The sequence below is a fragment of the Lactuca virosa genome, chromosome 2 (assembly GCF_052849685.1).
Source record: "Lactuca virosa cultivar CGN04683 chromosome 2, Lactuca_virosa_CGN04683_v6, whole genome shotgun sequence".
In the NCBI taxonomy this organism is placed as follows: Eukaryota; Viridiplantae; Streptophyta; class Magnoliopsida; order Asterales; family Asteraceae; genus Lactuca; species Lactuca virosa.
This window is the reverse complement of record NC_136427.1, coordinates 7134664-7206752: the sequence shown is the minus strand read 5'-3', so window position 1 is coordinate 7206752 and position 72089 is coordinate 7134664. Positions and strand designations below refer to the sequence as shown.

The following is a 72089-nucleotide window of genomic DNA, read 5'->3' as shown; positions in this document are numbered from 1 at the left end:
GGGTGGGGTTAGGCAGACGGTTATGGAGGAGGCTCATAAGTCTCATTTCTCTATTCACCCGGGGGCTACCAAGATGTATCAGGATTTGAGTTTGAGCTATTGGTGGCCGTGCATGAAGCGGGAAATCGCTTGGTACGTTGAGAGGTGCTTGACCTGTAGGATGGTCAAGGCCGAGCATCAGTGGCCGCATGGAAAGCTGCAGCCCCTAGAGATTCCCATGTGGAAATGGGAACAGATCACGATGGATTTTATTACCAAATTGCCGAAGATGGCAAAGGGGTTTGATGTTATATGGGTCATCGTGGATCGATTGACCAAGAGCGCCGCCCATTTCTTGGCTATACGAGAGGGCTCATCGGCCGTGAAATTGGCCGAATTGTACGTTCGGGAGATCGTGTCTCGCCATGGGGTTCCTGTCTCCATTGTCTCTGATCGGGATGTCAGGTTTACCTCCCGCTTCTGGCAAAAGTTTCACGAGGAGCTGGGCACGCGATTGCACTTCAGCACAGCATTCCACCCGCAGACAGACGGCCAGAGCGAGCGGACTATTCAGACCCTCGAGGACATGTTGTGGGCATGTGTCATTGATTTCGGTGGGAGCTGGGATTCTCACATACCGCTTGCGGAGTTCGCCTACAACAACAGCTATCATTCTAGCCTTGGCGCCCCGCCATTCGAGATGTTGTACGGGCGGAGATGTCGCACCCCGGTTTGTTGGGGCGAAGTTGGGCACAGGGTGATGGGTAGTACGGAGGTAGTCTTGCAGACTACCGAAAAGATCCAGCAGGTTAGACATCGTTTGCAGACCGCTCAGAGTCGGCAGAAGAGTTATGCCGACAAACGCCGATCCGAGTTGGAGTTTCAGGTGGGTGACATGGTCCTCCTGAAGGTATCACCCTGGAAGGGTGTCGTCAGATTCCGAAAGAGGGGCAAGTTGGGCCCCAGGTTTATTGGTCCTTTTAGGGTTTTGGCCCGGGTGGGTCGGGTCGCCTATCGATTGGATCTCCCGGCAGAGCTTAGCCAGTTCCACAACATTTTCCATGTTTCTCAGTTGAGGAAGTGTTTGGTGGACGAGTCAGCAGTAGTACCCATGGAGGATATTCAGGTTGATAGCAGCCTGAATTATATCGAGAGACTAGTTGCGATCTTAGATCGAAAGGCGAAGACCTTGAGGAACAAGGTGGTTCAGTTAGTGAAGGTGCAGTGGCAGCACCGGAAGGGTTCATAGTGGACGTGGGAGTCCGAAGAGGAGATGTGGGGGCATTACCCGGAGTTGTTTTCAGATGCAGCAGCAGCAGACTTCGAGGACGAAGTCTGAGACAAGTGGGGGAGAATTGTAACGCCCCGTTCCTGGTACGTATTTAATTTGATTAAATGTTTCTTTTTGTAAGAGCTACTCGGCGAGTTGTAGCCGTAACTCGCCGAGTAGACGTCGAATTGGACGCGGGCTTTAAGTGATCTACTCGGCGAGTCCACGCCTGGACTCGGCGAGTAGGCCAGTCAGGAGGAAACCCTAATCCTTAGGGTTTGCACCCTATTTAAACGTCCTTATAGCCCCATCTCAGCCTCCATCACCCTCAGAGCATTCCTTATCGAAACCCTAGTCTCCATTGGTGAGTTTGAGTGATTGTTGCCTTGTGAAGGGACTTTTGGTGCACATTGGAGCAAGTGGAAGAAGGAAGGGGTTGAAGAGCTCAAGGAAGGGGACTTAGATCCAGAACACATTCATTTGTGGTCACCCATTCTGGTAATAAAGTTTCCATCTTGATTATTGATCTATTAGATCTTGTTTGTCCCTAAATTGTTGCTTTTAAGCCCTAAAACCCCAAATCCTTGGTAGAGAAACCTTATGGTTGGGCTATACTTCAGATCTGGACCCTCATTACCTTCTAGAGTTGTAAAGTCTCAGCTATGTTCGTGATTGAGGTCCCTCTTGAGCTTAGAACCCCATTAAGAGATTAGTTTTGACATTTGGAGCCCTTAAAGCTATGCATGCATGTAAAGTATGCAACTTTACGTGATAAGCATGCCCTAGAAGCCTAGATCTGTGGTTTGGAGCCGCTGCATGGCTCAAACCAGGTCTGTATGGAAAAAGGACTGAATGAACTCGGCGAGTAGAACGCTGGACTCGGCGAGTCCTATGAACATAGTCGTGAACTCGGCGAGTTGGTTGAGCAACTCGGCGAGTTCGTTGAAGATTGCCTTGAACTCGGTGAGTTGTTAGAAGACTCAGCGAGTTGGCTAGGGTTTCTTCCAAATCTTGGCCACGTATGAACTCGACGAGTTACAAAGGGAACTCGACGAGCCAATCAAGGATTTCACGACTTCTCGAGTTCAGGAAGGACTCGACGAGTCGGTGATCTGCACTCGACGAGTCGAGTCAACATAGACTGTTGACTTTGACTGTGGACTTTGACTTGGACCAAGGGTTGACCAGTTGACTTCTGATGGTTTCTGGTAATTGGGAGATTTATGAAAAAGGTTTGTATGGTACCTATAGGTGGTGGAGTTCGTGTTGGACCCAGGAGTTGAGCCTTCTTATTTCCGACGACAGTTGCGAGGTGAGTTATCCTCACTATACTAAGGGGTCTAAGGCACCAAGGCCGGCCCATTGGATATGATATCCTAGTAGTTGTATTATGTTGAGTATGAGTTAGTTATGCATGCTAGTTTGATACGCTAGAGGGTAGGTCTGTAGGACTACCTGTGATACTGATTGATTGTCTGCATGTGCATTATCTGTTATATGTTGATATGTTATGTGGGATGGGTTGAGGTTGTACTGCTCCGTGCGGTAGCCAACAAACCCTAGAGTATTCTAGATATGAGCTGAGGGCCCGATAGGCATTCCAGACTCATACTGAGGACTTGGGAGCATACCAGATACGAGCTGAGGGCCCGGTAGGCATTCCAGACTCGTACTGAGGGCTCGGTGGCATTCCAGATATGAGCTGAGGGCCCGGTAGGCATTCCAGACTCGTACTGAGGGCTCGGTGGCAATCCAGATGTGAGCTGAGGGCCCGGTAGGCATTCCAGACTCACACTGTGGGCCCAGGGGTATTCCAGTCTGTAAAGCTGTGGATCCGTTATGTGCTGTTCTGCTCAGTTTGTTATGATATGTCATGGTGTGACATGGTTATGTGGACTGTATGTGTATCGGTATTTTGGGGGTAACTCACTAAGCTTTCGGGCTTACAGTTTCAGTTTATTGTTTCAGGTACATCAGGGGATCGCGGCAAGGCGAAGGCATGATCGTACAGCTCCTCCTATTATGTTATGTTTCTGGGAAAACTCTGATATAAATGTATTTTGAAAACAAAGTTGTAATGTTTTGATAAATTCGACATGTTTTGAAAGTTTAAATTTGGCTTGAATTTTTGGGTGTTACAACAGGTGACGAATGTCATATCATTTCGACGTCTCGAACGTCGTGTTATACTAGTCGATCAAGTATGGTTACAATCATATCACATTTTACCTTAATTAAACTAACAAGTTTAAGGTAGTTAGTACATTGGTAGTTACTTAGATAAAACTACAGTACATCTTTATTTTTCCATTTCATTCACATTGTGATCTTCTCACATAAACGGTAATGAAAACTATATTTTGATAATGATAGTCATACTTTGGGAAAATACTCACTTTTACAAAAAAACAAACATAAAGAACAGTTGGGTCTTGGTAGAAGACTGCTTTAGTAGAAAATATAGGATTTTCTAGGAAGTTTACAAACATTTACATCAAACACTTACAAACTTTTACATCAAACATTTACAAGCACATTCTTCAAACTTATACAAACAATGACACTAAAATACTTATGAACTCACCAGCTTTAATGTTGATCTACACTTTCAAAATAACTTGTATTCTCAGGTCACCAGTAGACAGGTAATGATGACCAGGTTTTGAGAAGATGGAGTACGTTCAAGACTCATCTCTTATTTTGATTCATATTTTTGGTGTCTTATAAATTATACAGAACACACTTGTATTAAATTATACTATTAATGCAATGGATGATGTTGTTGCTTGTTTTACTATTATGCATTGTTGTGATACTGTACATGACGTCCTCCGCCCCCGAACTTTTCCGCCGTTCTGGTTTGGGGGTGTGACACAAAGTCACCAAGACTTTGCCAATGAAATTACAAAGTGCTCTATTGGAGATTGTTACAAGACAATTCCATAGTAATGAAGTCTCACATTCAAAGTACATTCCTTTGAACATCCTTCTTGCATAAAAGTTTCTAATCTAGACATTGATTCTCGATATCCAACTCCCAATATGGAAACATTTCCATATGCCAACTCATTCTAAATAGAGTCTTATCTATTCATAATAATGTCAATATGGTCCATCCATGACTATACTTCCAACTGTCCACAAGCGACCAATCCTTGGCGAACCTTAGATTGTCCTTGACAGTTGTTTAATTATTTTAGTCAAATCCGATTCTATTCCCTTTTTCCCTCTAAATGCCCTAGGCATTTGGAAAATTTTAGAACGATCGAATATTACAGCATATGCAATCGATCCTATACCCGAAGCGTATGGGATATGATTCATAATGAAAAACGTGATACTTTACTAGTTTCTTGCTATAATATTGCCATAATATTTCTATTTGCCGTGTTCTCAAAATTCGAACTATGAAGAGGGATGCTGTAATCATAATCGAACTTTGAGAATGCAAATGATAAATATATCCTTGACTAAATCCAATTAAAATTTCTCGATCTAAGATTTTAGATTGGAAACGAAGTACAACATTCTCTCCCTTAATTATAGCAAAAACAACTTTTCAACCCCTGCAACTTTGCAAAGTGAAAATTTTGTTTTTCTATAATTAATATTGCCAACTTGCAATACTTAAAATAATAATTATGCTCCCACTAACATGATGATTATATCCATTCCAGCATAACATTTATACTCCCACTAGCTTTGACACGTATTCAGAAAACAGTTGGACTTCTAAAGACAATACTTATTGACTTCCAAAGTTCATATTTCCAATACGATGTGCTTCAATAAGCCTTTATCTAAGCTTCTCAAACTGACACACCTTTCCTTAGACAGCTCACATGTGCATCTAAACTAATTCAGAACTTATATTACTAAGTCCCAAATGTTCAGACTAATTGCCAAATCTCACAATTCGAACAATGAAAAGGGATTCCATAATCATAATTGAATTTGAGAATGCAATTTACATAATCGCTATCTCCTTAAAATCTCTCTTAGTGAAAGCGTTTCCTCACAATCATTTTCATGGAGGAGAGAAACCTTATGACACTTAGATTTTATGGTGCATGTGTTCCTATCCATGCAAATTTGTCATAAGCATAATCATAATCATAAGATAATGTTTGTGACAAATCCAAACTCTTATGGACATAACTTGTTCATACTTGATTCTTTGCCATCAAGGGTCCCACCATTGCTTCCAAGTTATTTAGCAGCTCACCTATGCCAGTCAATGTACTTTCATTGAACAAGGTGTTTTCCCTTATGCATTCAATTGAGAACTCGTAGAACTCATATGCATAAGTAATTTAACTGGATTGGCACAGAAACAAGAATACGTCAACACGATAGGTTACAATCCTCAAGTCGTGTGCTAGTATTTAATAGGCTTACTTCTTGATTTGTTCTTGAAACTTTTCAAGATCTTTAGACTCCCACTGACCTCTTGACATATTAGATTCTCTTATCAAGAAACATTTCTTGACAAAACAAATATCCAAGAGTTAGTGTGTGTCTATGTCAAGACAAAACTACGCGCAATTTGGTGCTAGGTTGTCTTTGTCTTATTCAAGACATCACAACTTACCAAAATGTGCAAGTGTAAGAACATTCCTACTTAAGATTATCTCACTCAAGTCACAATCTTGGAGTATGACTCTAAGACTTGATTTTGGAACGAAGTACGATACATCTTATTGATTTAACCATTTCAACAATTCTCCATTCCTCTTCTTAGCCAAACCAGTGCACTAAGGTATCCTTAGAGTATGAATTGTAATATGGTTCTTACGATTACCAAGACGATCATAAAACACGATACAAAAGTACTCTCCTTTCTTCTTAGATTGGAGAAACTTTTTATCTTTCTGCCTAAATGATTCTTCTTATTCGTTCTGCCATTCATTGAAACTTTTCAATGATTCAGAATTACACTTAATCTTGTAAGTATAACCACATTTACTAGACTTTTAGTAAACTATGACGAATAGTCTTATTGTTATTTGTGGTGGACTTGACTAGTGCGCAACATTGTGTTCTAGTCCTTTAGTCCTTCACCTGACTCACATACTTGTGTGATCAATGAATTAGTCTTAATTTCCTAAGTACCAATATTTCCATACATCACATGATTCAAATCATATGATTCCAAGCTTCTGTCCAATTGAAACTTGGGTGATAGGAATCTTTCCTTACTTAGAAATTTTTTTGACACTACCATAAATAACATAACTAAGAATCACATCCATTTATAGATATACACAAACATTAATTTTTCATAACAATTTCATTGCAAGGATATATATAAATAAGACAAATCAAAAATTTATTTTATTCATAAAAGCAGCGGAAAACATGTCCTTACAATGCAAAATCAACTGAAGAACTATGTAATCAAATATTCCTAACAAATCTATCATAACTTTCTAAGCTCAAAATCTGATCTTCGAATCCATGCGATCGTGATCCATTTCTTCGTGATCAGAGTCATCTTGTTCTTCCATCAAGCTTCCTCTCTTTTCTCTGATCCTGCAAAACATTCAAATGTAATCTTATCACATTATGTATTAAGAATCAATGAATAGGAACTTAATGGAGTTAGATAGTGGATTTTACCTGAAGTAGAGCCAAACGTCTTGACTCTCCCATCTCTTAGATCTCTCAGGTAGACTAGGCAGCTTCGTCTCTAATGCCCCTTCTCTTGGCAATAAAAGCAAATTGACTCTTTTGGAACAGCACACAGAACTACTTCAGACTTTGCCTTTCTCTTATGATCAAACTTTTCGACCATGGCATGCCTTTCGTTGCCATTGCATATATCCATAGAGGTCTGGAAGGCAGATCCACCAATCAACTTTGCTTTTCCAGTGCGCCAAATCATCGCTAATTCAGCAACAATAAGCAAATAGGTGAGATCTATGAGGGTCACGTCGTGGTCTATCATGGAGTACTCTCTTACGAACTCACTATATGAGTCAGGAAGCGATTGAAGACCCCAGTCAACAGCCATCTCCTCACAGACAACGACTCCCAACATTCTTAACCTATCAATGTGTAACTTCATCTCTAAGACGTGTGCACACACTGACTTTCCATCTTCATGTTTCATCGCCAACAGGGCTTGAGTGAGCTTGAACTTTTCAAGCCTTTGAACTTGTGGGTCAGGGAGAACAACAGGAGGAGGTGGAGGAAGTGAAGCATGATCTCGTGTTCCTAGATCGAATCATGGAATATCATCTTCATGTGGAAAGCTTGTTCCATGGGATTTGGGAAGACCATAGTTGTCATACTTTGACATCTACAAAACGGGAGAAAATTCAAGTTAGTTGATTGATTGAGTCCTCAATAAAACACCCAAATGAGATATTAAGGCTAGGACCCAACACAATATTCTACAACTTGGGGGAAGGATGTCGTAACCCAAATTGCAGAACATTTGAAGGTAAGTGAATGACGATTCACTAATTTTCCACCATGAAAAACGAAAAGGAGATTAGGTTTTAAATGTATTGAAAACTCCTAGATCTTTTGAGATTCATTGAACTTTTCAATGGCATGTTTAAATCTCGATATGCCCCTCGATTTGTAACTGGGATGTCGAGGATCACAAAACAGGGTGTGAATAGGGATGTCAACGGGGGCAAACGGGAGCGGAAATAGGTGCCCCCGCCCCCGCCCCCGAAATCAGTTGTTGCCCCCGCTCCCGCTCCCGCTCCCGCCCCCGGTTCCCCCGTTTACACAGCCCCCGGTCCCGCCCCCGGTTACCTCCATCGCCCCCGCTCCCGCCCCCGCTCCCCCGGTTCCCCGACTTAAAATTAGATTTTTTTTGCTAAAAAACTGCTTTGTTTATGACAAAAATACTATTTTTAATAAATTTAAAAGCTTAAAACCAAATATTTTAGAAACTAAAAAATTAAAAATCTAACAATTCCAACAATCTTACAATCTTACAAAGACAAATCCAACAATCTTACGAAAACAAATCCAACATTACAAACCCAAAATACGACAAATCCAAAATTACAAATATAGAAAGTCGCCCTTCTTATTTGCCCCCCATTCGTGAGTGACGATTGAAAACGGACGGAAGAAAGATGAAGCCCTAATTTTTCATTTGTAATTTTCATTATATATATATATATATATATATATATATATATATATATATATATATATATATATATATATATATATATATATATTATAAAAAAATAAACGGGGCCCCCGCGGGAGTACGGGACGGAAATACTCACTCCCGCCCCCGGTCCCGAAAATAAACGGGAGTTAATATCGCCCCCTCTCCCGCTCCCAAATTTTTTTTTAAAATTAGTCCCGTACGGTATCGGGGTCCCACGGGGACGGGGTCCCGCGGGAGTTTTTGACATCCCTAGGTGTGAATAACCATACAAACTTACATGGTGACCCCAATGTTACAGTCATCTATTCGATGTGCCGGTTAACCACACACGCTCCACCAAACTATGACAAACCTTGAGTCACCCTTCGCTACTTTTGCTTAGAACTCATTTAGTGTGCCGGTTAACCACACACGCTCCACTAACGTCTTAGCAAGGGTACAAAGTGTAATTTCATGGAATTGCATCAATTCACTTTTGCCTAAAGTAACTAAGATTGAGAATTTTGTAAAACGTTTAGTTACTTTAACATTCATTATATTTTTAATGAGGAGAGGGTTTGCCCTATCCTACCCGTTCGGCTAACGACCCTCCATTAATCAAGGAAGCGGTGGGTGAGAGTGGACACCCATTAAACGGCCATTTCATAGGCCATAACCTTATACCCCCCCTCATAGATTGGCTTCGTGAATGAGGCCTACTAACGGTAAGACTAGCAGTTTAAGTTATACATATACAATATTAGACTTTAATGTCATATATAGTATAAGGGTGTATTTTACACTTTAAAAATACTATGTGGTCTAATTTAACAAATTACACTTTTAATTTAATTAAATGTAAACCATATCATTATGGATTTATTAACTCTCTTTTAATTATACACTTAATTAATTTAATAAAACCATAAGGGTGCAATTTGAACTTTTTCAAAAATTAGGGTTTTAGAATTTAACATTTTAAAATTAAACTTGTAATTAAAATTTAAATTCCAAAACTTGAGGGCAAGTTTTGAAACATTTCAAATCATTAGGGTTTAGAATTTAAATATTTCAAAATTAAACCTTTTAATCAAAATTTAAATTCCAAAACTTGAGGGCAAGTTTTGAACTTTTCAAAACACAAAGGATCAAATAGCAAATAATTTTAAATTAAACAATTAATTTAATGATTATCTAAATTTGACCTAATCAAGATTATTTACAAGATAATTTACCAAATAATTTAAATAATCAACTTTTATCATATAAGGAAATTATTATTCAAACAATTTGAAATTATCTTTTGTTTTGGTAAGGATAATCACATAGAAATAATAAAATTCGGATTTTATCATAAGAAAACGATTTTAGCAATTATCCTTCAGTAAAACAGCAATAAATCCTGAAATATCCTCTGCCTGACTCCCGGACTCGCCGAGTCACTACCTGGACTCGCCGAGTTGGGCTGACTCGCCGAGTCCAGATACTGACTCACCGAGTCGGGTCGGGCAGAGGCCAGAAACTCGATTTTCAACAGATAAACAAGCATTGCATCACATACAACAGAAACCAATCAAGGCTCTGATACCACTGATGAGTTTTATACAAAAGAACATCCTATGTGCTCATGCAAACCCTAATGCTTGGATCTAGATTTCTCTATTGTACATGCAATTCATCCAAGACTCAAGAACTCTAACCTAGCATATGCATTTCGAAATTATCACATAAGAGTAGATCTAGATTATTACCTCTTCTTCAATGGCTTGAATCTTCTTGTCTGGAGCTTAGAGTCACAAGTGTCACTCCTCTAATGGCTTACAAACACCACAAGCAAAAGAATGACTTATGAGAAGGAGAGGAAGCACCAAAAACGTCCTAGGGTTCTTCCAAAGGAGTTCCACACGTTTTTGGGGCTATAGGGGTCTTTATATAGTGAGGTCATTAGGGTTATCAGCTACGAAACCCTAATTTGACTGCTTAGGCCCTAAGCAGCCCATGAACTCCCTTTAGAACACCCCTTGGACGAATTCCTTATGGTCTTCCCATATAATTCGTCCAACCTATGTTCCAAGGTGATCCATAGCCCAATTGCAATTATCTTATAATTACAATTCCAGTCCCCTAAGTTTAATTAATGTCTTTTAGTCACAAAACTAATTCTTAATTAATTCTTGACTAATATTAATTAAACAATATGATTTCTCCTTTAATATATTATTCATATAATATATTAATAAATCATAATTAATCCTCTTTCTCCATAAATCATCTTATCAAGTTGCTTTGGTGAAGGCAACCCAAAAGGACCATGCACAACCGGGTCAAGTACATACCAAATATAGTTACGGGCTTCGACATTAATCCAATATTTATATCTACAAAATATGTTGGGTAAAACATGGGTAGATGAATGATGAAAGCTGATATAGAGGAACATTAGCAGTATGGACATATTGCCCTATAGGTGAACATTGGCAGCAATGAACTTAGTACCATATAGATGAGCATTGGCAGTTGCGCCACAACCTGTAGACGTTTTTGATCTACGATGTACTCTAAACATCCTAGCAGCTACGATGTAAGGATAGTATCGGCAGCTGCGCCTAATGGAGAACATCATAACCATGGCAGTTGCGCCTAAAGGACAATACTGGTAGCTGCGGCTCATGGAGAATGTCATAATTCTGGCAGTTGCGCCTAAATGATAATATTAGCAGTTGTGCTTGACAGCTGTGTCATTGGCAACGATGGACTTCGTGCCTATTCCTTAGGATAATCCTTAGGAATGAATGAACGAGGAATAGTTGATTCTTAGGGTAGATCCTTAAGAGTAAAGACGATAATGGGGATGGGTAATTGGGTTGATTGTTTGATGTTTAAACATAATAATTGTATTATTGTGGGTTGAAAACCCTATGTACTCACCAGGTTTCCCAACCTTACCCACTCAAGATTATTTGTATCACAGGTGTCGATATGAAGCTACTTTACACTGAGAGATTTAAAAGAGATGTAGATCACCAGTGTAAATGAATGTAAGTTCTGTTTATGCTTATGTATTGACGATGACATCCCAATGTTTTGAAAATGAATGTAACGCCCCACTTCCGGTATGTAATTTTAATTAAAGTATCTCCATTTCTTAAGGGGTACTCGACGAGTCTGTAGCCCGACTCGTCGAGTAGAAGCGGGATGAGCTCGCGATTTAAGTTGGCTACTCGGCGAGTCCATATGTTGGGACTCGGCGAGTCTGCCTGTCTGGATGAAGCCCTAATTTCAAGGGTTTGTACCCTATTTAAACGTCATTATAGCCTCCCACCCCAGCCTCCAGCACCTTTAGAGCATTTCCCCTGTAAACCCTAGCCCCCATTGTTGAGTTTGAGTGTGTTTGTGCTAGTTTGGAAGCTTTGGAAGAGAAGGAAGGAAAGAAGGTCCATAGAAGAGAAAGGAGATCCAAGAGTTAGCTTCCATCTGTTTCTCATTCAGGTAATAAAGTTATTACCTTGTGTATTCCTCTATTAAACCCTCTTTCATGCTTGTTATGTCTTCTTTGGAGCCTTTTATGATTCAAAACTTGAGATATGGACTCTCCTTTGGATGGAAACCTTAGATCTGGACGTTATTGAACTCCAGGAGCTCATTATAGCCACCTTTATGCAATCTTGGCCTTGTTCCAAACCCTAAGTGCTTAGTATTTGTTGATTTTGGGCATTTTAGCCTCATACTCTTGTGCATGCACGTAAAGTTGGAGACTTTACGTGTAAAACCAGCCCTAGAAGCTCAGATCTATGATCTGGAAGCACTGAAATCGATTAGAATCGACTGTATAGTAATAGCATGCTTGGGACTCGGCGAGTTGTTCTTCAACTCGGCGAGTTGTTCTTCAGACTCGACGAGTTGTTCATACGACTCGGCGAGCCACAGACTGGACGTGTTCATATGATGAAAGAGAACCCGACGAGTTATTCATACAACTCGGTGAGTCGGATGAAGTTAGACTCGATGTTAGTATCGAAGAAGAACTCGTCGAGTCCCTGCCAAACTCGACGAGTAGAAGCAAGTAGAGGACTAGAATGGATAATAAGGACTCGGCGAGTTGGCGGCCCAACTCGGCGAGTCCGGTCAACTGGAAGTTGACTTTGACCTGGAAGTTGACTTTGACCAGGAAGTTGACTTTGACCAGGGGTAAAATGGTCATTTTACCCTGAGATTAGTTATCGGTAATTGATTTAGTGTTTATGGGATTTGTATCTGGGGAGTTCCGGAGCAACAGTCAGGCAGTTTCAGATTTAGCATCTCGACAGCCAGCGTTACGAGGTGAGTTTCCTTCTAGTAGGAACGGGTCTACGGCCACAATGCCGGCCAGTTTAGTTAGCAGTAGTTCCGGACTTCGGTCCGATGCAGTAGTTCAGTATGCTTGATGTCTTTGTGATTCAGGCATGGTTACGTGTTATGTGTTCCGGACTTCGGTCCGATGCAGTATGCAGTATATGTGTTTATGCTAGTAGTTATGATTATGCTATGCTATGTTCAGTCAGTTCCGGACTTCGGTCCGATGCAGAGGGCGAGGCCCTGGTTAGTTCCGGACTTCGGTCCGATGCAGTTTCCGGACTTCGGTCCGATGCAGAGGGCGAGGCCCTGGTTAGTTCCGGACTTCGGTCCGATGCAGTTTCCGGACTTCGGTCCGATGCAGAGGGCGAGGCCCTGGTTAGTTCCGGACTTCGGTCCGATGCAGTTTCCGGACTTCGGTCCGATGCAGTGGGCAAGGCCCTAGTTAGTTCCGGACTTCGGTCCGATGCAGTGGGCAAGGCCCAGTAGTTGCTTTATATGTTATTGTATGGTATGTGGTAGATTGAGGGAGCTCACTAAGCTTTGTGCTTACAGTTTCAGTTTTTGGTTTCAGGTACTTCCGCTAGTAAGGGGAAGAGCTCGGGATGATGGCATGGCACACACCACAACTTCAGTTTATCCTGGGAGTTTTATTAAGATATTTTGATATGTTTTGACATCAGTTGATTTGATAAACTTATTATGACATTTTGGAACACATGATCCATGGATTTATCTTTTAAATATTTGATATGATGATTTAGTAAAGTTTTCAAACGAAAATTTTTGGGTTGTATTTTTGGGATGTTACAATGAATAAAAAAATACATTTCTTCGGAAATGCTTTGATAACATATTTATCATGTTTTTCTGGGAACAAATTCTGCAACATTTTTATTAAAAGATGTACTCTGAATTTTATAAAGCATAAACAAAATCGTTTTTTTTTGCCGTGAAAATGGGGATGTCACAATTTAATTATGGGTTCACTAAGTGTTTGGATGATGGGATTTGTGAATCTTTTGTCTAGAGTCAAATCTCAATATAAATCCATAACAGTTTTATGTAATTAAATCAATCATTTAACACATGGATTTAGAATCAAGATTCCAATGAAGATCCACGAGAGTTTTGAATAATACCTCAATGAGGATTAGTATGAGGATTTTCAATAATTGAAACCATAGTTCATGAATTATGTGTTTGGAGTATTTATGATTGATTTATCAAAACTATTTAAAGGAATTTGAAGTAAAGTTATGGAATCAAGCGTTTCAATGATTTTCAACTATGGAATCATCAATTCTAACCCTTGGAATACATGGATTTGATTACTTTAATGTCAATCAAGATCTCTATGATGATAATTAAGACTTTCCAAGTGGTTTAGAATGATGTTTGATGAGAACCTTAGTCATTAAAAGCTCAATGGCTAACTAGGATGCTTAGATGTCATTTATGCTTTCTTATAGCTCTTATGACATCTAAATGTCTTAATGATTAAGTCATAATGAAGAAAGTAATTAATTGAGTATTTGAGAAGTTAATAACCTTTATGCTTAGATGGTAAAGTTTGGTGTCCATTGGAGGTCTAGGGAAGAAGTTACAAAGACTATAGCAAAATTATACATAAAATGGGTGACATGCACTTGTGACATGGGTTGTGTCACGTAAGTATAGGTGGCAATCATGTCATGTTGTGTGGGTTTGTGTCGTGTCGAAACTCTAAACAGGCTGAAAGTGCTTGACCCTAACCCGACCAGTTTAATTAACATGTCGTGTCGTGTCAACCCGTTTATTTTCGTGTCGAGTTTGTCTTAGGTTTCGTGTTAGGCGTATACCTTGAAATATGTTATGTCATGTGAGGTTGAAACATTAAACATGTTGAAAGAATATGAGTTGGGCAGGTGGAAAGAAAAAATGTAGTAGTTGGGAGGCAGAATAAATAAAGTTATAACAAGTTTAGATGACAAAATGGAAAGAGTAGGAGTTGGGGAGGCAGAAGACAAGATCATGAGGATAAGAGAGTGGACTGTGTAGTTTGGGAGAGAACGGAAAAACTAAAAAATGAAGCATTGATCTGGATCCTAAATCTTTTCAACATTACAAAACGACTCGATCAAAATGTTTCCTTTTACTTATGGTTTTGGTTTTGTATCGTTCTAGTTTATTTAAAGAACCCAAAACTTGCATATAAATAAACAGGTCATTTTCGAGTTGAAATTCTCAACCCTAACCTTATCCGTTTAATTTTCATGTCGTGTCGTGTCAACCCATTTATTTAAATGGTTTGAAATATCCTATCCAAACTCGTTTATTTCTTGTCGAGTTCGTGTCGGTTAAGCCCCAACGATTTGTGATGCTGCTTTATGCCCCCGCCACCGACGCTTCCTTTTCCTTTAAGGGTGGTTGGTGGGTTGGTAGCAATAATGAAAGCATTAAACGAGGTTAGTTGGAGGCTTAGGTGGAAGACAAGTACACTAGTCCAAGTCGATGCTGAGTCACCCGCTTAGTTGGCAAGTCAAACATTTGTTTTTCCTTCAATTGTGGGTTAAATTACCATATTGACCGGTCATTTACAAGTATTAGCCCTTTAAAAGCGAAAAATAGTCACGAGGGACCATTTAAACTAATATACGAAAGATGGTTGGGCTATAGTGACAATAACCCTTTTGTTTTTTGTTACCGGTTATTTATATAAAAAAAACTTTTACTTTAATTTTTTTTTCTTTTTAAACCTGATTTTTTTTTTGAAAATACCCGGTTTTTAGTTGGTACTTACTATTTTAGACCCAACTTTTGATATTTATTAATTAATAATATGTCTTTATTTCAAAATCATAGTTAGTTGGTGGGGATTACTCGGTGGCACAACTTCTCAATAATGAAAGCATGTGGAGAATATTACAAGAAAATACGTTTATATTTTTGAGTTATTTAAGCTTATTATGAACTTGTAGATGATGATTTGTTGTTCTTGTTAACCTTATTATTAAACTTTTATGTTTATTTACTTATATTTTTCGGGTTATAATTATATTTATTAATTTTTTTAATAATTTTTGAAATACTTAATGTCCCTGATTAACAGAAACATGATCATTCAATCCTCATGTCGTGAGACCTTATGTCTCGCGTCGTGAGCACAGTCTAAAGCAAAAAAAAAAAACAAACATTTAAGTCATTAATTCATTAAGTCTTTCACTCTAACTTTCCAAAAGGTCTTATAACTCCATAATACACTTGAAAGTCGATGCTTTTATGACATATATGTCCAATACATGTCTATATCTCATTTGGGTCAATAATCGAAGAAAAAGTCATCCAACTTTCATGCAAGGTCCTAAAACCCAACCATTCACTAGACCTGAACTTCATGACCCTCTTTAGGCCCTTTTAACCCATAAAATTGGCAACTTTGTGGTTTCCATTCATTCAAACTGGCTCAATCAAAGAGAAAAGTGGGACAAACTTAGATCTAGAAACTATCAACTATAAAAGTGGGAGCTTTGACACTTACAAGGGTCCAGAAACAATGAGAGGTGATGATGATGATGATGATTCCTTTCACGCCTCTTCAAAAGATCACCTTATTCTTCTTATTCTTTTTCTTCTTCTTCTTCTTATTCTTCAAGCCAATAAATACTCCAAATGACCAAGAATCAAGCAAGGAATGAAATCTAGGGTTTTCTGAGGTGGAAGAGGGTTTAGAGGTTGAGAATGAACCTTAAAATGGGTTTAGAGGTGCTTAAATTTGAAGGAAACCCTAAAAGATCATGGGCTTGGGCTGCATCAATTCTCACGCCATGAGCGTCTATGTCTCATGTCGTGAGACCGGTCTTGAACAAAAGTTTTCATATGAACCTATCTCATGTCGTGAGCCTCAATGTCTCACATCGTGAGACTTATTTTCTCCCAAAATTGAACCTTTTGACTCCTTGAAACCCTAATTCGATTCATCCAGGAAAACAAGTGTTACAACTGGTATTAAGGATGTTGTTATGTTGTAGTGATCTGTTAGATTTGTGTCTTGGTATATAGGATGTTGTAGTGCGGTGGTGATCTGTAGATCTGCCTGTTTGTCTTACTAGTTATATGATTGTTTTTTTGTTGGATATATGTTATTAGTTATGTATATGTTGATATAGTATGGTTAGGTTGAGGCAATCCTGCTTTCTGCGGAAGTCAACAGACTTGGGAGCAAGCCAAACATAAGCTGTAGGGCGGAAAGGCAATCCAGACTTATGATGTGGGCTCGGGAGCAAGCCAAACTTATGTTGTGGGCTCAGGAGCAAGCCAAACATGAGCTGTGGGCCAGAAGGCAAGCCAAATTCATGTTGTGGGCTCAGGGATAATCCGGTCTGTTATATGTGGACCTAGTATGCATGTTGTTATATGTTTGTGTGGTGGTACTTTGGAAGGAACTCACTAAGCTTCATGCTTACAGTTTCAGTTTATTGTTTCAGGTACTTCAGATGACCGCGACAAGGCGAATACATGATCGTGCACATCCTTCTGATTTTCATGATATTAGATTTTGCCATTTTGGGACACTCTAGGTATGGTTTTTTACTTTTGGAACAATGATTTGTAAACAATTATGGTCTTTGGGTTTGTTTTGAAAAATGAAAATTTTACTCTGAATTTTGGGATGTTACAAGTTCGTATTAGAGCACTAGTTTGAGAGAATTGGATGAGCATTGTGTGAATCTAGACTCAAACTATGGATTTGTAAAGATTTTCAAAATAAATTTCAAATTGTTTTCAAATTGTTTTCAAAAGTACCCAAGGATAAAAAGGTATAAACACTAGGTTGAGAAATGTTTTGTCTTCGGAAATTTAATTCAATATGTAAAGTAGTCTTATTTTGCATAAAAAGGTATCCCTCAAACCAACTCCAACCAACCACTAAAACACAATTATAAAGGCTAATAAAGTGGTGTTCTCATTCCAATCAACCTTTAGAAAACACCATTTTAGTGTTTGGGATAACTTCACACACCAAATATGATGGTCAAACTACTTGGCCTCTAAAAATCACAACTTTAATGATTGGTTGGAATGCAAACACCATTTTAGTGTTAACAAATCACCAATTTAATGATTTATGGTTGGAGTTGCTCTCATATGATAGAATATAAAAAATAACGGTATAAAAATCATATCTATATATAAATATAAAATTGTTTAATATTCATTCGATTGTATAACAACCGGATATAAAAAGTTGGAAAAGTATTGTCGGCCGTTCTATCCGTCCCTAAATTTGCCTCGCATTTATAAAATGTTCCAAAAAATAAAGTTCCCGCCAAAGACCAAATTTTCACAACAGTTGAAACCCTAAAACCCCAATCAGCTCATTCTACAGGAAAAACCGCGAATGAGGGCAAACCACCGGCGAGAATCTACATACACCGGAGAAGCAATGTCTTCGTATTCACTGCCGGCGTCAAATCCAAACCCTAAACCGTCGAAAAAGAATGTCATTCACATCGGCGGCATACCAATTGAGTTTCCTTACCAACCATATGGCTCTCAGCTGGCTTACATGGGCAGAGTAATCGCAACTCTCGATCGAGCTCAACGAGATGGCCATTTTCATGCGTTACTTGAATCTCCTACTGGTACTGGAAAGTCTTTGTCTCTGCTTTGCTCCGTTCTGGCATGGCAGAAGAATCAACAGTTAAAGTCTCTCCTTGGGAATATCTCTCACTCGAAACCTGATCCCGAGGCTATGGTTGACCCTCTGGGTCGTGGTGGGGGGTTTGTTCCTGAAATGGAGCCATCAGGTATAAATGATAACATTTTATTTTGGTAAATATATTTATTTCATGTTGGTATCAATGGAAATTTTTATGTGGTAGTGGGGGTTGTCCCTGAAATGGAGTAATATCAATGGTTTCTAACCTTTCTCTGCTGATATTTACTCTACAATGCTATTACTCTACAAATGATCTTCACATTCTGTATACAACGTGTCATATTTAATTCTAAAATTTAATGTTGAAATGATTGATGACTGCATATATGGTATTAAACATACCATTTTTTTTTTCAAGAATTAGCAATGAGCAGTAAGCCTTGCTACCAATTTCCATCCTTAACAGTAAATATAAATATGGTTACCTGGATTCTCAAGTGAGTTGGTTGTTGTGTTGTTGAGTGTCCAAGGTACAAACCTTGAAGCTTAACGATTGCTATTAAGTTCTAACCTTATTGCTAATAGTGGTGTTAGTAGACACAATCTCCAAGCTGCTTGCCTGGCCTTTTATGTATATAAAGTTTGGATAGAAAACTTCAACAACAACAATTCTACCTCTTTTCTAACATCATATAACTGTGCTTCATCTAATTTTCTGCTATCAAGAATAGATATATCGTTTTTGGCATCAAAATTGCTCATTTTGTTGACAACAATTGGAATTAGAAAGTCTGGCAGTTCTTTGATATTTTTAAAGACTGTTCTCGCCTCAAGTGCAAAAACTAATGCTTTCGAGTTTTTGGCTTTACTCAAATATGAACTTATATGGACTTTGCATATATGATTGTAGAAACAGAGAACTTGTAGAACCCAAATAGTACAAACATTTATCCACTAGAAACAACACACTATTTGGTGTTTATACTATTATGCATTGCACAATGATTATTTTCTTTGGTACCAAAGACCATGCTAGTAGTTAACATGGCTCCCTTATCTATTACGAGAGAGGGGAAACTGTTTTAAAACAACTTCTAAAAGATTGGATAAACTAATACTTACATATTATTGGAGATGACTATAGCACTTCATTATTTGAATGTTTAAAGCCATGAGTCATAGACAAACTATAGCACTTCCATATAGTAATTGCACGATTTCTGTATCAGAATTACATTAATCAGTGATTTCTTGTCTTTATCTTCTTTCAAAATCATAGGTAATAATGTGGTGCCTACTTTTTCCGAGACACACAATACTGAGCAGAAGAAAAAAAGAGGCCCTATCATTTACTATGCCACGTAAGTTTTGTTAAACAAAGCACATGAGATTCTATCATATATGTTGTATGTATGCTTATGGAGGTAACTTTTGTCACTTGGGCATCTGTGTAATATTGATATTTGAAGCTCATGAAGATTGGGATTTATAATTTTTTATATGATAAATTTATTTAGGCGGACACATTCACAGATTAGTCAAGTTGTCTCTGAATTTCGCAAAACAAGTTATCGGGTGCCAATGGCAGTTTTGGTATGTTATCTTTGATCCTACATTGTACTTTTAACTCTATTTTTTTTTATCTTTTAATTGAAAATATCTCTTTATATATGGTTTTGCTTTTGCATTCTGATATTGATCAGAATCTGATAAGTTCTGTTTTCATTTTCTTGAGTTAACTTTCAGGCATCTAGAAAACGCTACTGTACAAATGCCAAAGTTCGTGGCCAAGATAATATTGATGAGAAATGGTGCCTTTTTATCTGTTAATCTTTGCATCTACATTTTATTTTCCACTTCTTATGTATGTTGTTTTATGATAATGTAGTAAGCTACTTCTCAAGGAGCGAGGACAAAACAAATGTGGTTGCCCAGAATTCTTGTGAGTTTTTTTTTTTTTTTTTTTTTTTTTTTTTTTTTTTGTGTGTGTGTGTGTGTGTTTGTTTTTAATGTCCATATACCCTTTTCCTGTACTTTGAGTAGGATTCCATTAAAATTTATAACCAACCATGGTTTCTTACAGGAATGCAAAAAAGATCAGAGCACACCCATCTGTTAAAAAAGGAGGCTGCTATGAACTCCATGATATCGAGGATCTTGTTAAAGTTGGACAAATGGTCGAAGGTTAATTTGGTCTTTTATCTTTACAAGTTTCTTTGACAAAATGTTACTGTCTAGTACATAACTGTTTGTCCCAAAATTTTCAGGTTGCTCATATTTTGGAGCACAAGCCATGGCAGAAGTGGCACAAATAGTTTTTTGCCCTTATAGTTATATTATCAATCCACAAATCAGAAAAGCAATGGAATTAGATGTTAAAGGAAACATTATCATTCTTGATGAAGCTCAGTGAGTAGTATAATCTCTCAAATGCTATAACTATTTTGACAAGAAAAATTAAGATTAAGTTAGAATTCTGGTCCTAGTGCTTTGTGGATTTTACTGTCTTTAGTCCAAAAATGACACATTTTTCAGTTTTTTGGACATCATTGATCATTTATCCATTTTGGTTCCTTTAACTTTGGAACAACCGAATAAGGACCAAAATTGATATGAAATCTTGAAATAATAACCAAATTTGAAAAATGTTTCAAGTTTGGACTAGAAGCACTGAAGCGGTAAAAGTCAGAAAGCACAGGGACCAAAATCGATATGAAACCTTGAAATAATGTCCAAAACTGAAAAAGTTCCAATTTTGATTTTTGAACTAAACACAGTAAAAAAAATAAAGCACAGGACCATTTTTGTAATTTACTCAAAGGTTAACATTTTGTGATTTTTATGTCCATTTGGAAAACCTAAATGACCCTAAAGTCTAAAAATTGTTGTGTAGTCCCTTTGCTGTTTTTCTCCCTAGTCATGTTAGGGGCAATTTTGGAATATATGAAAAGTTCAGGACTTTCAGATATATATTTTACGCTCACATGACAGTATATATAATTTTTTTTATTTACCTTTTTTTCAGTAATATAGAAGACATAGCTCGGGATGCTGGTAGTGTAGATGCTGAAGAAGTTGTTCTGCTTCGTAAGCATCTTTTTATTCCATTTTTACCCTCTCTTTACTTTAATGTATTTATTGATTTTGTATTCTGTTTGTACATATGGAAGAATTACAGATGGAACTGGAAAATCTTTGTCATAGTGATCGAGTTACACAGGCTGATCAAGTAGAGATTTATCAGCCCTTATGTGAAATGATGGAGGTACTACTCCTTAGATTAAATCCTCATATTCCTATACTACAAATGTATTTATTTTTTTAAATAATTATTTTAAACTGTTTGTTATGACAGGGCATTATTAGTTGGATCAGACGGAAGAAAAATTCATTGGGGAAGCATAGTTTTCAACATAATGCATCATGGTCAGTTATCTTATATAAATTTTTTTGAAGTTTTCTTCATGTTATTATATATTTTGTGTTATAAGATATATAAGTGCTTTGGATATTGCATAACTTTACAATTTTAGTTGGACTGGTGATAAAGCTTTAAAAGAACTTGACGAAGCAAGCATATCAAAGCTGTGCTTCCCAATCTTACAAGAATGTGCCACAAAGGTAATCCTCTCTTCAGTTGCATTTCTCCATCAAAATAAAAAAACATTTACTTTGAGTTTGTATGCCACATCTAGTATTTTCCAAACATCCATAATCCATTTTTTTTATACAATTAAGGTTAAGTTACAAAGATGGTCCCTGAGTATTGCTGTTTTGGTTCCAAAAAGGTTTTTTTTGCAAATTTTGGTCCTCATTTAATGTTTTTTTGCTAATGTTTTTAGTCATTAATCTAAAGTATCCTAATGATTGAGGTCCCTGTTCCATGTAAAAATACTATATTACCCTTTATCTAATTATTTTGCAAACTTCTATTTATTTTATATTTATATACTTATTAATATAAACTGGGATTTGGCCAGTTGGCCTGCCCGAACCCTGGACTCCTCCGCTATTTTCATGAGCTGAACTCTGGTGAAATGGGTAATATAGTCATTTTACTTGGAATAGGTTCCAAAAATTTACAAAAACAACAAATAAGGGAACCATAATGGCAAGAAAAAACTTTTGGGGATTAATATTGCAAATAAAATTGATACTCAGGGACCATTTTTGTACTTTCTCTATAACTAATGTTGATATAGAGTTTAATGTAGTTGTCCCACATTTCTCTATAAGATGAGCAATCACTTGTGTTATTAACATTCTAAAGTATTAGAACTTTTTTTGTAAAACCTTTTTCAGGCAATTAAAATTGCTACAGATGCAGACCTTGAGGTTGACCATTTAAGTGGCATGCCCTCTACAGTATTAGAAGGTGCCTAGCCTAACTTTCATGTTATTATTCTTTATAATCTTCCACACACTCAGAATAAACTTATGTTTCTCATTGCATCCTTCTTTTTTGTTTATTTTTTCAACCCACAGGCCTTTTCTCTTCACTTACCTACTTTTTCTCTGAAGATGGGGCCCACATCTGTGATTATCAGCTTGTATTGCAATGTCGTATCAAAGGTGATGCTGGTAAGTTTCTAAAATTTATTTACCATTATGTTCTTAATAATAAGAGTAAATTACAGATTTGGTGCCTTAGTTGAATTTTGTAAATTTGGTTCCAAAAAGTTTTTTCTTGCAATGTTAGTCCTTATTTGAGTTTTTTTGCAACATTTTTGGTCCCTGTTCCAAGAAAATTGCTATTTTTGGGACCCAAAGTTCCAACAATCACATTTTTGGCCATGAGAATGGTTGATTTCTGCAATTTTGGTCCCAAAAAGTTTTCTCTTGAAATTTTAGTCCTCATTTGAGTTTTTTGGTCCCCTTTTCAGGAAAATGACTATATTTTTAGTACCAAAATTGCAAAAATCAGCTGTACTTAGGGACCCAAAATAGTCATATTATGTGGAATAGGGATAAAAAAAAATATTACAAGAACCATAAATGAGGACCAAAACCTTTGTTGGAACCAAACTTCCATTGCAAAAATCAGCTTAACTCAGGGACCAAAAACGTAATTTACTCTTATAATATAATATCTAACATTTTGCATGCAGGAGTTGATGGTGATGATTGGCCCTGTACTTTGAGTTTGTGGTGTTTGAATCCAGCTCTTGTCTTCAAGAACATTGCTGATGCTTCTCTTTCAGTAATTTTAACATCTGGGTAGGTGCATGTATTCAATTCTATCTAAAATTTTATTTATTAATACAATTTATTTATTTATTTTATTTTATATTATTACAGGACTCTATCACCAATGAGTTCGTTTCAATCTGAACTTGGGGTTCAATTCGGAACCTCTCTTGAAGCTCCTCATGTTATCAACGTGGAGTCACAGGTACCAATAAAGTTTCTTACCTTTTTTTAGAATCAATCATTTGTAAACGATTCTATAATCTTTCTTATTTAAATGACGGTTTTACCCTTTATGCTGCAGTTATGGGCGGGTGTGATTCACAGTGGGCCGGGTAATTACCCATTGAATGCAAGTTACAAAACATCCGAGGGATATGGTTTCCAGGTAAATTCCAAAAAGAAAACAAAAAAGGAAACATTTCCCCATTTCATTTGATTATAAATATGATGTGATTGTTTGTTTTTGTTGTGCAGGATGCACTTGGAACATCCCTTGAAGAAATATGCAAAGTTGTGCCTGGTGGTTGTTTGGTGTTCTTTCCTAGCTATAAACTTATGGACAAATTACGCAGTCGTTGGTTTGAAACAGGTCAATGGACTCGCCTAAATGCACAAAAACCTGTTTTTGTTGGTGAGGTTATTCTACAATATGCATTAAAAAAGGAAACAATGTTTCTGTTGAAGTCATCTATTATCTCTGATAACCCATATGGTTAGTTTTTGGTTTGATAATGGAATCTTGTTTGTTGTGTTATTACTTATTAGAGCCAAGAGGAAGCCAGGATGATTTTGAGCAAGTTTTGAGTGGTTATTATGATACAATTCGTGGCAAGAAACCTGCAATTGGGAGGAGAAGGGGTAAAAAGGTGGAAGCAGTATCATGTTCTAAAGGGAATGATAAAAAGGGAGCTACATTTCTTGCTGTCTGTCGAGGAAAGGTATATTGCTGATGTGTCATTTGCATCATATTTTTTAAAAATGTTTAAAAGTGAAAAAAATGTTGTCATTGATTTATATACTGAAATTACTATGACTGACAGGTGTCTGAAGGAATTGACTTCTCAGATGATAATGCTCGAGCGGTTGTGTCCTTTATGTTATTAATTGCTTCTTAATTCATTATATGATAATTTAATTGCTAATATTTTATTCATAGCATGGTTATAGTTCTGGCACCCTTTTCAGTTTTCACGGTGATCCTTAACTATACCACCTGCTCCTTCGATAATCTCAGATAATTATTGGGATTCCTTTTCCAAACGTGTAAGATTCCCTTTCTTGTTTTTTGACTACATTTGCAACCTTTAAATAGGATATTATGTATTTATGTTATATTCAAAGTATGAATTAATATCATGTGATGTCTTTCACATCCTGCTGATTGTTAGTATTGTGTGACCATGCAGGTTTGATATTCAAGTGGCAGAAAAAAAGAGATACAATGATACTTTTAAATCCTCTAAAAACCTTCTTAGTGGCAGCGAATGGTATTGTCAGCAAGCTTTCAGAGCTCTTAATCAGGCAGCAGGTATCACATCTCCCTTGATCACAATATACTAATCTTACAGTTGAATCATGTTTATGATGAATAACTATAATTTTTATATTCTTATATAGTTTTTGCTGTTTCTATAAGGAGCTTATTTTATATTATGTTTTAGCTCAATGTTTTGTTACAGTATAGCTTTGATCTTCTGTAGGCCGTTGCATTCGACACAGGTCGGACTATGGAGCCATAATCTTCCTAGGTAGGCCTCTCTCTTTCCCTCTCCCCCCTGATATATTTCTATGTTTATGTTCTCCTTTTTTCACAACAGATAGATTTTATTTGCTTACAAATACCAAATTAATTCCTAAATTATTTGCAAGCAGATGAGCGATTTCGTCAAGAAAGAAATTTAAGATACATTTCAAAGTGGATAAGGAAATCCATTAGACAATATGACAACTTTGACCAGTCATTGGAAGGATTAAAGTCCTTTTTCAAGAACATCAAGGTTCTTTCTCTGACAATGTACCTTTTCACATTTTGGTTCGAATGCAAGAAATAGCAACATACTTTTATTTATTTGTTTATTATAGTAATTTTACTTTCATTTCTTCCCATTACAATTTTATAGCAGTGTTCTACATATACAAAGCAATTTTCATTAATATAATCAAGTAGTTTTTTCAAAGTACAATGTCTTGATAAGAAAAAATGGAAAGTACGATGTTGTAATAGAAAGAAAAGAAACTGGGATGCTATAATAAACAAATAAATGAAAGTATGTTGCTATTTCTTGCATTTATGTATCCAACAACTTATCTTTTTGCTAGCTAGGATTTCCATCACTAACAAAGCTGTTGCTCATTTTGTGAAAACAACGGAAGAACAGGTTGAGAATGATGCAAAAGAGGTGGTTGATGTTGAAGTCATTGATGTAGAGGACCCAAGAAACCTGTTCACAGAAATGATGAACCATAAAATTATAAGTAACCCCAAACCAAAAGGAAGAAGATCTATGTCAGATGCTGTTATTTCACCACCTGAAATATTAACAAATAAAATAAAAAAGTTTCCAATTACAAGTAAAAAGTTTCACTGCCCCTCCCCCAAAACAGAATCTAGACCTCAGGAAACAATTAGGGGAGTGAAAAAGAGTGACAGCAATACTGGTATAACTTACACCGACTCCAAAGGTGATTTGGAGACAAAAAACAGGTATTTTAAACTTGTTATTTTATCTAGGCCTCTTGTTCTTTCAATCATTGAAATAAAACGAGTTAGTTACAAGAATGGTCCTTGTGTTATACCCACTGTTGCATATTCAGTCCAATGTTTTTTTTTCTGTTTCAAATTGGTCCCTAACATTGGTTTTTGTTTCTGATCTGTCACTGATCCATGTAAAATGACATCTAACAATAGTTTAAAATAAACAAATTATAGAAAAGTTAAAAAGAAGAGTCAAATTACATTTTTGTTCCTTGAGTATGGTTGCTTTTTGCAATTTTGGTACTAAAAGGTTTTCTTTTGCATTTTTGGTCCTTATTTGACATTCGTGTAATGTTTTTGGTCCCGATTCCAAATTAAGTGGCCATTTTGGTCTATGGGTGTGATTTTTGCAATTTCGATCCCAAAAATAGCCATTTTACTAGGAACAGGGACAAAAAACGTTACACAAATCTTAAATAAGGACCAAATTAGCATGACAACCTTTTGGGACCAAAATTAAAAACATGAGCTATACTCAGGGACCAAAAATGCAATATACTTTAAAAAGAAACATATAAGGGTAGAAAAGTCATTTTCTAATAAAAGTTGGACTGAACCTGAGGTTTTGGGTATAACACAGGGAATGTTCTTGTAATTACTCTAAAAAAGAATAGAAGTTGGTAACAGATGTTTGTCTTATGTTGGGTGCAGGTTTCCATCGCCACCATCATTTAATATATCTCATGATGACGATTTCGACTTAACCATTGTTCATGAAACCCCGAGAAATGACGATAATGCCCTTGATCATGAATATGAACCACCCATTGTGAAGGAAACACCAATCAAGAACAGTTACCCTGCTACTCTTGAATCTGTCTCCGAGTCAACCATAATCCAATCAAAGTTTCCCACTCGTTCCTTTTCTTCCCCTTGTTCCACTTCAGCTTCTGAATGCATGAACACAACAACAACACCACCTAAAAAACAACAAATCCCTCAAAACAATTCACCTCTAGATTCAAGTGTCAATTCCCATTTTCATAAAAGAAGAAAGTCTTCAGCTTTTGCATCAGTCAAGATGGCCCACTTTGATTCCCCTGAAGAAACCATGAATCTTGGTGATGAAACCAAAAAATATCTAAAAATATCGTGTTCACTCTGTAAAAATCCGCTGGGTCTTGCGGAAAATGACTATTCTGTCCCTTGTTCTTTGATGTCGTTATCTAAAGTGCATTTGGTGTCAAGTTGGAAAGGGAGAGAAAAGGGTGGGACAAGTGTAGCTGTTGTGGTGTCTGATATTTGTTGTGTTGATGGGAGAATTTGGGAAAGAAGTGGTGATGAAGGAATTTGGAGCAAAGAAGATGGCTGTGTATTTAATACGGCTTTCTGCCCTTTCTGTAGTGATCAAGACAATTGCCTTGGGTTACATGTTGTGGCAACTGATTCATCCAATGTGCAGCTTTTAAACAAGGTATGATATCAGTTCATACTATTATAATATCTTGTCGCATATCCGTTTGATAGTTATTGAGGGCATATTGGTCATTTTGCTGATTTATGTTTTGGGAGTTGGGAGTTGGGATGTATTGAATATGATCACAAAATCTATTTGATCGTTCAGAGATATACAACCAACTTATATAACTTTTCTATATGCAGGTGCTCTTTTATTCTGACAGACTAGAAATCCAACATATCCATACATCAACAACAAATAAGGTAATTTTGCATACGTGTCAAATCGAAAGCGACTCTCCAAAAAAGTTTGCAACTTTTGTCTTGTTGAAATCAGTCACAAAGTCCCAGTCCAATACATACCAAATGTAGTGCAACATGTTTTGTTCTATACTGTCATGTGTAACAAACACGACTTTAATTGTAGGAAGAATCACCATCTAGTGTTACAAGTTTGAGTAAAAGCGTGCTACAAAATCCATTTGAGAAATTTGCCTACACATCTCCACAAACCAACTCAATAGGTTGGAGAACCACAAAATCTAAGGTCAAAATTGTCTGATATTCTGTTATTTATAGATTCATTAAACGTATTTTAAATTCTAGTTAAAGTTAAACTATGTTTGTTGATCATGCAGATGAGATTACCAAAGAAAGTCCTAGTATCCACTACCAAATATTGATGCCTAACCTTACATGTAAATTCTTAATCATTGCTAAATTGGTTTTAAACCTATTTTGGAAATTTAAGATCTATGGTTATTATTATTAACTTCGTGATGCATTTGAGGTGTATGACCAATAAAATGTGACTATTGTAGTTGTAACATTCTTTATGACCAGCCATAGTTTTAATTTTGTTGTTTATAATGTTGTTTTCCTGCATTGGACATCTTAGATAATCAACTCTAACATGTTTTAATTAAAGAGATAATATTTTGATGTGGGAAGTTGGAATGATCAAATGATTAGTATTTAGTAGGTTAAGTGTTTTTAATGGTAAATAAAATATTTTTTACTATAAAATAGCCAACAAGACCATAAAAGTAATATTTTGCTACACATGAAAGTATATTTCACTAATTCAACCATTTAAACCCTTGGTCCAAGAAAACCAATGGGACCATTATGGACTATGAAAAAGAGAATAGGGAAATGATAGATGTTGAAATGATGAAAGAAATATCTTACTTAAATTTGTATCACTCTTTATTATCTATTCATTTCCTATTTTCCTATTTGTTTTTCATTTTTCATCAGGCTTCATGATTTTTTGTAGATGGTGGTTTCTTATAGTGAGGTCACACATTAAATTTATGTAAATTTGTGCGTTCAAATGTTAAAAGTCATTCGAGCGTATTTGCTATTGATATTTGTTTATTTTGGTTATCATTAATATGGCTCAAAAAGAAAAGGACGAACTCTTTGTAGTTAGATAAAAAAAATTGTGATCAAATTTATTGTGACTGTGTTGGCGAAATATGAAACAACTAAGGAAGTTTGCCATCACTTGTACATATTGTATACTCAATCTAATTTTGATAAGTGGTATCGGTTAAGGTCATATATTCAAGCACTTCAATTTAATACTATGAGTATCCAAGAGAGAAGAATAACATTTGGCTCTGATAGCATTACGATTTGAATTTGAAGGATTATATGAAATAATCTTTCATTGTACTCTGCTTCCCACTATTCACTTGGTTGTTCATGAATTGATTGTTGAGGAGATCTTCTTAAGTCTCAAGTTTATAATGGGTATAAGCATCTCCTACTTTTAATGTTTTTGTTGTTCAGAAACTAACTTATGCTAGAAACCAGTCTAGCCCAATTCCTAAAGTTGCTTCTGATGAATGAGTTTTTTTATAAACAAAAAAGCCATTGGACCCTTTCAGCCACTCTTTTAGTCCTACTATGTGGACATCCCATCCACTATAGGAAAAATAGCAACAACGTTCTCTGTAGCAAAACATACCATTTGGACCCTTTCAGCCACTCTTTTAGTCTTACTGTGTGGACATCCCATCCACTATAGTTTATTTCACCTTTGATAAAGATTGATCCTCATATTATCATTACACACTTTGCCTTGGATCCTCAGGTTTTTGAGTAGTCCATACAATTCTTTGCTTCCAATCTTGATGTCATATCATAGGTATTTCTTTGTCCGATACTTTAGGTATCCCTTCATCCTTATGGATCTTGGATTCTTGTGTTGATTTGTCTTCTTTTCGCTTGAGTCGGTCGTTTTCTAATTTGTATCTTTGACATTCATGTAACACCCGAATTTTTAATACAAAGTATATCCAAAAATTTCATTTTTAATTTACAAATCATAACAAATCTGGTGTACATTCATATTAATAAATCAACACAAGAAGTTATCAAGAGGATCTTACAATATTCTCGTGTAAGAATCTAAGTCCCGCGCTACCAACTCCACGTTGTGCTGCTAAGTTTATTTGAGCATGAAATACACACATAACAAAATGGTAAGGTACAACTAGATTAGTGAGTAACCATATAAACAAGACATAAATTAGTTACACAACTAAATATATATCATTTGTGTTATTCAATCAACCAACGTACACTCGAATAAAATGTTAGTATATAATTCTCCAATAGTCAGATTTACATCTCTCTAAGCTGCTTTTTAAACCATTAACTATCCTTAATAGACTTACAACCACACAAGCTACTATCAGTTTCACATAATCTCTCCTCAATAGTATCAATACTACACAAACTACCAATTTATTCAATCAACATTACTCTTACTGACATTACAACCATGCAAATTTTCACTACAATATATTCTTTCGCAAATATAGTATGTTGATTTCCAAAGCTACTATTAACTTGCAATTCTCCAATAACAATACACAATATAATATTACAGCCACCAAAGTTGCTATTGACCAATAAGGTTTCAATCTATGGTATTACGACCACAAGGCTACCATAGTTGTCAATTTACACCTATGATATTATGGCCATCTTAGCTACCACATAATCCAATGCTAACATAAAAACATTTATACATCCTCTTAACCTCATGGTGTTACAATCACCAAGACCACCACTAGTAACTAGAGGTGACTTGAAACCCCTTAAAAGGGTATATGTGAACAAATTAAACAAAATATCCGGATTTAATGAACCCAAACGTCATCAAAGGGTAAATCCGAACATTTCTTGAAAACTTAAGGGCTTTTATGTTATTTGCCCTATTGAAATCAGTCACACTGTCAATACGTACCAAATGCAATACAACTTGTTTTGTCACATACTGACATGTGTAGCAAACGAGATTTTAATTGTAGGAAGTCTTACCTTCTAGTGTTACAAGTTTGAGTAAAGGCGTCTCATAAAATCTGTTTGAGAAATTTTCCTATACATCTCTCTGGAAACTAACTCAATACGATGGAGAACCACAAAATCTAAGGTCAAAATTCTCTAATATTCTATTATTTGTAGACTAGTTAAACCTATTTTATATGTTAGTTAAAGTTAAATTATGTTTGTTGCGGATGAGATTACGAAAGAAAGTCCAAGTATCAACTACTAAATAATGAGGCCTAACATTACATGTAAATTATAAAGTTCTGTTAAATTGGTTTTAAACCTATTTGGGATATTTAGGATCTATGCTTATTGTTAACTTGGTGATGCACATGGTGTAGGACCAATAAAATGTGCCTAATGTAGTTGTAACATTCTTTATAACTAGCTATTGATTATAATGTTGTTTTCATCCACCGGATGTGTTAGATAATCAACTCTAGTACATTTGAAATAAAGAGATAACATTGCATCCGATGACCCAATTTATACGATGCCCACAACATCATACATTGCTCTTGTTCCTCTTATTCTGTACCACCTACTATGACTAGGGATGTTATTTGGGTCGGAACCGGACCGAACCCACCCAAATCCGAAAAATCCGAAAGCTGAATAAGGCTAATTGGAGGAACCGAAACCCGGATCGATTGACTTAATACGAGTTTAGTTTGGTTCATGTATTAATCGGTCCGGGTCGGTTATTACTCGAATAACCCGAATAACATTTACAATATGATTAACAATCTAATATATTCCATAACCTGAATAACATTTACAATATGATTATAAATACTGTATTTTTTATTACTTTTGTAGCTTATGATTTCATAATAAAACTTTCAAAGAAACAATTTTGTTGATTAAAAATAATGAAAATATACATGTTTTAAAGATGAAAAAAATGTCAGAATTTATGTAATAAACATACACAACAAGGACAAACATATAATTGTAGACTTACATGTAAACACGAATTATATATTTGGTATGTTTTTGTTTCCAAATTAATGGACAAAATATTCGATATACACTAAAAAAGATTTCATTTTTTCTTTAAATTTATTGTTAACACGAATTAACTATTCTTGAGATATAAGAATGTAAAATCCAAACACCAAAATCAGGCAAATCGGACAAATAATGAAGACGCTATGACAATTCAAAGTTGCATAAATTTCTGTAAACATGTTGAAACAGAAAACTCAACTTCAATACCCATGTTTAGGGGCATGTATCTCATTGATATAGCCAAAAATAGCATATAAACTATGTAAACAGTAGTTTAAATTGTGAGCTACAAGATGGAAAAAAAAACCTTGGCAAATCGGGCAAATAACGAAGATGCCATTACAGTTCAAAGTTGCCTAAATTTATACAACCATGCTAAAATTATGGGCCAAGTATTTAGAACCGAATAAGCTCTTATTTGGATAACCCAGACCGAAAAACTCGATAACCGAATAAGCTTAATATAGATACCCGAAACCCGAACTGAATTACTTATTTAGGCCTAATTCGGTTCGATTCAGTTCGGGTTTTCGGTCCAAACGCTCACCCTTAACTGTGACTAAATCTTCCACCACATTAGTCCAAAGTAGTTTTCTTATTCATCTTATTTGACTTTGTTTGCTTCATTTATTGCTAATATATATAATGCCAGAAACCAATCCTATAGAGAGGTTGTTTATGATCTCCTTTAGTAGAATGCTATGGTTTAGAAACTTAACAACTCTTCACTGGACTCATAGGAAGGGTTAGTTTCACTCACACAGAATTTGACGACAAAAGTGATGAATGTTGTACTCTAATAACACAGTTGCATACATTCGTTAGTTAGTGAAGATATTCCAAATGGATGTTAAGAGTGTGTTCTTGAATGATGATTTTCATGAGGAGGTTTATATGACTCCTCCCCTAAGTGTTGCCCACCAACCGGGTGAAGTTTGTTGGCTTCGAAAATTCCGGTATATATGGTCTCAAAAAAGCTCTTTGTACTTGGTTTAAGAAATTCTTTATGGTGATTACTTGTGTGTAATTATTCCATAAAAGTAGTTAACATTTAAAGGTGTAAAATTTCAAAAAACTAAAAGATACTAAAATCTACTTGAAATAACTTTTGGAGTAGAAACTTAAACTCGTACTATTAAATGAACTTTTTTTTCTCTAACTCAAGTTTTTTAAAAGAAAAACAAAAAAAAAGTTATTAAAATCTTGCTATTGAACATACCCATTATAGGATACCGTTTGATCATTTACATGTAAATATCTCTTTATATGAAATTATAATGAGTGATAATGTTCTCGACCTTTTTGTTACAATGTAAATTTTGTTATTAAAAGTTCAAAATATTTTTTCTCATAATTTTAAACCCTCTGATTTAATATGATATGTTTTTTTTAAAAACACATTTTTTTGTTGTTAAATTAAATTATTACCATAAGTTTTTTCAAATATTAGGCCAACTAATAATCATCCCAATAAATACAATTATTTTGAAACTTTTTAACAAATCCTAGTTTTCACAAAAGAGATGCCCAAAATTAGGGTATTGTAAATGCGGTGTAAAGAAATATCACATCTTCATGGGTCTGTGGGGTAGGTCCAACATTGTATCGTGCTTCGATAGCAATATGTGGGACCGTTGACTGTTGACTGTACTATTTTAGCTATACTCTGTAGTACGTTAGGCAATGCTCTTAGTACCTAGATTATGACAGTTGACTGCATTACTTCCATTCATCCAAATCCGTAGTATTTGCAGCGCAACAGCAATAATTGAGGCTTGTTCATACTTCATATATTGGCCTTCTTCTTCACAATTCAAACCAGTTGTACACAGCAGCAAAAACAGCAAGCATTAGCACAGGCGCATATAGTAGAAGAGGTATGTTTTTGTTGAAAGTTTTTCTCTTTGTTTATGAATAACTTTTCGTAGTTGTTTTCTGTTTTGAATCTATCGATCCTTTGACGAAATTATCTGAAAAAAAAATGTTTGCTTTGTTACTTGTTGTGGATTGTTCGTGTATGCTCCACATATAAAATCAAGTAAATGTTTGAATGAATGACAGTGCCTCCTCATTTTCCCTCTTTTGATTATTGAACAATGTTTTGGAGAAATGGTTTTCTTAGGACAGATGCTTCCACGTAGAGATCAGTTCTAGCCCTAATAAATCCCCTAATTGTATCACTGCAGGACTCTGTTTACAACTAATAAATCCTAATTAAAAGGCACGATATTTTGTTCCTCATCTCTCACAAGTTCACACGATGATGAAGATGTTGAAATTAACAATCTATTCCCACTTTCAATCATTTCAAAGAAAACCAAGGTTAAGTTGACAAGGGAAGCCAAACAGCAAAATTAACTATGAATTTACATACACATTAATTTACCAACTATCAATTCTATTCTAGCCAAACTTGTTATGTGTCCTAAATCCTGAAGGAAACTTTTATAACACTAATTATCTATGGATTGTATATTATATTTGAATAAAGATAGCTAAGCAAGTTAATAATTAACAACTTTTAACAATTTCATTGCCTTTTTTGTCTATTACATGGTTTGCAGGTCTTTGTAAAAGCTAGAATACTGAAAGATGGAGTTTATATCTGCAATCATTAGTCCTTTTGTTCAATCATTAATGGATCCTGTTAAAAAACAGCTCGGATATATCTTTTCCTCCACAAAACTTGTTAGGAACATGAATGCCAAAATGAAGCAACTGGATGGTACAATCCTTGATGTCAAAAAGCACATGGAAAGAAACAATATAAGTAATCTGGAGATACCTGCTCGTATACCTAGTTGGTTGGAAGAAGTTGAAAAGACTAAAGAAAAAGCTCAAAGCATTCCAAGTACTGGGAATGGATGTTTTAACATGAAAATGAGGTATCGAGCTGGAAGGGAGGCATTCAAGACTATGGAGGAGATGGAAAGTTTTATTGATGAAAATAGTAAGATAACTTGGAGTGATGCTCAAAGACCTCTTGGGAAAGTGAACTCGAAAATCGCATCTAGTTCTTCACCTTCGGATGCTGGTGCCCAAAATCACTTCAGATCGAGAGAGAAAAGTTTTAAGGAGATACTCGATTTCCTTCAACAAGATCACAAGAGCAAAGTGATAGCCCTATGTGGAATGGGAGGTGTGGGAAAAACCACTATGATGGAACAAGTGAAAAAGACTGCAGAAGATAAGAAGATGTTTGAGTATGTTGTGAAGGTGGTTATTGGGCAACAAATTAACATGTTTTCTATTCAGCAAGCTGTAGCAGATTACATGGGCTCATCTCTAACTGAAATGAGTAAAGAAGCAAGAGCAGATCGTCTTCGTATAACATTTGAGAAACTTCTAGAAGGTAAAAGAAGGGTTTTGCTGGTATTAGATGATGTATGGGAGACAATTGAACTCAAAGATATTGGATTGAGTCCTTTGCCTAACGGCTTCAAGCTGTTGCTGACATCACGATATGAAAATATTTGCAAACAAATTGCTGTAGAAGCTGATCCAGATTTGAAAATAGTTAGAGTGGAAGTGATGGAGGAGCCTGAAGCACAAAATTTCTTTTGGCAAATTACAGGTTCTTTAAAACAACATGATAAGGAGCTGAATAAAATAGGAACAAAGATCGTGAGAAGATGTGGGTTTTTGCCCCTTGCCATTAATCTCATTGCCATTCGTCTTAAGTTTGAAGAAAAGGTTGCATGGAGAGATACACTTCGCCGTTTGGAGAATAAAAATCTTGATTATGTGCAAGAAAGTATTAAGATAAGCTACGACTATATACAAGAAGAGGAGGAAAAAGCAATTTTTCTTCTGTGTGGCTTGTTTCCTGATGACTTTAATATTCCAATCGAGGAACTCACAAGATATGCATGGGGCCTACGGTTGTTGAATGGAGTTTCTACTTTGGGAGAGGCTAGGGACGGGACAGAGACGCATGTGCACAGTCTCAAAAAAGCAAATTTGTTGATGGATGGCGATGATGATGATGGGTGTGTCAAAATGCATGATCTTGTGCTCGATTTTGTTTTAGGAAGAGTTTCTAAGGGTGACCATCCATGGATAATCAACCATGGTGATAATTCAAAGTGGAGTAGTGCTGGAATGAGTGAGTCTTGTAACAGAATTTCTATTACTTGCAGGGGTATGTTTGAGTTTCCTAGAGACTTTAAATACCCAAACCTTGCACTTTTGAGACTTATGCATGGAGATAAGTCGCTTAAGTTTCCTGAAGATTTTTATAAAAAAATGGAAGATCTTGAAGTTATAGCCTATGAAAAAATGCAGTATCCGTTGCTTCCCAGATCACCTGAATGCTCCACCAAGCTACGAACACTCATTGTCCACCAGTGCCTATTGATGTTTGATTGCTCTGTTATTGGTGAACTCTTGAATTTGGAAGTGCTCAGTTTTGCTCATTGTGGCATCAGAAAGTTACCATCCACAATCGGAAAGTTGAAGAAGCTAAAGCTACTGGATTTGACAGGGTGTCTTAATCTTCGTATTGATGATGGTGTCTTGATAAATTTGGTCGAGCTTGAAGAGCTTTATATGAGAGTTGATGATAAAAAGGCTATTTGCTTCACAGACAGCAATCGTGTTGAATTAGCAGAGCTTTCGAATCATCTTTCTGCATTAGAAGTTGAGTTCTTCGACAACAACAGTACACCCGCGAATATGCTGTTTACTAAACTTAAAAGGTTCAGGATCTCTATGGGATGTGGTTTAGTAGACAATACTGACAAAAATATGCACTCATTTGAAAACACATTGAGGTTGGTCACTAATAAAGATGAGTTATTGGAATCTAGCATCAATGAGTTGTTTAAGAAAACTGAGGTGCTTTATTTGGAGGTGGATGGTATGAACGATCTTGAAGAAGTTTTAATGGAATCAGTTCATCTTCCTCAGCAGGGGTTTAATAATCTAAGAGTCCTTGATGTGTTCAAGTGTGAAAACTTGAGGTACCTCTTCACAGTCCCTATTGCAAATGGTTTGGTGAAGCTTGAGCGCCTCACAGTTTCACAGTGCCCTGTTCTGGAAGTACTTGCACAGAGTGAGAATGGTGAAGCCGGGGCAATTAAGTTTCAGGGGCTAAAGTTTCTAAGTTTGGAGATGCTACCAGATTTGATAGGTCTTTGCAACACTGCTAATGTAATTGAGCTACCACAGCTGGTGGAGTTGGAACTTGATGGCCTTCCTAATTTCAGTAGCATTTATCCAGAGAAAACATCTGCAACATCTTCTATGTCCAGTAATGCCTCTGCAATTCAACCATTCTTTAACAAACAGGTACCTCTATATTCGGATTTATGTTGACAGTTTCATAGATTTTCTTTGTAATGAAAATCTGTATTGATTAGATTGTGAATTTGTGATCCCCCAAACAAACTATTTTAAGTTTGATTTCACTACTGATTATCAACATGTCTTAATTATTGTGCAGATGTTGATTCCTAAGTTGGAGAAATTGGAGATTTGGCGGATGGATAAGCTGAAAGAGATATGGCCTTATCAAGTTATAAGTAGCAAAGACGTTGATGCCTGCATGTTGAGAGAGATTAGAGTGAGAACATGTGATAATCTTGTGAATCTGTTTCCAACCAATCCCATGTCTTTGCTGGGTCGTTTGGAAGAGCTTCATGTTTCTAATTGTGGAAGCATTGAATTGTTATTTAACATCGACATGAGTTGTGTTGGTGAGTTTGAAGAGTACAGTAGCAACTTGAGATACATCCGTGTATATGGTTTGGGGAAGCTAAGAGAGTTGTGGAGGATGAAAGGTGAAAGTAGCTCTGATATCCTCATCCGTACCTTTCAAGCTGTTGAAAGTATAGGAATAGATAAGTGTGAGAGGTTTGTAAACGTATTCACACCGACCGTGACCAATTCTGATGTGAAAACAGTTATGAATGTGAGTATCGATGGTAGGAGAACTTGGGAAGAAACCAGGGGAAACATTGAATTGGTTCAGAACAACCAAGAGGTATGTGATGTCATTGAGCTTTCTATTTTTATTTCTATTTTGATGCTAGAGCACTTATGTATATGTGTCTCTGTACGTACATACACGTATATACATATCACACTACAATTCTACACAATTCTTTGGATGTGTTCACACTTTAAAGTGCAATAAGATTATTAATTTGCGTGAAGAGATGTATCCTGACAAATTATTTCTAAATCTTTACACTTCAGTATGTGATAAAGAAAAAGTTAAAACTCCAAATTTAAAAACATGGACAAATTACCAATGTCACTACAACAGTTTTAAGTTTGGAGAAGTAGTCTATATTTCCCACATTGCTAAGTGTGGATCTGTTTTAACCTTCATATTATTATTTGCATATTTATAAGCAAGTTAATGGGGACCAAAATTCGTAAACAATTTAATGGACCTAAACCAAAAAAAAAAAAAGAGAAGAGATAAACACAGGGACCAATTTTGTAATTTCTTGTGAAAAATATCATTTTTACGTATTTGTGTAAGTGCGTGTATTTTACGTATTTATTTGTAGGAGATTTGTAATTATATTTGTTGTTGAGATATGTGCAGATTAATGTTATATCCAAGGCAGAGATCATTTCAGAGGTGTATGCTAATATTCCTGACGTTGAATCCTCAATTCATCCCAAACCTTTTCACGTTAATCACCTTCAAACACTTTATGTAAGCGGCTGTAAGGATGTTGAAGTGGTGTTTGAGATAGAGAGTTCCGGTAGCAACAGCAGCAGCAGCACAGATTTCGCAACAACTCTGCATAAATATAATCATCAACCACCTCTACTACTTCCCCACCTCAAGTATTTAAATTTACGAAATATGGAGAGGATGAGTGATGTGTGGAAGTGCAATTGGAAGAAACTTGTAATTCCTCAAAACCCATCACAATCCTACTCATTCCACAACCTCACCGACATATCCATGGGTTCCTGCAAAAGCATAAAGTACTTATTTTCACCTGTCATGGGCAAACTTCTTCCCAACTTAAAGGTGGTCTGGATAAGCAGTTGTGATGGTATTAAAGAAGTTGTTTCAAATAGAGATATTAATGATGAAAATGAAGAAATAATATCTTCTACTCACACAAACACCATCTCCTCCTTCCCTCTTCTTAATTATCTCAAGCTTTATTCTCTGCCAAGCCTAAAGAGCATCGATGGCGGTACTACGATCACAACTACTTCCATCCATGATCAGTTCAAGGTATCATTTCTCTTAACTAGTGGATCCTTTACACATTCAGTTATTTGTTTTATTTATATATATTTATTTTTAATATTCTATTCTCCATTAGCTGCTTTATATAACTCCCTAAGCTAATTCATCTGAAGCTAGAAACACAAAATAAATAACTACATACCTTTTTTTTTTTTTTTTTTTTTTTTTTTTTTTAAGTTTATTTGGTTGCATAGGTCACAAAGTTATTTATGATAAGCATGGTTATAAATCATTTAAAATGTTTTGTATCCAGTTTAATTTAGTTAAATTAACTAAAATGGATGGTGGACTCAAACCGGATTGTGAGGGAGAGAAAAAAAATTAATTGATAGATGCATATAAGTCATATCAACATTATTCTTGATTTTTTATTAGGTAATTTGAAAAATGGAACAAAAATGATTTTATTGATGTCTTTTTTGTTGATGCATTTTTTTTTTTGAAAAATATACCAATTATAGCACCAATATGGTGGTCTTGTGTCATTTATTAAAGGCTAAAATGATAGAAATAGCAATTTACTTCCATTTATTTGCTTATAACTAAGAGCATCCTACTTTCATTTTTTCCTATTAAAGCATTGTACTTTCAGAAACCCACCCAATTCTAGCAATGTCATCCAAATACAAAGGATTTCTATTTCTGCAATAGAAAGAAATGAAAGTAGGATGCTATAACAAACGAATAAATGGAAATGCGTTTCTATTTCTTGCATTTATCCCTTCTTTTGTACAGACAAGTAAAATTCATAGCTATAAATCTAGGTGAAATATTTGTATATTTTATGGTTTATATCATGCTTGCATTTGTTTATATCTCATATTCTTTGTCTTTTTTAGTTTTGAAGATGAGACTAACCCATTATAATGACCACCATGTCCACTTCCAGTGTCATACTTTGATTCTGCATGAGAAATATATCTTGATTAATTGCTAATCAAAGTACCTCAAAGTCTGTTCATTTTCAAGTTTTAATTTGAATGAATGCTAATTAGTTGTGTTAATTAGCACCTTTATGTATTCAATTATTTGTTTTATTTCTTTTTTTAATATTCTCTTCTCCATTAGTTGTGTGATATAACTCCATAAGCTAATACTTCTGAAGCTGGAAAGACAAAAATGAATAACTACATGCATAATATTTAATAGTTTTTTCATTTGCGTAGGTCATTAAATTGATTTATGATAAGACCGGATTGTGAGGGAGAGAAAAAAATTGATTGATTGATGTATATAAGTCATGAAAAATAGAACAAAAATGATTTTATTGATGCATTTTTTTTTTATTTCCTAGCATGTGCTAGTTTGGCTTAATAAAATTCAGTTTGCTGTTTAAAAGAAATATTTTTTTTGCTGACATCAAACAAAAGAATATGAAACTTTACATAACTGTATCTAGTGTGCCAACTGAAAATATATAAATACAATATGTGGCAAAAGGCTCCTATTTACAACTTCTATTGTACCAGAAAAGTGTCATATTTAAAATATTAACTTTATGACATTGAACTATCATAGAGTCAAATGTCAAGATTGTCAATTTTGGAAATATCTCTAGATCTTAATTTATCAAGTATAATTAACCAAGTCTTTACTGAAAAGGACTCCCTTGAAAAAATCTTTGTTCTAAAAATGCTTTCGATCTATTTAGAATATTAGAATTAAGATAGATTTTACAATATACAATTAATGAAAATTCATAGATGTATAATAAATTAACATGAAGAAGATGATGCATGTAATCAGGCAAGTACGGAAATATAAGCATATTGATTTTCTCACATTGAGGGGGTAATGGGTTATAGAGTCCAATGCCTTTTATTTTCTCTTCATAAATCATGGCGCTAGATTAATTTTGAATTGGGTATATTTTAGTCATTTTTTTTGTTCAACATACTTTCCTTTATTTTCTTATTATAAAATCCTACTTTCATTTCTTCCAGTTATAGCATCATACTTTGAAAAATATACCCAATTATACATGGCTACAATGGCCTGAAAAGAAAAGTTGAAAGTAGAATGCTATAAATGGGTGGATTTTGAAAGTACCTATATGAAAGTAGCAATTTATTTTGATCGATTTGCTTATCAGATCATCTTACTTTCACTTTTTCCTATTAAAGCATTGTACTTTAAGAAACCAACCCAATTATAGCAGTGTCATCTAAATACAAAGGATTTCCGTTGCTATAATAGAAAGAAATGAAAGTAGGATGCTTTAATAAAAGAATAAATGGAAATGCGTTGCTATTTCTTGCATTTATCCATTCTTCAATACAGACAAGTAAAGTTCAGAGTTACAATATTTTGTATATTTTATGGTTTATATCATGCTTGTATGTGTTTATACACGTGTTCCTGCAGACACGCCTGAAATATATATGTTGATTAATTGCTAATCAAAGTCTGTTCATTTTCAAGTTTTAATTTGAATAAATGCTAATTAATTGTGTTAATTAGCACCCTGACAGTTTTGTTTTTTTCTTGTTTCTATTTTCTTTTTTGTAGCTGTTCAAAATCTCCTGTAAGCCTATATAATTAAGGCCACTTTTATGATTGATTTAGTGTACCTTTTCTTTCATCCACCATCTACTTGTTCTCTCTTGCCAACAATATAAAGCATAGCATACAACTGTTTTCTTGTTTTTAGTTATTTGGTTATATATATAACAAGGGTATTTTGGTCATTTGACAAACCGTCTTCCTTAATGGAGTGGAGTCCAAACACCACGGTCTGATTTCTCTTAATTCATTTTTTCACCATAAAATCCAACATGAACTTTGTCTTGTAAACCATTTGAATTTTTCACATGTAGGCCCAGATTTTGTGGCCTAGGTGGTCTTCTATCCTTATGCTGATTCTGTGTCTTTCAGAAGTATGCTTCTTATGATCCTTCCACTCTCTTCACGTCGTTGATTCTGTCTGTCACCATCAGAACCTCATAAAAGTTTCTGCTGAGGTGTCACACCAGTGGTGACCTGGAATTTGTCAAAAGTCCAATGCCATTTATTTTCTCTTCATAAATCATGGCACTCTACTTCATCTTGCCTTATGAAATCCACCCAAGTTTGGAGAAATATTCTATGCTGACCACTTTGACCTGCTATAGCAGGTTAAAGTGGTCACAATAGAAAATTTTGTCAAAGTTGAGTGGCTTTGGTGAAATTAAGTGGACTAAACATTCACAACCTTTTCACTTATGACCACTTTAACCTGCTATACTAGGTCAAATTTGTCAATATAGAAAGAAATTTCAAACTTGGGTAGGTTTGATGAGCTAAAACTGAAATGGAATTGTTAAACTGCAAAAAATGGCCGAAATATTGTGATTTTTCTGTATATTGCTCTTTTGGATTTCAACTTACATTGTCCACATTGTTACTTAATTACCTTAGTTGTGGGAAGCACTCGTGTTTGTTACCACACTTTTAGAAACAAATGATATGTTAAATTGTAGTGTGTATGTGTGTAGCAAACAGCTAAGATTTGTTAATTTAAATAGATCCATTGATTTTTCATGTGTTGTTGTAGTGTTCTCAAGTCAGTGTTGCTTCTTGGTTCTTATGCCAATACTCCAAAAACATACATATATGGAATTGTCCTGCCCTATCAAGAGTGTTTCCATCCAATGTAGTGGGACAACTGAATAAGCTTGAAGAGTTGAGAATATCAAAATGTAAGTCAATGGTGGAGATATTTGAAAGTAAAGAAATAAACAAAGATAGTGTTGATAGTACTACGAATGTTGGTGATGGAAGTGATGATACTTGTACTGCAATCACCATCCCAAGGTCCGCAGATATGACCTGGCTTGAATTGCCCAACCTTACGAAATTGCAAATCTATAACTGTGAAGTTTTGGAATATATATTCACAAGTTCCACACTTGAAAGCCTCAAGCAACTCAAAGAACTGACTGTAAAACAATGCAAGGCAATGAAAGTGATTGTGAAGGAAGAGGGAGAGCACACAGAAACATCTAAATCTATAATAGTCTTCCCCCGTCTCAAGTCCCTTACACTTGTAGATTTACCAGATCTCAAGGGTTTCTTCTTGGGGAAGAATGAGTTCAGGTGGAAAGCATTGGAAAAGGTTGAGATGTATGGCTGCCCACAAATGATGAATTTCACATCTGGTCACTCCATGACTCCGAAGCTCAGCTACATACATACAGGATTAGGCAAGCATAGTCTTGATCAATATGGCCTCAACTTCCATTTGACAAATGTTACACATGAGGATGAGGTATGTTATCACTTTACTTCATCATTTAACCAGGTGATCAGCATGTCGTTTTATGATGTTCAACATATTATTTGCTTACAAAAATTAGGTGGCAGGTTCATATTTGTATTCCAGAAGGAAACATAAAACAAAACCAAATGAAGATACATATATAACCACTTCCCTTTTTTATATCCATAAAAAGTTATGAAAATATGCAATCTTATTTTTTTATTATAAATCAATATTTCAATCCTAAGATATTAAGTTATCCCTTATGTTATGAAAGATGTTATATTCACTAATTCATAAGTTAGCAATTTAATATTTAAATCAAGTTAGATGAACTAAAGACAATTAAAGGCCCAATTGACGCATTCACTGTGGGTGGTTTTTTCCATGTCCAACATTTCTGAACATATACAATACTAGTTTTGATCAGAATCTTCTTTACATTGTCCCTATTTTCACCGGCTTGCAACCCCAAGAGCATCACAGAGAAAGAAGGTAAAGAAAGGAGGAGTTGGGTGGGGGTTAGGGGTTTATTTTCTTTTTTTGCATTTTTTAATGTTTAATTAATATTAAAGAAAATGTAACAAAAGAAATTAAAACCGTAAATCAGTCTTTTCAATTTTGATACAAACCTAGTGAAAAGGACCAACTTTGCAATTTTGGAACCACATGGACCATAACCACAAAAATCGACACAGGGACCAAATTTGCAGTTTTTGCTAAAAAAAACAAACAAATCTAACTAGTGGCTTGGAGGCTTGGAGTCTGGGCAAGTATTCGACTAAAGGCATAACAAAATAAGCACCTAAGAAAAAGGGCTTCTAAAATTCACGTAATAGTTTCTTTCCTTGAAAACAGAAGATTTAAGAATTTATATCAAATATATGAATATAAAAAATTATTTTCTTGTGTATTACAAATGATACTTGGCAAGTTCATTCTTATTCAAATCATTTGAAAGTTCATAAATCATTAATTAGGAACTTAGAACCAACAACTTCATTCGGTTAAGAAAAAAACACAAAATAGATGGAAATAAAAGCATTAGCTTATTTTACATATTTTCACTCATATCTATTAACAAATAGATTTTTGTATGGAGCTATATTTTGTAATTAAATCATTTATACCGTTTATCCAGTTTAATCCAATTATCTCACATATTTTACAGTATTGTGATGTTAGTAGTTACTTAATCAAGTTGTTCTTTTCTCTCTCATCTTCTACAAGCTAAACATTTATGTAGCGTTTATTACCTAAATTTGACAAAAATAGTATTGCTGAGATGATTGTAAAAGTATAAGTATATCATCCATATATCATTTGTTGTATTTGACAATGCAATAAAAATACAATAACATAGTTATCTTTTTTCCTAAAAAAGTTGGATGTAAACATTCAGTACATGAAAAACTACCTATATGAAGTAGCCAAAACACTTAACTTTTACAGTTTTACTTTTTATTTTATCCGCCCACCCCACACACACACACACACAAACACAAATATTTAATTTTTTTACTTTTATTTAAAAAGACTCAATCATTGATAAAATCTAAATTGTTTAAACAAATCGACAATCATCGATAAAATCTAAATTGTTTAAACAAATGCAATGTATAAATTAGAAATTTTCTTCACAGTGCTCATCTTCACAGAAAATAATGTAAGCAGCGCCATAAACTAGGTTGTTGATTGGAAATACATGTTGGCTCGTTTAAAAATAATAGAACTTGCAATCCTTTACTATGTTTATATACTAAATGTATTTGTCCTTTATAATTGTAGTGTTTGAGATGATCTATGTTTGTTTTTTCTAAGCAGACTCAACTCCCTATGTGCTCTACTCCAGATATGATAAAACTACTTCAGTTCCCTTGGTCTTTTTCAAATTTAGTTGAAGTAGATGCACAAAAGAGTGACAACTTGTTGAAAAGCCGCATAATTTTTCCATGCAAGGAGTTGCTTAATTTGAAGAATCTTGAAAATCTATCTATTACCAATGCCTATGATTCTGTAACGGAGGAGGTATTTGAAGTAGCAGAAGGGACAAATGAAGATGTGGATATTGAAACACAATCTGTTGTGGTATTTGAGAAGCTAAAAGAGGTGACTTTGGGTGGATTTTATGAACTAAAACATATGTGGAAGAGCAATCGGTGGATAGTGTTGAACTTTCCAAACCTTACAAAGGTCTCAATTAATAAATGTCCACTTCTTGGACACGTTTTCACTGGTTGCATGGTTGGTAGTCTATTGCAGCTCCAAGAGGTACAAATAACTGACTGCAAGAGTATGGATGTGATTGTCAAACAAGTTGAAGATTCCGAAACCAGACCGACTACTACTGAGGTTGTGTTCCCTTGTCTAAAATCCATAACACTTTACAACCTTCCAAATCTCAAGGGAATATGCCTAGGAAAGGAGGCTTTTGAATGGCCATTGTTAGATGCTTTGGAAATCAATAATTGTCCAAAAATAACAGTTTTCACAAATGGGCAATCAACTACTCCGGAGCTAAAGTTAATAGATACAACTTTTGGATTGTGTCATGCAACGGAAGACCCAAACTCTTTCATAAAGACCAAACAAGAAGAGGTATATGGTGTCTCCTTTGGTTATTAGTAACGGATTAACATGTTTGATCCAACAAAAAACTTACATTACTCTCCGATTTACAACTTGTTGTAATCTCCTACAGGGATGGCAGTTCTAGAGAAACATTTGAATTCACATGTGCAGTTTGGCTCATTTTGAAGTCAGCTATATAGCACAGGTAAGATTACATCGGACACTTGTTTCCTTCTTCCTAATCATGTACATGTTTCACTACCTTAATTATCTGATCATTATATTGACTTGTTGTCAGAGTTGCTTGCTTAATATTTCAATTCGAATTATTGAATTTCTTGTTTCATGTAATCTCATGTATGATGTGTCCATTTCTTCTATTTGATTAAGATGTGACTAACTTAGCAATAATTACACAAGTGTTTTTTGGTTGGTTTGTACATATTCAATTATTTTAAATAACGCATAAATTCAGGGGTTGAAGGTGCATAGAATGATAATCCATAGATGAAACTCTCTTAGCACATACCGGACAAGAAAGAAAAGAAAAAGAATGAATAACATAAAACTGCCCTTAATTCAACAGATCTGTGTTCTTTATTTTTATGAACACCAAGTGTTTGATAAAATTCTTCAATGGCACCTCTTGTAAGTTGAGTGTATTTTTTGTTTTTTTCTGAAATAGCCTCACTAGCAATTTGTCATATCTATGATACATTTGCTATTCTTGTTATTATACCAAAGATAAGAAAATTGGATAATAGAGTCCACAATCTCACTCTGCCTCATCTTTCCTCCAACAAACACTTTTTTATTTCTGAACCTCCAGATATACCAAATAGAAGTACATACCACAGTATCCAAGACAACTTTCTTTTTCGAAGCAATATGCAACTGATCCACCAACACAAACAAATCAGGAATGGATTCAAAAGGAATTTGTGAAATCTCCAACCATTTAAAAATCTCAAACCAACTCCTAGCAACAACCTCACATTTAACAAACAAATGATCTCGTTGCTCAACCTCCACATTACAAATAGTGTAAGTTGAGTGTATTAATGTTTTTTTTTCTTTTTTTTTTTGTGTATAAAAGCACTTCATTCTTGAAGAAGTGAGTCTCAACTGCAAATGCTTTATTAGCAAAGATCATAAAGCTCTGTTTTGTTTTCAATCTCTGAAATAAAAAGAACGAAATTTGGTTATAGATATCTTCTTATGTTCCGTGCAGGTTTTTATCGTCGCCTTCAATGAATATATCTCATGACGAATTTGAATAAACCATTGTTCATGAAAGCCTGAGAAATGAGGATAATGCCCTCGACTATGAGCCACCCAGTATGAAGGAAATACCAATCAAGAAAACCAATGGGACCTGTATGGACTATGAAAAAGAGAATATGGAAATGACAGATGTTGAAATGATGAAGGCAATATCTTACTTATTTTTGTATCACTCTTTATTTTCTATTATTTTTCTATTTTTTTCGTTTTTCATTAGGGTTCATAATTTTTGTTGATGGAGGCTTCTCATAGTGAGGTTACACATTAATATTATGTAAATTTGTGAGCTCAAATGTTAACATTCAGTCAATGCTTCAATTTGTTATTACACTTAGCAAGCAAAAACTACATTTGTTTGTATGGCTTCATCATCTTTGGTGCGATACTTTTGTAAATTTAAAAGAGGAAACGAAGAAAAACATATCTAAAGTTCGTATTTTGTTGATGATATTTTTCCGTTAAAGTAAGATTGATACTTATTCAAATGTATTTGCTACTGGTATTTTTATTATTTTTTTTTACTGTCAATAACTCAGTATGGCTCATAAGGACGACTCTCTGCAGTGCATTAGTCTTCAACTAGATGGATGTGTTACTTGTACATTAGGTAAATTTATGATGGCAAAGCAGCTAACTATGCAACTTTGTTTGATACATCATAAAATTATAACTTGGATAAAAAATTTATAATCGAATTTGTTAGCATTGTGTTGGTGAAATACGAAACAACTAAAGAAGTTTGCAATCACTTAAATATAATGTACACTTAGTCTAATTTTGATAAGTGGTACTAGTTAGAGTCATATATTCAATCACTCCAACATAATACTACGAGTGTCCAAGATGTTTATGTTTTTTTGTCTTATTTGTGGGATCAGTTGACCTTTACAAAATCTGTTGAGTTAAAGGCATCTTGACCCTCCATTGTTAGGAGAGAAGAGCAACATTTTCGCTCATTCTTATGGCATTACGATTTGAATTTAAAGGATTATATAGAATAATCCTTCATCGTACTATGCTTCCTACTATTGACTTGGTTCTTCATGAATTGATTGTTAAAGAGTTCATCTCAAGTCTTAAGTTTATAATGGGTATAAGCATCTTCTACTCCTGATATTTTTGTTGTTCACCTTATGCTACAAATCAGTCTAGACCGATTCCTAAAGTTGCTTTTTATGAATGGGATTTTTTATAAATAGAAAAAACATTGGAAATCTCAATGCCCACTGTTACTTAACAAGGAAAAATAGCAGCAACGTCCTCCATAGCAAAACATACTATCTGGACTCTTTTAGACATACTCTTATAGTCCTACCCTATAGACATCTCATCCACTATAGTTTATTGCACCTTTGATTAAGACCAATCCTCATGTTACCACTATACACCAGTTGCTTTGGATCCTCAAGTTTTTGAGTGGTCCAAACAGATCTTTACTACAAAATTATAAGGCGTAGGTATTTTGCTACAACTGTTGCTACAGATTAAAGTTTGTAGTTACTTTGCTACAAAAATTGTTACGGAATCAAAATATGTAGCTATTTTGCTACAAAATTTGCTACCGCATCTAAGTCCGTAACTAGCTTGCTACGACATTTGTTACGGAGTCAAAATCCGTAGCTATGTTGCTACAGAATTTGCTATAAGATCATAGGTCATAGCTATTATACTATAATATAAAAACCATAAATATTATTCCAGTATGCAATTTTAAGTGTTTGGAGGTTTCTCAAGTAAAGTTTAAACCCTTAAAACCGAAATTTTGAATTGCATTAACTAATTACTTAACTAAAATTATTTTTATATTTTATACATTAAATAAAATATTAAATAACCAATATAAAGTAAAATACATTTTAGACCTTAGACCGTTTTATGGTTTTCAGTATTCAGTATTTACAACTCATAATCCTCACGAATTCACGACTCACACCGTGGAAACCGATTCAAGGAAACCAAAAAACCCATAAACTGAAACCGATTCCCACCTCTAATATTTAATATTGAAGCCTTTCTTAAATTGTGAGTCCAGACTTTAGTAGCAACCATGTTGCATTTGAGGTAAGCAAGAACCGCCAAAATCTTAGAAATAGTTTGGTAGGGGCATGGTCACATCCTGTTTGTTCGATTGATTGTGGTGTTTTTCGATGCGCATTGGACCTCAACCGAACCTCTTAATAGAAAATAGGGTTGTGCATGGGTCGGTTGTGGTCCCAAACCCAACCCAACTGCTTTATGGTTTTTAGAACCTAATAGGATCGGTTTCTGGTCGGTTCGGTTTCTCGGGTTCCGAGGTCGGTTTGTCGGTTTCTTGGGTTCAACCCATACACTGATCATAGGTTCTGGGTTTAAACCCATGGGTTTTGGGTTCCAATCCATTTTCCATAAATGTAGCAACAAGTTAAATACTTCAAAAAACACCAAATTGAAGTCAAATGTATTCTGTATTAAGGGTATTTTTATCATTTAAATAATTTCAATCCATTCAATCATCTTTTCAACTATATCCAACAACGTTGACTAAGACGATGAAATAATAATAAAGAATTATATTATCTTGTTTATTCAATTATTTGATCCATTCAATTCCATCCAACAAACATACATTTACTAGTTCAAAATTTTAATGATAAAAATTATTTTAAGCTATAATAATTAAAAAAAGGCAAATGCCATAAAAAACCTATATGTTTGCAAGTTTTTGTGGACATTAGTTTTACCTAAAGTTGTATTTTATGTCTATTAATGCCTTAAATTTGCATTTTTTTCTTCTAATTCAACGATTTTTGCAAATTTATCCGGTAAAACTGAATTTTTTTGCCAAACTTAAGGGCTTTTATGTAAAAGAAAAAAAAAAATAGTAAAACCGATCATTTATGTTAAATGTAAAGACTTTAATAAACCAAAGGATAAAATTGATTTCATTTATTTATTTTTGCAAACATCCGTTTTTATGAACCTAAAAACCACAAAAGGGTAAACTCGACAAAAAAAAAAAAAAAATACAAGATTAAAAGTTTTTACATGATAAAAGGGTAAAAACTGCATAAATTCACGCAAACTATCGTTGATCTCAAGTACTTTGAGGGTGCCAGTTTTGCATCGGTGTCCCGGTCCGTACTTTTCCCCATATCCGAAACATTCACCTTTAAGGTATCGGGCTTGTCTCTCATCCTCTGATATACGGATAGGCGGTTTAGAGTAATTAAAGGTTGGAGTAACAACTGTAGTAACAGGTTTTGGGTCAGTTGATAAAGGTTTTGAGTTTGCAATCCAAGTTATTGACTTCCCGGGTCAGGTGTGGGTAACCTTGGACTCGAATTCAAAAGCGAGGCTCATGGCGTTATAAACAGTACTAGGTTTGTGAATTCGTACATCAGCTTTTAATTCCTATTTGAGTCCATTTAAGAAGACTCCCAATAGGTAGTGTTCCCAATAGGCAGTGTTCCGGCTAGTTTGACACCCGATATCCAGTGAATACTCAAATAGAAGACTTATGATAAATTGGAGGTGGTTAAATAATAAATAAAGAAAATAAAATAATAAAATGAAATAAAATAAAATGATGGTAATAATAATAATGTAAATTTGTTAATTAAATAAATGGATAATTTAAGAAAAATATAAAACCATTGTGAGTAATAGCATTTAAGAATCAATAATGAAAAGTATTAAGGGATTAGGGGTTAAAAGTGTCAAAAACCAGAACTATTGTTATCAAGGATTTTGTTTAGAGGGTAGGAATTGTCATTATGGGAATGATCGGGGGGCTAAAATGAAAAATCACATAAATCCTTAGCATTTGACGGGATTCCTTTTGGGCTCGTTTCTGGTGACCGAAACTCTCTATCTCGATCGATATTTAGCCCCACATCAACCCTAATCGACCCAAGCTTTGGCTCCTCCATTGGCGGCCTCCTCTTTGTTCGTTGTGCTCCACAGCCGAGAGAAAAGAGTGGGATGTAGGAATCGACAAGAAGAAATCGACAAGAGGGAGGATACGATCGAGATGAAGGGCTATTTTAATGATCGTTGGTGAAGGAGAAGGTATGTAAGTTCAAATCCTTTTCTTACTCTTTATTTGCTTCGATTTCACTCTAGAACCACCACCACCGTGGAGGTGGTGGCTGTTGTCGCCGGCCGCCACTACCATCATGGCAGTGGGTATGGATGAATTCCGACATCTATTTTGAGTCCTTGATATTCTCTAGGTGTTGTGTAATGCAAGCTAAAAACCCTAAATCCATAAATTATCTTCACAACAATATACAATGGATTTTCACTTTTGACAACATACTTTGGGTGTGGTTTGAAGTTTAAATTGTCATTCTTGACCAAATACCTTGTAGCCAATGTTATGAAGTTAATTTCCAGCCATTGGTGTCATAAGGAGCCTTATGGGTTAGGTTAGTAACTTCACCCTAACAAAAGTAAAGGATGATGTTTATGTGAAGTTCATATCTTTGAATTATCATTAAGCCATGTACCATGACATTCTCTCGAAGACTTTTATAAAAAAAATAAAAATGTTATCTATTTAAAGCCGGGATGTTTTTGCTTCCGATAATGTTGTCTTTCAAATAATATTTTATAAGTATGGTTGGAAGTTTTTGATAACCTTAATTTTAGTTTTCGAAGGGTCTCGACGTGTGGATTTGGCACTATTAGGAGAGGAAGTTCTTGAAAGCAAGTTGTTGTTGGAGGACATGATTACAAGAAAAGAGTTTATGGATTTGGATCATATGGCAGATCCATTTTTCTTGAAAACTCTTCTCAAATATGCATTTCACTAGATAATAGTTCGGAAAATCATCATCTCTATTCAAAGATCCAGAAACTAGAGGAAACCATACATAAACAAAGGATGAAGTTAGGTGATGTGAAAAACATGGTCAATGATATGAGAAGCACAAATAATTACTGATATATTTTTTATTGATTGCATGTTTAGGATTTCTAGTTGAGTTTGACCATTAGATTAATTTGATTGGTGTTTTGGACAAAGTGAAATTTTATTTGATGATAAACTATGTTTTTATTAAGAGTTTATGTAATTTCTTTTACTATTTAATGTCATTTCATAATGTTGATTTTGCTATTAATTTGGTTTGGAAAAAGTCGAGTCATTTTTGTATTTATTTGAATTAATTATGTCACATTTTTGTAGTTGAATTGTTATGGATGTTGCTATGAAACGTATTCCGTCACATTTTTTCTGCAACAGAAGTAGGTTGTGGTAAATTTACGACAACATAATTGGTACATCGTAGTAAATTCACTATGAAATGTTTGTTACAATATTACCCATAGTTGATTTGCTACGAAAATTAGCTACGGAGCTAATTTGTAGTTAATTTGTAACAGAATTAGGTCATAGTAAATTTACTACGGAGTACTAGCTACGCCATTACCCATAGTGAATTTGCTATAGAAACTAGCTACGAATTTAGTTTGTAGTTAATTTGCAACAGATTTACTACAGATCGGGGTGTAGTTAATTCACTACGGACTTGCTACGGAAATAAATTGTAGTTAATTTTCTACGATGTTGCTACGAATGTAGTCCATAGCAAGTTTTCTACGAAATAAGTCTGTTGTAAATTCCGTTGTGAAGGTGCTACAGATTCTGTAACAAACCTTTACTAACGAAGAATTTGCCTACAGAATGGGTCCGTAGCAAATTCCGTCGCTAATCGATTTTAACTACGGAATATCATGTTTTAGCTATGGAATTTTCCCGTAGTTATTTCGACTTTTTCTTGTAGTGTATGTCCAGTACTTTAGGTATCCCTTCATCCTTATGGATCTTGGATTCTTTTGCGTCTAATCATATGTCACCTTATTCTTCATTTTTTGCTTCATTTACTTCGGTCAGTCAATTATGTAAATTTGGTTATTTGTTTTTTTTTTCTATTCTCTTTGTTGTGTATAAGATCCATGGTCTCAGAGTGTGATTGGGATCAGCCGTAGGCTAGAAGAACTATATGTCGTAGTCTCGTAATCAATTTAAAGTGTATTGTAAGAAACAAGATTTTCGGCTAACTATGATGTAGAATGTTATTTTGATGTCAATGGAATTTTGGTCTTTTTTTAATGATATTTAGACTTGTGAAATGTTTTAGATGTGTTATATGCCATTATCTTGTGTTTTAAGCTATAATGTGCTATGATGATTTAGAATGGAATGGAATTGATAAGTGCAAGTTTGGAATGTAATGGTATTGGAAATGGAATACAAAGGTTGTTCTCAGTGTCACCACGACGCGGTGAGATGCTTGTCACGGCGTTGTGAGCGAGGCCCTGATTTGGGAATTCTCCGTCGTAAGTTGTAGGCAAAGTATTTTGGCTCCGTGGCACGGTGTATGGGTGCCATGACGTGGTGGAAAAGTAGGTTGCTATGAATAATGGTTGCCACGACTTGGAAAAAGGCAGACCGCGGGTTCATTTAACCCACCATGGAGCGGTGAGGTCTTCTCCACGACGCGGTTTCGAGCAGTGATGTAACATCTCAAAAATCATTAAGTAAAATTTTGTTTTTAATTCAACCAAAACCATCAAATATCCATCTCAAACCATCAGAAAAATGACAATGTGAAAATAGCTATCAGAGTACAATCCCAAAATCATAAAAGCTAGATACTGGTGGATGCGATGCGATCATGTTGGGCCCTTCTCTTTTGAACCGGAAGTACCTAAAAAATATTTAAACATGAAACGTAAACAAAGCTTAGTCAGTTCCCCAAAATACCACATACCATACATATTCGTGAACCCAACTCTAGGGATATATGTCAACCCCGTGTCAATGTTATGATCCAACCATAGTCTTATAGTCACTTCCAGACTACAACCCAACTATAATCTTTCTTCTATATTCCAACCATGGTCTTCTTGCAAGTTACAAAGACAGACAGGTGCTATGATCCAACTACATTCTTACATACAATGTTGTGATCCAACTACATTATTTCATGCAAGAGTCTCTAAGACAATCTAGCAACCTACATAATATAGTAAGAAGACTCACCTCAATTTGACGATAAACAAATCACACACTCGAGCTGCTACTACCACGACTCCTCACACTAAACATATCCAAAATAAACTCTAATTAATAATCAGGGTAATGAACCATAATAAATGGTCCAAATCATATTCTATCATGCTAAGGGTAAAATAAAATTTTACCCTTCCCCCACTTGACCCATCTAACCATGGCCTAAACCCATAATGACATAAGGCCCAAAAATGGCCTAAATGGCCCTTCTGGTGAGTACGTCATGTGTACCACCCCATTATGCCCTACGTACTGGACTTCTACAGAAAAAGGCAATTGGGCTAAACCCGTTACGCCTGGCGTACTCACCCCATTACGCCCTGCGTACTGGACTTCTACAGAAAAGGCAGTTGGGCTAAACCCGTTACGCCTGGCGTACTCACCACATTACGCCCTGCATACTGGACTTCTACAGAAAAGGCAATTTGGCGAAACCCGTTACGTCGTACGTACCTAGAGAGTACGCCCAACATACTCTACTGATGACCAAAACTTATCATTAAGCTCTTAATGATTGAAGCCTAAACGTCCAATTCACAGATTAACTATTGGGAAGGTTGTAACTGATAAAGTTGGTAACTTTAAGCTTTTGCATGGCTTAATAGGACCCAAAACTAAACCCTAGGTCCATACCTTCAAAAAAGACTAACAACTCATGCATGGGTGGACTACAACCCTCAAGATCCTATTTTTATGACTTATCAAACTCAGAAATGGCTAGAAATGATGCTTAAAGGTTCTAGAGTAACTTCTACTCACAATATCCAAACCATGGGACCAAAACATGGCAACACATAACCCAAAACTAGATCTACACTAAAGAGCCATAAAGTTTGAAGCCTTATACCTCCAGAAGATGCTATATGAAAAACCCAGTCTGGATCCACAAGCCCCAAGCTCCCAACACTTCACCAATGGACTCCTTCTTCTTCAATATGAACCAAAACACACAAATTTTCACTCTAAGATCTCAAGAACCTCACAAAGTGGCTAGGGTTTCAAGTTGTTTAAATGGAGAGGTGGAGGCTGAGTATAGAGAGGGTTTTTCATAAATTAACATGCTTAAATAGGGCTCAAACCCTAAAAATTAGGGTTTGTACCCTGCGTGAGGACACCCTTCGTACTCCAAAAGGTCTCGTGTCCTGATTAATGAATTACGAAGTGTGTAATTCCCAATTACTCCCCGCGTAGGCTTAGAACCCTTAATCTTTTGTTAAACTTCAAACGACCATAACTTCTTCGTTTCAACTCCGTTTTCGGCGTACTTTATATCCATGGAAAGGTCTTGAAAAGCTCTACAACTATATCTTGTTGGTTTTGGCTCATCACATGTCGAAATTAAAACCTTAACCCTCGCAAGTAGCATGATACATAATTTTTCCCATTCTACCTTTGGTTCCAATACATGATTCAAGGGACTAAATCTCCCCACCAACAATAACATCTTTCAATAAAGTCCAAAACTTACTTCCTTAAAGACCAAAATCCTTCACATACCCGAATTATGGTCCATGAGCCCTGAATCACAAAATAATCCGAAACAAGGTGTTATTATTCTCCCCCACTTAAATTAGATTTCGTCCTCAAAATCATTTCGTTACTACCTCCTCTGCCATACATGTTAACCCTGCTCAAACATCCTGAGCTCCTATTTACACCAAAAAGTTATCTCATACATACAACTACCCACCATCAACAAAAGAAATTTCAACTGTTCTGCTCGTAAACAGAAAACTCTAACCATGTATGGCTTCCAAGTAGGCATGGCCATTCCAAATCACACCCAAACTGACTCAATTCCGCAATTCGAACCAAATAAACCCATTTGACCCTAAAGTATTTCACTGATAACTGGAAAACAGAAATTTCATGACCATTCAATGATGCCGATAACCTCATTTCCGAATACAAAAATGACTCACAACACGAGTCTCAACCATTGGTGTCATGCTATCATGTACATTACATCCCTCTACCTAAGATTCACATGAACGATTTATCTGAGATCTTCCTAGTTCTCCGTTGTCCTGATAATAAACTGGAATACATAATCCCAGACCGATTGTAGAAGCTAACAACTTCACATACGGTCGTACCACGAGACTTCGACTAAAAGTCTAACCGACAAGGTTATCCTAACCTATCCATCAATATGGTTCCATCAGCCGTTCAATCCAACAAACGACTCCTCCTCCCACCAACCGCACAAACGATCCCGATTTCACTTCACCCCAAAAGAATGCTACAACCTGAAACATAATATTATATCACAACCTGCCCCAAATCGGCCTACGACCTAACCCAATACCATGAATGTTGAGGCCCTCCCACAACACACGTCCACATACCAACACAAAACTAGGCCACGATCCAACCCACCCAAGCAAAACACCCTTTGTCCACGGTTCTCACTCAAGAATGCTTACGGTCCAACCGTAGTCTTACAACAATTTCACAACTGCGTCCCTCATCCTAGTGAATGCTATGGCCCAACCATAGTCTTACAACACTTCCATGATTTCCATGGGTCTACCCCACGGTCTTTCCTACGTGAGCCATGGGCTACTCCATGGTATTTCTATATCAAACATAAGATTATATGTAATCAGGGATCAGATAGACAGTCAAACAGATGGTCCACCCGAGAGTGAACAATTAGACAAGAACATCCTAAGCTGGCATTAGACCAAGAGTTCTCAGGCTATTCAACTTAAACTACATAAAGCTCCAAGATATCACCACCAAGTAACCTTTTCGTTCACCATGCTCCATTGGTAACTAACCTTCCCAGCCACCATGCGATAGACTACTTCTCAAATAAGTCCTTTGTTGGTTAGTCATATACAATTCAGATAACTGGCCTTCCCAGTTAACCTAATCAAACAATCTCCTAACCATACCACCTGATCAATATTGAATTCTTCTGATCTCAAAGGACTCCGGAAAACCCTCAAGATACACACTAATCCGATTCCCCGACCATGGGTCTAAAACTACAGACTGACTCGCACTTTGAACAAACCCATTAATCCTAAGTGATTCTCCCCCACTTGGATTCAGCTACACACTTCCAATCTGATAAGCATCTGAATTCTCATACCATCTCACTATCTTAGCACACAAGAACAGCCTAACTGATCTTGCAAGAACTAAGATTCCATGACCAAACAATCTAAGGTACCCATATGCCAAACTAGGATATACACTTCACTAGAGTCGACGAAAGGTTGGCGCTTCCAAAGTAATTTACTGATACATCTCCACAATCCTCAAACAAGCTCAATCAAAGACAAGGAACGATTAAACCCACTATCGAAAACGGGTAAATAACCAATCCAAGAATCCACTTATTACAGAGCAAGACCCAAAAGAAAACGCGTCAACCATTCCGTGAAGGAATGAACCTGATAGCAACTAACCTTACGCTCACGGTTTGATCAATCCTTCATTATTTCGCAACCACGAAGAATTTCTACGAATATCGAATTCAAAAAAAATCTAATACACTTACACTGCAACTTCTCAGGACTCAATACACTGAAACCACATAATCAAACCAACTACTGTTCCCCCAGACAAAACATCAAGTTCTACCTACTTAGGGCTCACTCGATCCTAATTCGACGCCCAACTCTAGGGGTATATTTCAACCCTATGTGAATGTTATGATCCAACCATAGTCTTACAGTCACTTCTAGACTACAACCCATCTATAATCTTTCTGCCATGATCCAACTGTGGTCTTCCTACAACTCACAAAGACAGACAAGTATTGTGATCCAACAATAGTTTTACATACAATGTGTGATATAACCATATTCATTCATGCAGGAGTTTCTAAGACAATCTAGCAACCTACATAGTATAGTGAGAAGACTCACCTCAATATGATGATAAACAAATCACACACTCGAGCTGCTGCTACCACAACTCCTCACACTGAACATATCCAAAATCAACCCTAATTAATAATCATGGTAATAACCCATAATAAATGGTCCAAATCATATTCTATAATGCTAAGGATAAAATACCATTTTACCCTTCCCCTACTTGAACCATATAACCATTTGTTAACACGTTGTCGCGGGCGTATTAAGCAAATAATATTTCACTACTGGTTGCACTAAAAATATAACATAGGGAAGCAGGGTCGAATCCTCAAGGACACAACCTAATGGTCAATGCCTTTTTGCATCAGACACATTCTAGTCAATAAAACATAAATTATAATAGGGGGTTTTGAATTAAACTAAAAACTAGAAATTGTAGTGAAAACAAACTAAATAAAACTCAATAATAAAAACAAATTTAGTTCTGCTGCGAATTTCCTAATCATGCAATCAGTTCAGATATGGTAATTCAGAATGTGTTCTATCTAAGCTGGTACCATAAAAGACTAACAAGCTCTAGTATAATCTCTTTTACCTAATTAAATTAACCAAAACAAGCTCTTCAGTTAACCCTAAATTTTTACCGTCTAATTAAAAGCTCTTAATTAAGATTAGAAAAGTTGCATTAAGATCTGTGTAAAATTCCCAGCAATACCCAATACTTCTCTCAAGCTCGGAAGTGTGAAGGTATGATTTTTTACTTTATATAAGAGTTAAATCCTAACACGGAACCAATCTGATACTTGTTACTTATTACCAGTTGACAAGAACAATTGTAGATTCTATAAACCTATTAATTGGAATGATAAAACCCTAGCTAAGTGATCAGACTAACAATAAGTAAAAATCAAATGTTCATTAAGTTCAAAACTGAAAAATCTAGATATAAACACAAATAAAAAACCAGGTCTGAAAACTGATCACATGAAAAGTACTAGTCTAATGTAGAACAAAAAACTAGGGTTTTAACTAGACATGACTAGAAACGAATCTAAACTAATAAAAAGAAAAACGAACTGATTAATCTTCTAAACTAAGTGTATGAGAGGATTCACAGCCTTCAGATCTTCAAAAATCGCTGAAAGGTATTAGAAATCGCCTTCAGAAGTGTTTTTTGTTGTTTGGAACTGTCTAACCTTCGAATCTGATTATGATGGTCATATTTATATGCGAGCAGGAACCTTCCGGAAGAATTTATCGGAAAACGCGATCGTAGATTTTAGAAATGTGATCGCAGAAATTCAATTTTTTTCCAAATTTCCCTTAAATGAAGTACGATGTTATTTCTGAAGTTTCATGATTATGTCACAAGCTTGAACCTTACTGTAACATCCCATTTTAATAAATAAATAAATAAATAATGAACCCTAAAACCCCGAGATGTATTTTTATATTTTTATTTTAGCCTAAAGTCGTATTAATTTAGCGTGGTGTACTCATTGGGGTGTTAAAAGTTATATTTTCTGGATATTGAGGGTTAAATTGTAACATATGGACTTGTTATGAATAGATTTTTCGGAGGCAGGGGCTATAGTGTAAATGTTGGACCTTATCTGAATTAATCTGTGGAGTCAGGGACCAAACTAGTAAAAATGTATTTAAGTTTGAATTAGACATAGGACATGAACCCGGTCCTTTCCCCTTAAGGAGCATGCAACCCTAACCCTAATATGGTCTAGCCGCCACCCTTATATCTCCACACCTCCAACCGCCGCCATGGCCTTGATGCTACCGTGGACCACCAAGCGACCACCACCGTCGACCTTCTCCCCCCCCACGACGAAAGAGCTTGAGACTGACGAGGAGTGGAGGGTAGCCTTCGAGTATTGGTGCTTCTTCAACCACCATTCACAGCCGACGTCGCCAACTCCTTTGTCGTCGTTGTGAGCCGCCAAGCCAACACTGTCGATGCTTCAGTTGCCGCTGCCGATGAGAACCACGAGCTGATGATGTTGCTTTGGGGAGGCCGGAAGAACGAAGCCCGTGGATGCCGCTGCTGCTGTTCTCAGTTGAGATCGCACAAACCTTTCCCTTTTCTGTCTCTTTTCTGTCGCTACATCGTCGTCTTCGCCATATGGCTGTCACTCAGTTTTTCTCCGACCATTGCCTGCCACCGCGAAGGTGGCTGTCTTTGTGGGTGATTGGAGGTGAGTTGAAGCTGGTAGAGTTCTTCATTGCTACTGTGGTTACCTACACACATATCAAGGTGAGTTTCGCCTCACTGTACCCGTGGATCAAAGGCACCAATGTTGGCCCACTAGTTTTGGTTATTTGTTAGTAGAGGGTGTGTTAGGGATTGTATATAGTCATGTAAGATAGAATGAGGACTATTGATCTAAGCTCTCTTACCTGTTCCTTGTTTGGTTTTGGTTCTAGAGTAGGATCACCTGTCTGGGTGACTATCTCACCTCTGAGTATATACGGCCATGCATTCCTTGGATTGTTGATATTTAGTATACTGATATGTTGTGATGATCTGTTAGATATGTGCTCTAGTATCAAGTATGTTGTTATGTTGTCGTGATCTGTTAGACATGTCTCCTAGTATTGAGTATGTTGCTTTGTTGTTATAATTTGTAGAATTGTATGTATCTGTGCTTGCTGGTTATCATCTATGGAGTGCCCTTAGGGGCTGTTTGATTGTCTATGGTCATGTAGGATAGCCTGAGAACTCTTGGTCTAGGCGCTCTTGCCTATTCCTTGTTTGGTTGTGGCTCTAGAGTATGATCATCTATTCGGGTGGCTATCTCACCTCTGGTAACTTATGGTTACACATGCTATGGAGTTTAGCTGGTAGCAAGATTGTATGCTGTGAGAGGACTAGTAGGCGGTGGTGAGTTATATGATTGTTTTTTGCTTGTATTATGTGCCTACTTAATCCTGATTGTTTATATGTCGACATGTGTGTTTGGTTTAGGTTGAGGCGGTCCTGATTTGTGCTGTAGGCCAAGTTACCTGGTTCGGGCCGGCTGTAAGCCATAGGAACGGAGGCTCAGGAGGAGTGGTTGGGTTGAGGCAGTAGGCCAACAAACCCTGGTATTCTAGCTCGGATAGACTCAAGGCCTGTGAGGCGGTCCAGTCACGCCTAAGGCCCGAAGAGTGGCTGTTATGTACACATGTATGATTATTCGTATGGGGTATTTTGGATGAAACTCACTAAGCTTTATGCTTACCATTTTTTTATTGTTTCAGGTATCATCGATAGCTATGGGAAGGCAAGATGGGACTGTACACACTCATCAGCAGCATTCAGAATTTAGAATTTTCTATGATACTCTGATTTTTAATAAATGTAATTTGGAATAAACGGTTTCTTAATAATGGATTTATAAATTAGGAAGTTTTACCTTAATACAAAAATTAAAAATTTTGGTTGTGAAAATGGGACGTTACACTTACTTGCCCTCAAGTAATAAAAAGATTAAACGTTATAAACAAATGGAAAGATGTAAATGACCTAACAATAATTTAGAATAAAGGAAACTAAAAAACTTGAAATAATGTATTTTTAAAAATAATTTCACGAATTAAATTTGTGAAAATAATGTATTTTTTATGTATTTTTAAAAAACTTGTGAAAATAATTTTTACGCCGAATTAAATTTGTGAAAATAATTTAGAATAAAGGAAACTAAAAAAATTAAGTAAATAATTTTTACGCCGAATTAAATTTGTGAAAATAATGTATTTTTAAAAATAATTTGACGAAAATTCGTTTATAAAAACTTAGCTGACCGACCCCTTCTAATTTTTTTCTATACTTGTCCAGTAAATGTGGTAAGCTCCATTATGGACAGAAAATCCAAGCTTATCCTCATGATTCCACTATTGAGGGATATATCTTATTATACCACACATCTTCTTTGTCTTGATCAACTCTTTAGATTTAGCTTTGCTTGGTTCTTGAATTCGACTTGAACTTGACTTGGATCTACACTTTGAATTTCAGATTTCGTCAAGTTGCTTGATGTACCATTTCTAACAAATATATTGACTGGGCGCAGATTTTACTTTGAGGCCCACCATATCTTCAATACTTCAAAAATAATAATAAATTGTGTGGATATAATAAGAGTTCTCTCCTAACCTGAAAAGGCGCAGAAACTATAGGGTTCAATACTTCAAGGAATATATGGTTATTCAATCTAGGTTCTTTTTAAGGCATTTAAGGAAATTACTTCTAAACACTACTTGTTTTTCCATCCCACACTTCCATTGTAAAAATTATTCGACTCTTATGTTGATTCGTATTTTGAAAACATTTAAAGCACTTTCTGATGTGAAAAGATAATTCTTAAAAATTGTAATGAGACTGTTATTTTCTGTACCTATCACACTTTATCTTTACAGAGCTATCGAACGTAAATAATATGTTACTATGATATACTTTCGACTATTTTGATATGATTATCGTATGATTGCAATGAATTTATAAATGAAAATTCTAATTGATTTTTTGGGATGTTACACCTTCACTCATCCTCTCTACATTTATCTGAGATATAAGTCTGAAATTCTCTAGATTTTAGGAGTATTTCAGCGAATCCCTGATTCGCTAGAGAGCCCGACAATTAGAAGCTTTCATGTTGGAGTTCTAACTGCAAACTTTCTGGACTTTTTTCTAGAAACTCTGTCACATCAGAGGAAAAGCTAAGTGCTAAGGTGAAGCACTGCCGAAATCATTAGTCATCCACTTTTAACAAGTGAGTGCATAGTTACTTTCAAATTTACACATAGATACAAGTATTCTAAATGCATAAATGTTATATGTGTTGTTAGTTGTGTGTGATATATATGTACTCGTCTGCATTTCAGCACAACTTTCCACCCGCAGACTGATGGTCAGATTGAGCAGACTATCTAGACTCTCGAGGATATGATGTGGGCGTGTGTTCTATATTTTGGCGGTAGTTAGGATACGTATCTTTCTTTGGCAAAATTTTCATATAACAATAGTTATCACGCCAACGTCGATCGACCTCCTTTTGAGATGATTTATGGGAAGAAGTGTAGGAACCTGATTTGTTGGGGAGAGGTCGGTCGGCGGGTCATGGGGAGTACCGAGGTAGTACTCAAGACGACAGAGTTGATTCAGCAAGTTTGCAGCAGACTTCAGACAACTCAGAGCTGGCAGAAGAGTTACGCGGATAGACGCCGATTAGACTTGTAGTTTCAGGTTGGGGACATGGTACTCATGAAGGTGTCACCTTGGAAAGGTGTCATTCGATTCAGGAAGCGGGGCAAGCTGGGCCCCAAGTATAGTGGCCCTTTCAGGGTGTTAGCCCGGGTGGGCAAGGTCGCGTATCGTTTTGATCTGCCAACGGAGCTTAGTCAGATTCATAGCACTTTTCATGTCTATCAAATGTGGAAGTGCTTAGTGGATGATTCCGTAGTGGTTCTATTGGAGGACATTCAGGTGGATGATTGTCTGAATTATATAGAGAGACCAGTGGCGGTCCTTGACAGGAGAATGAAGACTCTATGAAACAAGGTGGTGAATATGGTGAAGGTGTAGTGTCAGCACCGAAAGGGCTTTGAATGGACATGGGAGCCGGAGGACGAGATGAGGGAGCATTACTCGGAGTTATTTGCGTCAGCGGACTTCGAGGACGAAGTCTAATTCAAGTGGGGGAGAATTGTAACACCCGATTCAAGTTACTTTTTATTTTTGACCCTTAGTGTATAAATAACTTGCAAATTTGGTCCCAAGGGATTTAAAGTGTAATTTTCGAAGGGAAAGGAGTACGATAGGCGTACTACTAGTATGTTGGGCATACGCTGTCCAGGGGCAAACCCTAATTTTAGGGTTTGGACCCTATTTAAGCATGATTGTGGAGCTTAAGGCTACCCCCTCATTAGCCTCCTTGCCCTAGAAGACAACCCACGAAACCCTAGCCTTCCTTTGAGTGTTCTTGAGCTTTGAAGTGATTTTTGTAGCACTTTTAGGGTGGTTCTTGGAGAAGAATAAAGTTCCTTGAAGAAGAAGTGGTGCATTCAAGTTTTGGATCCAGATTTTACACCTTTTTATGCATCCTTAGAAGGTATCAAGCTCACACCTTAGAGTTCTATGTGCTAGATCTCATATTGTTCATGTTTATGCACTTTTGTCCCAAAAACCATGGTCTTTTAGAGTATGGGATACTCCAGACCATTTGAGTTGTCCTTTTAGGAAATTAGGAGTGTATGAAGTCATAAAAATCGGATCTTGGGGGTTGAGGTTCACCCATGCTTGAGTTGTTGGCCTTTTTATGTAGTTTTGGACCTAGGGTTTGGCATTGGATCCTTTCTACCCATGCAAGTTAGTAAAGTTGTCAACTTTATGGTTTAAGACCTTAGTTAGTAATAGATATGAGGTTTGGACGTTAATGTCTTAAGGGATTAAGACCCTTGGTTAGCATTTGGGACTCTGGCCAGTACGTCGGGCGTACTCCTTAGTACGTTGCGCATGCTGAGTCAGCAACCCACTTCTGGGTCAACACGTGTACACGGGGCGTACGACAAGCTGTGGGCTTCCTTTGATTTTGGGTCACTCTTGGGCTATGGGATTTTGGGCCTTGAATATCTTATGGACTTAGGCCATTTTACAGATTTGAGTGCTACTTAGTTTGGGCCATTTGAGGAAGGTTCAAATGGTCTTTTATCCTTGGAGTCGAGAATTGTGAATTTAAAGTCTCGGTTATGGTTTATGACCTAATTATTAATAAGGGTATCATTTGATTATATTTAGTGTAGAGATTTTTCAAATCAGCAGTCTGAGCATTTATCTGATTTCTCAACAGTTTGAGGTGAGTTTCCTCCCAGTGCTTAGTGGGTCGAAGGCACCAATGTTGACCCATGGATTATGGTTATCTGTATGCTAGTTTTCTGTGTGACCTTGAATGTGTGTATGTATTGTATGTATGTCGGGCGGGGCCTGATGAGTGTGATGGGAAGGGCCCATCACATGATACATACATATCTGTTCCGAGCGGGGACAGATGGCTGTTGGGCAAGACCCATTGTATCTTTGATATGTATGGTATTAGGTATTTTGGGTAACTCACTTGTAGCAACCTGTTATTTCGGGTCAATAAAAGTCAAACATGTCAAACCAAAGTCAAACAAGTCAAACCAAAGTCAAACAAGTCAAACCAAAGTCAAGCATGTCAAACAAAAGTCAAATAGTTAAAACTTAAATCTGATGGGTTTTGCGCATTCTAACACTCCTAAGTGTACATGCAACCCTAAATACCTTGGATCTATGTTTTCTCTATTATACATGCAATTATGAACTTTCCAAGGTATTACCCTATCTAGCATACAATACTTGATACTTGGGTAATCAAATGGATAGAATACATACCTTTGTTTGATGTAGCTTGTCTCCATGAAGCTTGAGTGCCTAGTGCCCCAAGTGTGACACCTCAAATGGTTCACACAACACCAAATGCACATGGAATGACTTGAGAGAAATAGAACACTCCTTGAAATCGTCTAGCCCTCATATTTACACATTAGTGCACGATTTCTTGAGCCATGGGATTCTTTTATATGGTGGCTATTAGGGTTACACCATGTAACTCATAACTTTACCCATTCCTTATGCTCCATGGATTTTAACCTCCATGGAGTATCCATGGGTCACCCCATGGACTTAGTCCAACATAAGGAATCTTGGATCACAAGCCCACATATATAAGAATGAATGATTTACACAATCAACCCATATATTTAATTAGTCTCCTTTTGATCACTTAATTAATTCCAAATTAATTCTTGATCAATACTAATTAAATAACCTTATTAATATATTAGAACTTATAATATATTAACCAACCTTAAGTGTTATTTCTCTCATTATAGTCTATCCAAATGCATGATGCCATGCAACCCAAATGGACCATGCCGGGTCGGGTCAGGTCTTACCAATTATAGTTATGGACTTAGACATTAATCCAACAGTCTCCCACTTGGATAAGTCTAAAACTATTATTGCGTATGACTTCAGGAACCGATCAGCAATCGTAGCTCTCAAAAGCTTCTGTCGAACTCTGACCTTGTCGATGAACTCTGACTTTTGTCAATGACTTGTCCATTAGATAAGGGATCATATATTCCTCCATTCTAGATATCATATGGACTGAGACATGGATTATCAATCATTCTCTCTGTCCATTTGTTGTTTCCCTATTTCCGATTCATGATGACTGACTGATTGAACAAATCAAATCAGTCCTGGCTTGGCCAAGCACTCACATGTATCATCTTTAAATCATCGAGGGGCCCACATATATCGCTTTTATCCCGAAGGTAAAAGGAATGGATAAACTTCGACTCATATGGCTTGTTCTACTACTTGTTGAATCATACACAAAGGCACGTTTTATAACATCGAGTTACCGAATGCGTTTTCGTGCAATCAATGTACAGCCAACTCATAGTAACAACTCATATCTCTAGGTTTGAAGAATATAAGATATTATCGTCTCATGATCACTCGTGATAAAATCCATGAAGTGATTCAAATGAGCGCGGGTTGAATCCAATACTCAGAACTTATGAGCACTCATGAGTGTTGTAGCACCACTTTTTCCACCAACTTGGACCTCTACAAACCAACCCATGACAGTCTTGATTCATATCTACTTCCAACATATGACCGACTGTGGATGGTTTGAATAACTTAATCATTCAGGAAGAGCGACTTAGTTATTCTGGAAGTCAAAACATGCAAAGTGAAACACAAGAATAAATGAATCAAATATGGTATCAAACCCTATGAATATAAATAAACACTTTTATTTATCACCATACTGATTACTCATTATTCATTGTTTCGGTTTTATCAACTTTATACTTAAATTAAAAACACTAGTTGTCCCATTCTCCAAGCATGTACACTATGTTTTTTCTTAAACAATAGCTTTGCCATACACCAAGTATGCACTCTATGTTTGTCTATGATCCTTACGTTGTGAACTATATCGATTGAACATACTTTCAATGATTCTCTTTTCACACTCCCAAATCCTTATCAAAAAATGTAAGAATTCCAAATTCCTATCATTTATCGAAATTTGTTTAGATTTTAAACTTATATGCACTGACCTCTTGTAATGAATATGTACAAAGTCACAAAGACTTGTCAACAGTCATTATAAGGTATTCCAATGGAGATCAACTCCATGGAAACTAAGTCTCATATTCAAAGTACATTGCTTTGAACATGCTTCTTGCATTAAGTTTTCTAATCTTACACAGATAACTTCCACCTATGGAGACAACTCCATATTCTCATTTTGACTATCACTTCTGAACAAGAGATGCCTCTTTTCAGAATATGTCAATATGGTCCTTCCAAAATTAGCACTATACTTCCAACTGTCCCTGAGCAACCAATCTTTGGTAAACCTCAGATTGTCCTCGACAATTGCTTAATCATTTTAGTCATATCTAATTCTAGACCTTTTCCCTTCTTAATGCCTCTGGGCATTTGGAAAAATTTAGAAATGACCAATATTATAGCACATGAAATCGATCCTGTACCCAAAGCAAATGGTACACGATTCATGATGTCTCACATAAAGACATGATTCTAGACCAGTCTTTTGCTACAATATTTTTATTTGCCATGTTTTCAAAATTTGACTATGAAGAGGGAAGCCGTAATCATAATCGAATTTTGAGAACGCAATATATAGAATTTCCTTAAGTTGAACCAATCCAACATGAAATTCATATATATATTCTTGACAAAAGATGATTAAGGTCTCAATCTAAGCCTTTAGAACTGAAATGAAGTATATCCTCTCCCTTAATTATAGCAAAAACAACTTTTTCAATCCATGCAGCCTCACGAATTGAAACTTTTGTTTTCTATAACTAACATTGCTAACTTGCAACGCTTACAATAATTATCATGCTCCCACTAACATGATGATTATTAGCATAACACTTATGCTCCCACTAGCTTTGACATGTACTCAGAAATCAGCTGGACTTCTAGAAATCAATACTTTATTGACTTTCTTACCAAAGTTCAGATTTTTGATACCAGATGCTTTGATAAAACTTTATCAAAATCATACACCTTACCTTAGATAGCATGCATGTGTGTCTAAATAATTTCAGAACTATGAAAAGGGATGCCGTAATCATAGTCTCAATTGTTTAGACCTTTTGCCATCTGCTTCAAATCTACTTGGTGGAAGTGTTTCCTCACCATCATTTTCATGAATCGGAGAGAAACCTTATGACCCTTAGATTTTATGGTGTATGTGTTCTTATCCATGTGAATCGTCAAAACCATAGTCACAAGACAAGGATAATGACAAATCCAAACACATATGGACTGAACTCAATCTTAACTTCTTGCCACCTGGCAGTACAAGGCCTGCCATTGCTTCCAAGTTGTTATGAAACCAATTGAGAACTCTAAGAACTCATATGCAAAACCAACTTTAACTGGAATGGGCACATAAATAGAAGTATGTCAACACAATAGGTTATAAACCTCAAGTTGTGTGCTAGTGAAGAACCTCAGGTTTTACTCTTGATTAGTTCTTGAGACTTTCAAGACCTTTAAGACTCCCACTGTCCTCTTGACATATAAGACTCTCTTGTCAAATATTCAAGGGATAGTGCGGATTCTATATCAAGACATAAACTAAACACAATTGGCCTTAGTTGGTCTTTGTTTAATCCAAAACATCACAACTTACCAACTTCAAATGTACAAGAGTAGGACACTTTTACTCTTACATTTGACAAGTGTTATAAACCTTTCTTTAAGATATGTCACTCAATTTATAGTCTTGGAGTATGACTCTAAGACTTGTTTTGAAACGAAGTATGACTTATCTTCTTGATTTAACCATTTCAACAATTCATGAATCCTCTTCTTAGTCATAAGAATGCACTAAGATGTCCTTAGAAGACCAATTGTGATGTGGTTCTTAAATCATTAAGATGATCACAAAACATGATACTAAAGTACTCTCCCATCTTTTCAGATTTGAGAAAACTTTTATCTTTCTGCCTAATTTGATCCTTCTCATTCGTTCTGCCATACATTGAGACTTTTCCAATGTTTCAGAATTATACTTAATCTTGTAAGTATAACCATATTTACTAAACTTTAGTAAATCATGACGAATAGTCTTATCGATCTTTGTGGTGGACTTGACCAGTGCACAAGAATGTGTACTCGATCCCTTTAGTCCTTTACTTGATTCACATATCCATGTAAACAAGTCTTAATTTTCCAATGCTTGAAAGTTCACATTCATCATACTATTCAACTTGCATGATTCCAAGTTTCTATCCAACTGAAGCCTTGGGAATGAGAATATTTCCTTATTTGGTAAATTATGACACTACCACAAACGAAAGAATCAAGTCCATTTTTTTTCTTCTAAATATTACTATTAATGGAATCATATAAACAACCATTTTTCACAAATGCCACTTGTAAGGATATTTTAAAATAAATATAAAATTAAAACCTTTTTATTTTATTTCAAAACTTTGCGGAAAAAACTTATCCTTACGGTGCAAATGCATATGAAAAACTTGTTGTTATCTATTCCTAAGCAATATATCATAACTCCTAAGTAACAGCTTCAAAAATTCTGATCACTGAACCATGCGATTGAAATCCATCTTCGCGATCAGAATCAGCATATACTTCCTTTAAGTTTCTTCACTTTTCTTTGATTCTTAAAGCATCAACATGTGACCCAGTCACATCATGTAATAAGAATCTCAAAATAGAAACTTAACAGAGTTAGATAGTGGACTTTTACCTAAAGTAGAGTCAAACTTCTTGACTTGATCAACCTTATGATCTTTCAGGTAAATAGGCAGCTTCGCAATCAATGCCCCTTCCTTTGGCAAGATAAACATATGGACTCTTTGGTAATGGGACTATCTCAGACTTAGCCTTTCTCTTTACCATTTGGTCAACCGGGTTGACTATGGCCAATCCCTTTCCATTGGGAAGGGAATGCTTTTTCTGGGTATCCAACGTTACCATTGTCAATGTCCATTGAGAAGTTGATCTCCTAATCAGATTTGCTCTACCAGTGCTCCAAATCATTGCTGATTAAGCACCCCAAAGCAAATAGATAAGATCATTCTGGGTCATGTCATAGTCCTTCACATGGTAGTTCATAAGGAACTTACTATGTGACTTATAAAGTGTTTGAGCATCCAACTTTCTCAAGACTTTGACACCCAACTCTCCCGGCTTGTCAATATGTGACTTCATCTCCAAGATGTGATCACACATAGACCTTGCTTGCCAATAGGGCTTGAGTGACCTTGAACTTGTGGGTTAGGGAGAATAATTGGAGGAGGTGGAGGAAGTAAAGTTCCAAGAGATTTGGGAAGATCATAGATATCTGAACTAGACATCTTTTGGGAGATATTCAAGATAGTTGATCTAAAGTCCTTAATATAACACCCAATATGAAATATTAAGGCTAGGATCCAACAACCTATTTATAACTGGAAGAGGGATGCCGTAATCCGAGTTATAAAATAGTTGAAGGTAGGTAAATGACGATTTACCAATTTCCACAATGAAAAACGAAATAATGTAATTAGGTTTTTAATTGGATTTGAAACTCCTAGATCTTTTGAGATTCATTGAACTTTTCAATGGCATGTTTCAATCTCGAGTGTGCCCTTCAGGTTTTGTGACTGGGATACCGAGGATCACAAAACAAGGTGTGAAGTAACCATGCAAATATACTTGGTACCCTTAATATTTACCCCTCAATCGATGTGCCGGTTAACCACACGAGCTCCACCGATACTATGATAAATATTAAGTTACCCTTTGCCTACTTTGTTAAATCTAGGTTAGTGTGCCGGTTAACCACACACGCTCCACTAACGGTTTAAACAAAGTGCAAAGTGTAATTTCATGGATTGGCACCTTATTCACATTTTCCTAAGTAACTAAGATTGGGAATTTATAAGTGTTTAGTTACTTAGTATTTATCATTAATACTTTTAATGAAGGGAGAATTATAGTCCTTGTCCTACCCGTTCGGCTAACGACCCTCCACCAGTCAAGGAAGCGGTGGGTGAGAGTGGACACCCATTAAACTGCCATTTTATAGGCAGTAACCTTATACCCCCTTATAGACCGGCTTCGTGAATGAGGCCTACTAACGGTAAGACTGACTTGCTCTTATACATATATTTATTATTAACTTATAATAATATAAAGTATAAGGGTTGAATTTTAACTTTTAAAATTCTAAGGGCTAACTTGGAATTAAAGTATTCATGGGGAAAACTTTACAAATTCCAAAACTTGAGGGCAAGTTTTGAAAATATTCAAAACTAATTAATTCCATAACTTATGTGTTTAAAGTAGTTTTAATTAAAAAAAAAAAAACTCTTCAAGTTCCATAACTTGAGGACAAGTTATGGAAGACTTTAAACTAATAAAAGAATGTAACTTTTCTTTATTTTTGTAACTTATGGAACTAATTAAGGTTACGCATTTTATCATTTAATGAAGTGACTCTTGAACCTCCATAACTTGAGGACAAGTTATGGAGTCATAAAACCATTTAATGAGGACAAGACTCTTCATTTTTGTAACCATTGCCAACTTTTTATGAGTTTTATGAAACTTAAATGTGACTTTTCATATAACTTGAGGACAAGTTACAAAAACACATTTTAGAATCAACTCTTAGATTAAAATGGATTGAAAACACATAATCAATTAACTTTTCTATTAATCTAATAAACTCATATGAACAAAGATAATTCACATCAAATTTTTT

At 35.8% G+C, this 72089-nt stretch overlaps 2 protein-coding genes across 4 annotated transcripts; both read left to right on the top strand.

Annotated features, from left to right (window-relative positions):
- The first annotated feature begins 17974 nt into the window (after positions 1-17974).
- Positions 17975-28555, top strand: LOC145158866 (RAD3-like DNA-binding helicase protein). The gene is made up of 28 exons (XM_079077728.1): positions 17975-18490; positions 19622-19703; positions 19860-19935; positions 20089-20153; positions 20231-20284; positions 20426-20526; positions 20610-20751; positions 21368-21429; positions 21513-21607; positions 21698-21768; positions 21876-21963; positions 22645-22717; positions 22828-22923; positions 23451-23559; positions 23641-23734; positions 23834-23917; positions 24007-24163; positions 24298-24470; positions 24573-24617; positions 24767-24795; positions 24939-25060; positions 25233-25280; positions 25405-25529; positions 25911-26236; positions 26939-27701; positions 27890-27949; positions 28113-28232; positions 28324-28555. Exons 1-28 carry the CDS (start codon positions 18082-18084, stop codon positions 28366-28368), a joined length of 3714 nt encoding a protein of 1237 aa, XP_078933854.1. The 5' UTR covers positions 17975-18081; the 3' UTR covers positions 28369-28555.
- Positions 28556-33806: 5251 nt separating this feature from the next.
- LOC145158865 (uncharacterized) lies at positions 33807-47800 on the top strand. 3 transcript variants are annotated; one of them, XR_013737339.1, is made up of 9 exons: positions 33807-33918; positions 34606-37330; positions 37485-38024; positions 38598-39248; positions 42796-43509; positions 45325-46098; positions 46202-46276; positions 46901-47115; positions 47303-47800. XR_013737339.1 is itself a non-coding variant. In XM_079077726.1 (7 exons), the coding sequence occupies exons 2-7, from the start codon at positions 34634-34636 to the stop codon at positions 46214-46216; spliced, it is 5391 nt and encodes a 1796-aa protein (XP_078933852.1). In that variant the 5' UTR covers positions 33807-33918; positions 34606-34633; the 3' UTR covers positions 46217-46417. The 3 variants fall into 3 exon arrangements, 1 of the variants encoding a protein (XP_078933852.1); XR_013737338.1 differs by lacking the exon at positions 46901-47115; XM_079077726.1 differs by lacking the exons at positions 46901-47115; positions 47303-47800 and having other exon boundaries at positions 46202-46417.
- Positions 47801-72089: the final 24289 nt, after the last annotated feature.

What these genes read in the sequence shown, in the direction of transcription:
- LOC145158866 (XM_079077728.1), top strand. Translation starts at nt 18,082, where the DNA reads ATGAGGGCAAACCACCGGCGAGAATCTACATACACCGGAGAAGCAATG. An exon ending in TGAAGAAGTTGTTCTGCTTC is followed by an intron (nt 21,430 to 21,512) that starts GTAAGCATCTTT and finishes TACATATGGAAG; the next exon opens with AATTACAGATGGAACTGGAA. An exon ending in TCGTATCAAAGGTGATGCTG is followed by an intron (nt 22,924 to 23,450) that starts GTAAGTTTCTAA and finishes TTTTGCATGCAG; the next exon opens with GAGTTGATGGTGATGATTGG.
- LOC145158865 (XM_079077726.1), top strand. Translation starts at nt 34,634, where the DNA reads ATGGAGTTTATATCTGCAATCATTAGTCCTTTTGTTCAATCATTAATG. An exon ending in CCATCCATGATCAGTTCAAG is followed by an intron (nt 39,249 to 42,795) that starts GTATCATTTCTC and finishes GTGTTGTTGTAG; the next exon opens with TGTTCTCAAGTCAGTGTTGC. An exon ending in ATGTTACACATGAGGATGAG is followed by an intron (nt 43,510 to 45,324) that starts GTATGTTATCAC and finishes TTTTCTAAGCAG; the next exon opens with ACTCAACTCCCTATGTGCTC.